The sequence below is a fragment of the Balaenoptera physalus genome (genome assembly GCF_965194825.1).
Source record: "Balaenoptera physalus genome assembly, chromosome: 10".
Lineage (NCBI taxonomy): Eukaryota > Metazoa > Chordata > Mammalia > Artiodactyla > Balaenopteridae > Balaenoptera > Balaenoptera physalus.
Window position 1 is genome coordinate 93,250,469 of NC_138889.1, and position 64,907 is coordinate 93,315,375.

General features: G+C 34.7%; 1 long non-coding RNA gene across 3 annotated transcripts; it reads right to left on the reverse strand.

Moving 5' to 3' along the window:
• Positions 1 to 1,976: 1,976 nt before the first annotated feature.
• LOC309636898 lies at positions 1,977 to 37,779 on the reverse strand. Of its 3 annotated transcripts, XR_014250293.1 has the most exons (6): positions 31,997 to 37,779; positions 29,961 to 30,283; positions 27,222 to 27,366; positions 25,852 to 26,043; positions 17,891 to 18,022; positions 1,977 to 10,270 (listed from the first exon to the last, which is right to left on the reverse strand). It is a non-coding gene; the product is annotated as an uncharacterized lncRNA (long non-coding RNA). The 3 variants fall into 3 exon arrangements; XR_014250294.1 differs by having other exon boundaries at positions 25,852 to 27,366; XR_014250292.1 differs by lacking the exon at positions 29,961 to 30,283 and having other exon boundaries at positions 25,852 to 27,366; positions 32,242 to 37,779.
• Between the last annotated feature and the right edge of the window lie 27,128 nt (positions 37,780 to 64,907).

The following is a 64,907-nucleotide window of genomic DNA, read 5'->3' on the forward strand; positions in this document are numbered from 1 at the left end:
ATATTGTATGTCAACAACAACAAAAAATACATTCTACATCTCTTTTCCTTTGAGGGTTGAAAAAACCCCAATATATTAAATATTAATTAGGGATGTAACAACGAATGTTTTACTTATCTTCCACTGCCTCTCCAAATCCATTCCCCATTATTAGATAAACTTCCATCTGCCCTGAAATAGAAGTGAAAGTGTCAAGACCAATTAGAAGGATATTATCATGATTTAGAAAACAGATAATGATAGTTTGAAATACAAATGGCTATGCTGAATTATGGTCAAATTCTAGATATTTAAACATTGAAATAAGAACCCATGCAATATTAGAGAGAGAAGAACAAAAACACTGCAAAGTTAGCAGAAGGAAAGAAATCATAAAGATCAGATCAGAAATAAATGGAATAGAAACAAAGAAAACAATAGCAAAGATCAATAAAACTAAAAGCTGGTTCTTTGAGAAGATAAACAAAATTGATAAACCATTAGCCAGACTCATCAAGAAAAAAGGGAGAAGACTCAACAGAATTAGAAATGAAAAAGAAGTAACAATTGACACTGCAGAAATACAAAGGATCATGAGAGATTATTACAAGTAACTATATGCCAATAAAATGGACAATCTGGAAGAAATGGACTAATTCTTAGAAAAGCACAACCTTCCGAGACTGAACCAGGAAGAAATAGAAAATATATACAGACCAATCACAGCACTCAAATTGAAACTGTGATTAGAAATCTTCCAACAAACAAAAGCCCAGGACCAGACGGATTCACAGGCGAATTCTCTCAAACATTTAGAGAAGAGCTAACACCTATCCTTCTCAAATTCTTCCAAAATATAGCAGAGGGAGGAACACTCCCAAACTCATTCTATGAGACCACCATCACCCTGATACCAAAACCAGACAAAGATGTCACAAAAAAAGAAAACTACAGGGCAATATCTCTGATGAACATAGATGCAAAAATCCTCAACAAAATACTAGCAAACAGAATCCATCAGCACATTACAGGATCATACACCATCATCAAGTGGGGTTTATCCCACTTGAATGCAAGGATTCTTCAATATATGCAAATCAATCAATGTGATAAGCCATATTAACAAATTGAAGGAGAAAAATCATATGATCATCTCAATAGATGCAGAAAAAGCTTTTGACAAAATTCAACACCCATTTAGAGGGAACTTACCTCAACATAATAAAGGCCATATTTGACAAATATACAGCCATCAACCTTCTCAATGTTGAAAACCTGAAACCATTTCCACTAAGATCAGGAACAAGACAAGGTTGCCCACTCTCACCAATATTGTTCAACATAGTTTTGGAAGTTTTAGCCACAGCAATCCGAGAAGAAAAAGAAATAAAAGGAATCTAAGTTGGAAAAGAATAGGTAAAACTGTGACTGTTTGAAGATGACATGATACTATATATAGAGAATCCTAAAGATGCTACCAGAAAACTACTAGAGCTAATCAATGCATTTGGTAATGTAGCAGGATACAAAATTAATGCACAGAAATCTCTTGCATTCCTATACACTAATGATGAAAAATCTGAAAGAGAAATTAAGGAAACACTCCCATTTACCATTGCAACAAAATGAATAAAATACCTAGGAATAAAACTGCCTAAAGAGACAAAAGACCTGTATGCAGAAAACTATAAGACACTGATGAAAGAAATTAAAGATGATACAGACAGATGGAGAGATATACCATGTTCTTGGATTGGAAGAATCAACATTGTGAAAGTGACTATACTACCCAAAGCAATCTACAGATTCAATGCAAGCCCTATCAAACTACCAATGACATTTTTCACAGAACTAGAACAAAAAATTTCACAATTTGTATGGAAACACAAAAGACCCCGAATAGCCAAAGCAATCTTGAGAATGAAAAATGGAACTGGAGGAATCAGGCTCCCTGACTGAGTACCATACTGTAATCAACACAGTATGGTACTGGCACAAAAACAGAAATATAGATCAGTAGAACAGGATAGAATGCCCAGAGATAAACCCACGCACCTATGGTCAACTAATGTATGACAATGGAGGCAAGGATATACAATGGAGAAAAGACAGCCTCTTCAATAAGTGGTGCTGGGAAAACTGGACAGCTACATGTAAAAGAATGAAATTAGAACACTCCCTAACACCCTACACAGAAATAAACTCCAAATGGATTACAGACCTAAATGTAAGGCCAGACACTATCAAATTCTTAAAGGAAAACATAGGCAGAACACTCTATGACATAAATCACAGCAAGATCCTTTTTGACCCACCTCCTAGAGAAATGGAAATAAAAACAAAAGTAAACAAATGGGACTTAATGAAACTTAAAAGCTTTTGCACAGCAAAGGAAACCATAAACAAGACAAAAATACAACCCTCAGAATGGGAGAAAATATTTGCAAACACAGCAAGTGACAAAGGATTAATCTCCAAAGTTTACAAGCAGCTCATGCAGCTCAATATCAAAAAAGCCAAACAACCCAATCCAAAAATGGGCAGAAGACCTAAATAGACATTTCTCCAAAGAAGATATACAGATGGCCAACAAACACATGAAAGGATGCTCAACATCACTAATCATTAGAGAAATGCATATCAAAACTACAGTGAGGTATCACCTCACACCAGTTAGAATGGGCATCATCAAAAAATCTACAAACAATAAATGTTGGAGAGGGTGTGGAGAAAAGGAAACCCTCTTGCACTGTTGGTGGGAATGTAAATTGATACAGCCACTATGAAGAACAGTATGGAGGTTCCTTAAAAAACTAAAAATAGAATTACCATATGACCCAGCAATCCCATTACTGGGCATATACCCTTAGAAAACCATAATTCAAAAAGAGTCATGTACCACAATGTTTATTGCAGCTCTATTTACAATAGCCAGGACATGGAAGCAACCTAAGTGTCCATTGACAGATGAATGGATAAAGAAGATGTGGCACATATATACAAGGGAATATTACTGAGCCATAAAAAGAAACAAAATTGAGTTATTTATAGTGAGGTGGATGGACATAGAGACTGTTGTACAGAGTGAAGTAAGTGTAAAAGAGAAAAACAAATACCATACGCTAACACATATACATGGAATTAAAAAAAAAAAATTGGTTCTGAAGAACCTAGGGACAGGAGAGGAATAAAGACACAGACGTAGGGAATGGACTTGAGGACATGGGAAGGGGGAAGGGTAAGCTGGAACAAAATGAGAGAGTGGCATGGACATTTATACACTACCAAATGTAAAATAGGTTGCTAGTGGGAAGCAGCCGCATAGCACAGGGAGATCAGCTTGGTGCTTTGTATCCATCTGGAGGGGTGGGATAGGGAGGGTGGGATGGAGATGCAAGAGGGAGGAGATATGGGGATATATGTATATGTGTAGCTGATTCACTTTGTTTTATAGCAGAAACTAACACACCATTGTAAAGCAATTACACTCCTATAAAGATGTTAAAAAAATTTTTTTTGTAATAAAATAAATAAATAAATGCATAAATTCATATTCAAAAAAAAAAAAAAGAGAGAGAACCCATGCAGTTTGAGAAGATATCCACTGCCTGGGAAGAAGAAGGTGAGGGAGGACCGGGAAGATTCAAAGATGATTCCTAGGATTCTTGTTTGAGGAACAGAATAAAAGGCCAAGTGCTTTAGGAGTTTGAGAAGCCTAGGGGAAGAACAAATTTCGGGGCAGATATTCCTAAAGCTGGAAGGAAATAGAAGAAACAATTAGTTTTTCATCCACAATGGCATTATTTTAAATAGATTTCATTCCGTTCTTCATATATCTGAACTTTCTGGATTTTAATTAGGAGGCATGTCTTTTATATTAATATTAACAACTCATCACTTTTTATGCTGTCCACATAAAACTGACTCAGCACAAAGATAAAACACATTAAATATAAATAATAAAAAATATGCAATAAAAACACTAATCAAAAGAAATCTTGAGGAACTATGCTAATAAGTTAGACTTTAGAATGATGAATGTTACTAGGGAAAAAGAGGATTCCTTCATGTTAATACACAGGCCAATTCATCAAGAGAATATAGCAATCCTAAATGTGTATAACCCTAGAAACAGTGCTTCAAAATATAAGAAAATATCAAAATATACACAAAAACTGATATCATTTGAAAGGACAAATAGAAAAATCCACAATTATAGTACAGAATCTCATCACTCCTCTCTCAGTAATTGAAAGAACAAGTAGATTAAAAATCAATAAGCACATAATACACTTGAACACACCAGCAAGCAACTTGACATAATTAATGTTTTTAGAACACTGTAGCTGCCCATCAGAGGATGTATACTTTCCTCTAATGCACATGGAATATTCACTAAAATAAATCATATCCTAGGCCATAAAAGTAAGTCTTAATACATTTAAAAGAATTTAAACCATTAAATTATATTCTCTGACCACAATAAATCAAAGTCTAAATCAATAGCAGAAAGATGACTGACAAAACTGAAATACATTTTAAAATTAAACACCATCTTTTAAAATAAGACATATTTTGGAGGAAAAATCACAAAGAAAATTAGAAAATATTTTGAACTACATGAAAATGAAAACACACCCTAGAAAATCTGTGGTATTCAGCTAAAGCATGCCTTACAGGGAAATTTGTAGTAGTGTTTATATTAAAAAAGAAAAAAAGAATTAAAATTAATTATATAAGCTTCTACCTTAGGAAACTAGAAAAGGTGAGTAAATTAAATTCAAAGTAAGCAGAGGAAGAAAATAATAAAGATAAGGGTAGATACTAATGAAAGATAAAACAGAAAAAAACAACAAAGAAAATTAATGGAATAATTGGGTTGGCAAATGGAATTGTTTACAAGGGACATGAGAGTGATTAAAATATTTCTGATCTTTTTTGTGGTATTTGTTAAATTATTACATACCTTGGTCAAAACTAATCAAACTGTATCCTAAAAATGTATCCTAAAATAAATCTAAACTTTATCTTAAACTTTATACATCAAAAAGCATACTTTAAAAAATTATTTACATTATCCAATATATTCTGAATACAAGGCCTTTATTGTTTATGTGTATTTTAAGATATCCTTATATTCAATGACTGGACTTTTTACTTTCTTGGAATATTTGTAATAAGCTTTTTATTTTAGAATAGTTTTAGAAATATAGAAAAGTTGGAAAGAGAATTTCTATACACCCCACACGTTGTTTTCCTTATTGCTAGTGTCTTACATTAGTATGGTGCATTTGTCACAACTAATGAACTGATGTTGATATAGTATCATTAATCAAACTTGATACTTTATTCATATTTCCTTAGTTTTTACCTAATGTCCTTTTCCTGTTCCAGGATCTCATCCAGGATACCATGGTGCATTTAGCTGTCATGTTTGCTTAGGCTTCTCTTGACCATGATGTTTCTTAGACCTTGCTTTTGATGACTTTGTCTGTTTTAAGGAGTACCGGTCAGTATTTTGTAGCATGTCCCTCAATTGAGATTTCTCTGATGTTTTGCTTGTGTCTGGGGTTATGTATTCTTTGGAGGAAGACTATAGATGTAAAGTCCCATTTTTATTGCATTATATCAAGAGTATATACTATCAACATGATTTATCCTGTTGATGTTGTCCCTTATCATCTGGCTGAGGGAGTGTTTCTCCATTGTAGAATCATTCTTTTTCCTGTCTTTCCATACTGTACTCTTTGGAATAAAGTCACTATGAGCAGCACACATTCAAAGAGCAGGGAATTGTGCTCAAAATCCTTGGGAGCAGATTTTCTATATAAATGTTTTGGAATTATTCTCGACAAATCTGTCTTGTCTGCCACCATGCTGTAATATGAATGTTTGTGTCTGCTCAAAATTCATGTTGAAATCTTAATGCTCAATGTGGTGGTAATAGAAGGCGGTACCTTTAGGAAGTTCTTAGGTCGAGTGGAGCTCTCATAAATGGGATTAGTGTCTTATGATAGAGGCCCCAGAGCTCCCTAGCCCTTTCTGCCATGTGAGGACACAGTGAAAAGATAGCTGTCTGTAAACCAGGAAGTCCTAACCAAACACTGAATCTGCTGGCCTCATCATCCTGGACTTCCCAGCCTCCAGAACTATAAGAATAAATGTTTGTTACTTACAAGGCACCCAGTTTATGGTATTTTTTTATAGCAGCCTGAATAAACTTAGATACCCCCATTTAGTTATTTATGTATTTTATCATTTATTTATGTAATATCCATGGACTCACGGATATTAATTTTAAACTTTGGGTGACCATCCAATGCATTAGTTATTTTGTTGCTTACATTGTTACAGCTTTGGTCACTAAGAAATCTTTCAATTTGCTCCTGTGCCCTTTTGACATAGTCCCTTGGTTGTGTGTCTTTGTCTGTTTGTCTGAGTGCCTTCTTATTTTCTGACACTAAAAGATGCCCCAGGCTTATCTTGTATGTTCCCTATCCCAGACCTAGAATTAGCTATTTCTCCAAAGAACTATGTTTCCTTTTATTGAAGAATGATATTAGAAACCAAGATCTGGGCATTGGTTATACTCATTTCTACCAGGATGTAGTTGTTTTTGTCAGAGCAAGAAAATATGAGTGTCTTTGTGAATTTTAATTAACAGAAATTTATACTTTTAATGTCCAAATTTTAAATTTGTTAATTCTCTGTTTAATACATCTTACACTTTTGCAAACCCAGGGTATTTATACTATGATTATTTTTAAAAAGCATGTTGTTTTATTTTCCACACTTATTTACATTTTGATTTTCAATATTTCTGACTTTGTTATTTGTGTATATCATGATTTATGAGTCAAATTTTATTTTTTCCATATGGATATCTAATTGACCTAGAATAATTTATTAAAAGACTAACCATTTTCCATAAATAACTGTGTAATGAGTTTGTATCCAGAATAAAAGAGAACTCTTGCAAAGCAGTAACATTAGGGACAATAACCTAAAAGAAGTCTTGTCATGAAACTTCAATTTTTTTTTTTTTAATTTATTTTATTTATTTATTTTTGGCTGCATCAGTCTTCGTTGCTGCGCACAGGCTTTCTCTAGTTGCGGCGAGCGGTGGCTACTCTTCGTTGTGGTGTGCGGGCTTCTCATTGCAGTGGCTTCTCTTGTTGCATGCAGAGCATGGGCTCTAGGCACGCGGCCTCAGTAGTTGTGGCTCATGAGCTCTAGAGCACAGGCTCAGTAGTTGTGGCACACGGGCTTAGTTGCTCCGCGGCATGTGGGATCTTCCTGGACCAGGGCTCAAACCCGTGTCCCCTGCAATGGAAGCAGGTTCTTAACCACTGCGCCACCAGGGAAGCCCTCAAATTTTTTAAAATATAAATTAAGGGTTTATTACAAAATACAAAATATTAGTTTCTCATTGTCAGTGATTCAAGAAAACAAGGCCATGAGCCATGGGGAGCTGGGGGTTAAAAGCCAGGCTCAGGAGAGGTCCTACAGGCCACAGTCCCCAGCTGGTGGGTTCTCCAGGGCAGCTGCTAGCTGCTCCTTATCCCCAAGGGGCTTGTTCGTTGCACGCTCTGGTGTACTGTGCCCGTCCATCCTGAAACGCTGAGGAATGGATGGCTGAAGCTTGACTTTGGTGGACTGGCCAATAAGGGTGTCTATGCTGCAGTGCAGAACAATGGGTGTGAAGGCCACAGCCACCGTGCCCTCAGGGTTACTCACCTGAACCTGGAGTTGCTGTACAAAGTTCTGTTCTTGTAGCATCAGTGGATGTTCTGGGTCATTGATGGAGCTAATCAGATTGAAGATCTACTGCATCAGTGCTACCTGGAATGGCTCATCTTCGTAGCCTGAGGTCACTGACCACTTTCCAGAGTGCTTGTAGATGAGGGGGTTACATTCAATTTTTAAAAAATCCTTGGAAATTATTCACTGATTAAAATATTTTATTTCCCTACTTCTATCTGTAGATATAGATATGTTTTCAAAATAGCTTTTTTTATCTGTATTCCATTCCATAAATAAAGTCTTCAATGGGAAATATTAAAGTGTCAACTTGGTTTGGTGTTTTTTTGTTGTTTTTGCTTTTTTCCTGATATACCTATATAGATATAGATGTTTATATATGTAATATTTTATGTATAAATAAGGATACTGCATATATATGAATGTGTAACAAGGATACCGAGTTATAAAATAAATGTGATGTGAAAACTTCCTCTATTTTATTAGTTGTCAAGTAAATGAAAATTAAAACCATAATGACATACCATTACATGATGATCAGAATCATTAAAGTTCAAAAGACTAAAAATATGTAGCAGTGAATATGTGGAGCAACAGGAATTCTTATTCACTACTGGGAAAAACTCTTAGCATTATCTACTAAATTTGACATACTTAGGTATATACTTTGTAGAAATGGTGCACCTGTGACCAACAGACATGTACGAGAATGGTCATAGCAAGTTTCATCATGTTATAGTCATACAATGTAATACTAAACTATGATGACAATAATGAGTAAGGTGTGTAGACTTTAAACAATATGTACATTATAATTTCACTTAATAAAGTTCAGTGATAAGTAAAACATATATTGTGTTAGGAATCAGGAGAGTGTTTTCTTTGGGGCGGAAAAGAGACATATGCTTAGGAGGAGGCTTGTCTATCTTCTTGAGTGTTTGTTTATTTCTCACCTTTGGTAGTATTTACATGAGTGTATTTCAGTCAGTGATAATTCATAAATCTATGGGCTTAAAATTGTGAACTTTGTGCAAGTGGTTCAATTAAAAAAACTAAAATGCATTGTGTAAAAATAGGAAAAACTGGAATTAGAAGATCTAGAAGCAAGGTGGTATGCCTTGCTGTCACTGAATATTATGGGATTTGCCTCATCTGCAAAACAAAAAATTGTCACTTGGAATAAAGATGAATTTTGGGCTTTGTGAGGCAAAGATGCCAAAGGCATACTCTTTTAGGGGTAAGTTGTGCCACAGAGAAAAGTGTCAGGAATTAAAATAAACAACAAGTATATTCTGATTTGAAGTGTGCTTGTTTTAAGGACCTGGCAAGTGTTACATTCCTCCCTTTAAAATGACTCCTAAATACAGAGAACAGCAATAAAGGCAATAATTACAAAGATTTTTTTCTTTGTAAATCCATATTTCATGTGCATTAATACAACTTAATTTATAAGGATTAAGGATATTTTGATGAACACCAAAGCTATTAATGATTAATCTAGTTGTTTTAGAGTGTGTCTGCTTGAGATAATGTTTTGCAATCCTGACATTAGCACAATCCATTTGGCTCTTACATTTATGCATACTTAGATGGAAGTGCCTAGAATGTTGTATACTGAACACTAATCATGTATTAACAAATGCATTATTGCCAAGTGACATATTTTTACTTGCTTGTTAAAAACATATCTCTTAGTAAATATCTTCATCTTTTTAGTCCTTAGGTGAGTTTGAGTTTATTTTGTATCATGAATTTAAGAAGTACAGCACTTTTATTTTTCTACTAATATAAGTTCATTTTTCCAATTTTTACCACCTATGGCCTAAGCATGAATAATTTCTGTTGGATATTATTCCATACTATAATAGTAATCCCTGACTTTATTTAACAATACAGTGAAAGACATTTCTTCTGATAATTGCTGAAGTATATATGATTACTTGTTCCACAATGCAGATAGTACTTTTGTCATTTTCTCCAATATCTCCATATTTTATCACTTTAACATGAATATCACCAATAAACATCCAAGTTCTTCCAATCTCTTATCAGCAGTACCATCTATAAAATGGAGTGGAACTATTTAATTAAGAATGATAAATAGTATGAAAGTTCCTCAAAAAATTAAAACTAGAACTACAATGTGTTGTAGTATTCCCACATTGGGGTACTTATCCAAAAGAACTTAAATGAAAATCTGGAAGAGATATTTGGACTCAGGTTCATTGCAGCATTATTCACAATAGCAAGATATGAAAACAACATAAATATCCACTGATAGGTGACTGGATAAAGAAAACGTAGCATGTACATACAATGGAATGTTATTTAACTAAAAAAAGGGGGAATTCTGCCGTATGCAACAGCATGGATGAACCTTGAGACACTATGCTAAGTGAAATAAGCCAGTCATAGAAGCGCAAATATTGCATGATTCCACTTACATGAGTTATCTAAAATAGTCAAACTCATAGAAGAATATAGTAGAGTGGTGCTTGCCAGAGGCTGGGGAGGGGGAGATGGGAAGTTGCTGTAAAACAGGTACAACGTTTCAGTTATGTAAGTTGACTCTGCTCTAGAGATCTGCTATTCAACACTGTGCTTATAGTTAACCATACTGTATTTTACACTTACACATTTGTTAAAAAGTTAGATCTCATCTTAAGTGTTCTCTGAACAATTTTAAAAAAGGATAAATTAAAAACTTAATGTACATAAAATTCTGACTCAGAAAGCAAAGGATCAATGACAACATTTGTTACGTGCAATGCTGATTACATGTATAGGAAATGCTTTTAACCCACTTCCAATCACTGTTTCTAGATACAGCCCTGTCATTGGAACAGAATATGCAGTCATTGTACCTGCCATATTATTATTATTTTTAAGAGTTACTTTTTTAAATTTTTATTTTATATTGGGGTATAGTTCATTTACAATGTTGTGTTAGTTTCAGGTGTACAGCAAAGTGATTTAGTTATACATATAAATATATCTACTCTTTTTCAGAATCTTTTCCTATATAGATTATTTTAAGAGTATTCAGTAGAGTTCCCTGTGCTATACAGTATGTCCTTGTTGATTATCTATTTTATATATAGTAGTGCGTATATGTTAATCCAAACCTCTTAATCTATCTCTCCCCTGCCACCTTTCCCCTATGGTAACCATAAATTTGTTCTCTAAGTAAGTCTGTGTGTCTGTTTTGTAAATAAGTTCATTTGTATCATCTTTTAGATTCCACATATAAGTGATATCATATGCTATTTGTCTGACTTACTTCACTTAGTATGATAATCTCTAGGTCCATCCATGTTGCTGCAAATGGCATTATTTCATTCTTTTTTTTATACCCACATTTGTGTCTGTGTTACAGTTGTTTGACGTTGCAGAAATCTACCTCTGGATAGATGGACACATACTTTCTAAAATGATGAATTCTTAGCAAATTCAAGACTAAATATTAATTAAATTTCTATAACTTTTCTGAATTTATCTAATTATTCTTTGGATCAAAATAATGTGTTATTTTTGTTATATCACTAAGTTGAGATTTCACAAAATAGATTGAATTTAAAATCTAGAACAGTCATTATGCTATATGACCTAACATAAATTATCAAATATATTCCGTATTTTATTTTTATTAAATAGGATTTATTATTTGTTTTTCAGATGATGAAAGACTGTCTCAAAGTTTTAGCAACTTGCCCAAAGTTTCTTAATTAATACACTGAGGAATTGGCAATGATTCAAAGATCGTCTTACCAAAGACAATGTCCTTTTCACTATTCCATTCTATTCAAAAGTATGTTTGTAGGTCATTGGTACTTCTGGATATCCCACCCCCTCAAAAAAGAGTTCTGTAATCAAATATATTTAAGAAATGTTGCATACAGCCTCGTCCTCTTGGAGACGTACACAACACATGAGTATTATTAAGTTTCAGAGAATTTCTGCAGTGAAAAACTTAACTTTGTTTAACCAAGGGATTTCCTAACATATTTTACTCCAATCCCTTTTCACCAATTAATATCCTAATAGAACAAGTTTTCTAAGGAAAATGCTAGAAAACTTAGTGTTACATCACAGTTGCCTGATTTTTTTTTAAAAATTGATTTATCATAATCATGATTGGAATACTGATGCTTGGTATAACATAGATGAACTTGAAATACTATGTTAAGTGAAAGAAGCCAGATGTAAAAGGCCATATATCTTATTATCACATTTGTATCAAATGTCCAGAATAGAGAAATAATACACAGAGATAGAAAGCAGATGAGAGGTTACCAGAGGCTGAGTGAAAGGGGGAATGGGGACTGACTGCTAGGGAGTATCATGTTTCTTCTTTTTGTGGCTATGAAAATTTTCTGGAATTATATAGTGGAAATTTATTATTTGAGGATTGTATTTCAATAATGCTGTTATTAAAAATTTAATAGAAGCAAGAGGAAATATACATGGTTATTAAGCATAGTAGTAACTAAATAAATTCAAATTCAGGTTGATTGGTAACATTTTTATTTAAAAAATTAGGGAGTTTGAAAAGTAACTACATTTTCCACCTATCATGGCCTTGGGAACCAGACTGATCAAGTTATGATATTAAGCCCAATCAGGCCTTAGCTCAAGAACCCAAAGCACTCCACCCATGAACCCTAATAAAGACATGTGCCCCAGGTCCTATCTGTCTCTCTGCCTATACCATGCCTTGACCCCCTGTGTTGCCCCTCAAAGCATGCCTAGTACTTCTTCCAGGACCAGTGAGTAATACATCTTTCTATTTCAGTTTCTCTCGTGGTCTTTGGTCTTTTGTTGAACCAGGGTTTAACAACCTGCACCCCAGGGCTCTACTTAACACATGTTAAATTTAACAAATTCATAACATACGTGACTTATAATGATAAAATTGGAAACAGACTAAATGACCAACAGTAGGAATCTGATTAATCAAGTTATGCTTTATTTACCAGATGGACTATTATACACTCATTAAACTGTTTTTTTTAATATGATGATACACCAAAATGCTTTTTTAAAAAATACTAAGTGGATAGTTATAATAGAAAAGTTTGTGTATATAATGACTTAAAATATGTAAAACATTCATGAAAGACATGACTGAAAAAAACCTCACAAAGTCACCAAATTCAAATAGTGATGGTTTTTGATTGATGAGACTGTGCTTTTCTCTTGCTTATTGATAAATTTATTTCCAAAATTTGCCCAATAAGTATGTATTTTATAAATACATAAAATATTGTAGATACTAAATAGAAGAGTTACAATCTAACATAAGAGAATCTAGTAGGGTCAAATCAGATATGTTTCAGCAAAGTTTGAGAAAATAATGCCAAATACCAATAAAAATAAAATAATGTCAATGATTTACATTTGCACATGTATTAAACTATAGATATATGTTCTAAGAGGTTTATATGCATTAATTATCTAAATTATGACAACCACCTAATGACATAGTATTGTTCTCGACTTCATTTAACATTTTGGGAAGATGAAGCAATTTATGAATACGAAAATTTCTCAGCTAGCAAGTGTTGGTGTCAACATTCAAACCCAGGCAGTCTGGCTCCAATACGCTAAATGCTGCTAGAATAAAATCAGCAGTGTTTGTGCTCTATGTATTCTAGTATTCCTAATAACTTTTCTTACAAATAAAAAAAAAAAAACACTGACAGTATTTTAACCTTCAGAGCTTTAGTCAGTTAAAGAAATGAAGATTTATACACACACAAACACAAATATAAACATAATATTAATTTTCATGACTTTCTAAATGCCCTTTGTGAATAATTTACAATGAATGACTTATTTGCTCTGCAGAAAAGATTTACATTTGTTAATTAAACCTGACTTTATTTATATGACTTCTATTTTAAGGGTAAAATTTTGCCATAGAGCTTGTGATAATCAAGGCATTCAGAACCTAAAGATGGTGCCTTGAAAAAGGTAAGGACAAAATAAAATAAAACAGAAAGGTTCGAATATATTCAAGCACCTATTCTAGACAATTTGAGTCTAGACACATAAGAATCATTATTTTAAGTCTACAGTTCCTTTGTTAATTTACCTAATGTGTTTTCCAAGGACCTTACATCACTAAATTCTCAGACAATCCTCCTCCTCCAATCTAGATTTGAATTCTTGCCAAAAAAAGTGATAAAACAATCTGAAATTTCCATTATTTTAAAGAAAGTTCCAGTTTTAAAGTTATTAATGTCACATGAAATAGCTTTTCTTAATAAGCAATTCTTTACCACTTAACCTTGACTCTTACTCAAAACACACACACACACCCACACACACACACACACACTTCTAGATACAATTGCCTTTAAAATGCTCTAGTAAATGAGGGGGGTTGTGTATAGAATTCTAGTAGTGGCTAATCTCAACTATTAAATATATTATCTTTTTTTGTGCCAAAAAGAAATATGATATTGACTTTGAAAGTTTGTGCATATATTTTATGTCTGTAAACACGTACAATGAGATACAGCAATGTGTGGGGTAGAGATTAAGAACAACTTAGCTCTTTTTTGAGTCTTTCTTTTGGATTGTTTTTCCAGATCTAGCAGTATTACTTCATTTACTGAACTAGTTATTGTCTAATAGGGCTGTAGTGGACTGAAAGAGTTAATAAAGCTTCCAAATGACACAGAATCAGAAACAATTTATTACCAGTTTAAAGATTCTTACAGACTACACATTCCTAAGACCTTTATGGAACAGCACTTGATAACTTATAAGCAACCAACTCTCTAAGCAAAGCAGGTCTATTCAAATAAAAATATGATTTGTTTAGACAAACCTTGCAGCAAATCTTCCAAACTTCTAATCCTAGGAAATGCAAACATTGCAGAAAAATTTCTGAGACATTTAATCCACCATATTTTTTTTCTGATATTAGTCAGTGTTAATTATGGGCTATATATGCTGCCAAATTTTTGCCCCACTTTTACTGACTGTATGAAATACTTAGGGATACAGAGCAACACAAGTAAAATGTCCCTTTGTAAAGAAGTGAAGAAACTCTAAAGCCAAATTCTCAGTTTTGTGATACTGAAAAATAATTTAATTATTCTGGGCTCTATTTTGTCATTTCTTTTATAACATGGTTATTTCTGTGTTCTTTGCTAGCATTAATGTTCAGTGATTGTAATTGGGTTTGTGTGTGTGTGTCTTTAAGTTCCTATTTTTAGAAGTTGAACATTACATTAGTCATTGTCAAAACTGTTCTAGATGATAAACTCACACAATTAAATATCACATCATGCCACATCAACAGCACTGGTCACCTTGCTTGCAGCAGTATGATAGGGTTTATTTTTCTTTGTCAAGCATTGTACACTCTATTTAAAACTCTTTCATTGTGTACCTCTTTTGAACACAGCACTCCCCAAAATGATGAAGAAGCCCAGTATATATATTTATGGTGTAGAGTCTTATTGTAATGTTGGATCAAAAAGTCAGGTAAACATTTACAGAATACCAAGAAGAGGGGGAGAAAGATATAATACACACAAAAATGGCATGGTAATGAAACAAGCATGAATTGAAATTCTCATTTGCTATCTTAATTGTGTAAACTTAGATCATTAACCTCACTTATTCTTGGTTTCCTCTGTTATAAAAGGTAGATGATAACTGAATTATAAATTTTTATATAAGGACTAAAGGGGGTAATGTATAAAAAGTGTTGGCATATAATAAGGATGTTGTTTACAATTTTCCTCATTAGAACTTCCTCTTTCTCATTCTAGTAAATGGCAACTGCATCCTTCCAGGTACTCAGTCCAAACCTGCATTTACTACTGACTCCTCTGTATCACACATATTGCATCCCATGCCCACAGGAAATTTGTTTCACTTTCTCTGTATTTCTCTCTATCCACTACAATTACCCTGGCCCAAGCAGCCCTCATCGCTTATTTAACTGTCTTCTTTTCTACACAGTTTATTCTCAATACAACCATCAGAATGATGTTTTTAAAAAGTAAGTCTGATCAAGTCACTCACTTTCTTAAATCATTCTACCATCTTCTCAACTCATTTAGATTGAAAATCAAAGTTCTTAAAATGGCTTATAATGCTCTAAAAGAATTAGATTTACACTCTCAGTATCCCCACCTTTTTTCTGGTCCCATTATCTACCATGTTATCTCCCTGCTCCTTGTTCCAGCCAACATGGTCATTTCCTGAATATGCCAAGCAAGCTCCTGCCTCAGGACCTTTGCACTTGCTCTTCATCTGCTTTAAAGACATTTGCCTGGTATTTGTATGGCTCACTTCTTTCTGGTACCATTTTAAATGCTACCCTTTAGAGAAATCTTTTCTGATCATGTAATTTACACTAGTCACATGTCCTGTAATCACATTTTCTTTAACTGGCCTTAATTGTCTCCATAGTCCCACCTGACACAGCAAACATGTCCTTACTGGTTTATTTTCTGTCTTTTCTACATTAAATATAAGTTTCATGAAGGTAAGGTCTTTTCTTTGTTTTGCTTTCTTCTGTAACCAGGCATCTGATGAACATCAATAGATGATAGGAGCATGATGAATAACTCTTTAAAGAATAAATGAGTGAATAGATCATACAGTAGAATGTACGTTTGTAATAATGTTCCAGGTGTAAAAGAACGAATCTGAAGCAAAAGAACTCAGAAGAGAAAGTAATTGTCCTTGGAAAACATATTCAAGGGAATTCAGATTTTAGAAGAACTGGTCCATCAGATAAACACACAGGCACACACACACACACACACACACACACACACGCACGCACACAACATTGAAATAGTATCTCCTTCCTAAACATTAAACAGAGTGCTACTAGCACAGAGAAGATGCTCAATAACAATTGGCTGAATGGATGGGTGAAGTAAAAGATGAATGGAGATGGATGGATGGATGGATGGGTGGACGGATGACAAACAGAAGAAAGACACTAAACTAAAATATTCTTGTGTTTAAAATAAGTGAAGAAGAATGTGGAGGCATGCTAGCTACATTATCTCACATGAATAAGAACATGACCTTGAGGTAGGCCTGGACATAGTAAATATACTATTTTTCTTACTGGAGGAAGTTTATAATAACAGGCACTTAGAGAGACCTTCAAGATGGCAGAGGAATAAGATGTGGAGATCACCTTCCTCCCCACAAATACATCAGAAATACATCTACATGTGGAACAACTCCTACAGAACAGCTACTGAACACGGGCAGAAGACCTCAGACTTCCCAAAAGGCAAGAAACACCCCACATACCTGAGTAGGGAAAAACAAAAAAGAAAAAACAGAGACAAAAGAATAGGGATGGGACCTGCACCTCTGGGAGGGAGCTGTGAAGGAGGAAAAGTTTCCACACACTAGGAAGGCCCTTCACTGGCGGAGACTGCGGGTGGCTGGGGCGAGGTTAGCTTCAGAGCCATGGAGGAGAGCGCAGCCACAGGAGTGCAGAGGGCAAAGCAGAGAGATACCCGCACAGAGGATCAGTGCCGACCAGCCCTCACCAGCCTGAGAGGCTTGTCTGCTCACCCACTGGGGTGGGTGGGGGCTGGAAGCTGAGGTTCCTGCTTCAGAGGTCGGATCCCAGGGAGAGGACTGGGGTTGGCTGCGTGAACACAGCCTGAAGGGGGCTTGTGCACCACAGCTAGCCAGGAGGGAGTCTGGGAAACAGGTTGGAACTGCCTAAGAGGCAAGAGACCATTGTTTCGGGGTGCACAAGGAGAGGGGTTTCAGAGAACCACCTAAACGAGTTCCAGAGACGGGTGTGAGCCATGGCTATCAGAACGGACACCAGAGATGGGCACGAAATGCTAAGGCTGCTACAGCCACCAAGAAGCCTGTGTGCAAGCACAGGTCACTATCCACACCTCCCCTCCCTAGAGCCTGTGCAGCCTGCCACTGCCAGGGTCCTGTGATCCAGGGACAACTTCCTGGGAGAACACACCGCACTCTTCAGGCTGTTGCAACGTCACACCGGTCTCTGCCTCTGCAGGCTCACCCCGCATTCCGTACCCTCCCTCCCCCTGGCCTGAGTGAGCCAGAGCCCCCTAATCAGCTGCTACTTTAACCCCGTCCTGTCTCAGCGAAGAACAGATGCCCTCAGGCGACCTACCTGCAGAGGCAGGGCCAAATCCAAACCTGAACCCCAGGAGCTGTGCGAACAAAGAAAAGAAAGAGAAATCTCTCCCAGCAGCATCAGGAGCAGTGGATTAAATCTCCACAATCAACTTGATGTACCCTGCATCTGTGGAAAAGAATTAAACAAGATGGACTTAATTGATATTTATAAGACATTCCATCCAAAAACAACAGAATACACTTTCTTCTTAAGTGCTCATGGAACATTCTCCAGGATAGATCATATCTTGGGTCACAAATCAAGCCTTGGAAAATTTAAGAAAATTGCAATCTTATCAAGTATCTTTTCCAACCACAACACTATGAGACTAGATATAAATTACAGGAAAAAAACTGTAAAAAATACAAACACATGGATGCGAAACAATACACTACTTAATAACCAAGAGATCACTGAAGCAATCAAAGAGGAAATCAAAAAATACATAGAAACAAATGACAATGAAAACATGATGACCCAAAACCTATGGGATGCAGCCAAAGCAGTTCTAAGAGGGAAGTTTATAGCAATACAATCCTACCTCAAGAAACAAGAAACATCTCAAATAAACAACCTAAACTTACCCCTAAAGCAATTAGAGAAAGAACAAAAATCCCCAAAGTTATCAGAAGGAAAGAAATCATAAAGATCAGAGCAGAAATAAATGAAAAAGAAATGAAGGAAACAATAGCAAAGATCAATAAAACTAAAAGCTGGTTCTTTGAGAAGATGAACAAAATTGATAAACCATTAGCCAGACTCATCAGGAAAAAAGGGAAAAGACTCAAATCAATAGAATTAGAAATGAAAAAGAAGAAGTAACAATTGACACTGCAGAAATACAAAGGATCATGAGAGATTACTACAAGCAGCTATACGCCAATAAAATGGACAACCTGGAAGAAATGGACAAATTCTTAGAAGAGCACAACCTTCCGAGACTGAACCAGGAAAAAATAGAAAATATAAAGAGACCAAAAACAATCACTGAAATTGAGACTATGATTAAAAATCTTCCAAGAAACAAAAGCCCAGGACCAGATGGCCTCATAGGTGAATTCTATCAAACATTTAGAGAAGAGCTAACATCTATCCTTCTCAAACTCTTCCAAAATATAGCAGAGGGAGGAACAGTCCCAAACTCATTCTATGAGGCCACCATCACCCTGATACCAAAACCAGACAAAGATGTCACAAAAAGAAAACTGCAGGCCATATCGCTGATGAACATAGATGCAAAAATCCTCAACCAAATACTAGAAAACAGAATACAACAGCACATTAAAAAGAACATACACCATGATAAAGTGGGGTTTACCCCAGGAATGCAAAGATTCTTCAATATACACAAATCAATCAATGTGATACACCATATTAACAAATTGAAGGGTAAAAACCATATGATCATCTCAATAGATGCAGAAAAAGCTTTTGACAAAATTCAACACCCATTTATGATAAAAACTCTCCAGAAAGTGGGCATAGGGGGAACCTACCTCAACATAATAAAGGCCATATATGACAAACCCACAGCCAACATTGTTCTCAGTGGTGAAAAACTGAAAGCATTTCCTCTAAGATCAGGAACGAGACAAGGATGTCCACTCTCACCACTATCATTCAACATAGTTTTGGAAGTTGCAGCCACAGCAATCAGAGATGAAAAAGAAATGAAAGGAATCCAAATCAGAAAAGAAGTAAAGCTGTCACTCTTTGCAGATGACATGATACTATACATAGAGAATCCTAAAGATGATACAAGAAAACTACTAGAGCTAATCAATGAATTTGGTAAAGTAGCAGGATACAAAATTAATGCACAGAAATATCTTGCATTCCTATGCACTAATGATGAAAATCTGAAAGAGAAATTAAGGAAACACTCTCATTTACCATTGCAACAAAAAGTATAAAATACCTAGGAATAAACCTACCTAAGGAGACAAAAGACCTGTATGCAGAAAACTATAAGATACTGATGAAAGAAATTAAAGATGATACAAACAGATGGAGAGATATACCATGTTCTTGGATTGGAAGAATCAACATTGTGAAAGTGACTATAATATCCAAAGCAATCTACAGATTCAATGCAATCCCTATCAAACTACCACTGGCATTTTTCACAGAACTAGAACAAAAAATTTCACAATTTGTATGGAAAGAAAAAAGACCCCAAATAGCCAAAGCAATCTTAAGAAAAATTGAATGGGAGGTATCAGGCTCCTGGACTTCAGACTATACTACAAAGCTACAGTAATCAAGACAGTATGGTGTTGGCACAAAAACAGACATATAGATCAATGGAAGAGGATAGAAAGCCCAGAGATAAACCCATGCACATAGGGTCACCTTATTTTTGATAAAGGAGGCAAGAATATACAATGGAGAAAAGACAGCCTCTTCAATAAGTGGTGCTGGGAAATCTGGACAACTACATGTAAAAGAATGAAATGAGAACACTCCCTAACACCATACACAAAAATAAACTCACACTGGATTAAAGACCTAAATGTAAGGCCAGACACTATCAAACTCATAAAGGAAAACATCGGCAGAACACTCTATGACATAAATCACAGCAAGATTCTTTTTGACCCACCTCCTAGAGAAATAGAAATAAAAACAAAAATAAACAAATGAGACCTAATGAAACTTAAAAGCTTTTGCACAACAAAGGAAACCATAAACAAGACGAAAATACAACCCTCAGAATGGTAGAAAATTTTTGCAAATGAAGCAACTGACAAAGGATTAATCTCTAAAATTTACAAGCAGCTCATGCAGCTCAATATCAAAAAAAACAAACAACCCAATCCAAAAATGAGCAGAAGGGCTTCCCTGGTGGCGCAGTGGTTGAGAATCTGCCTGCTAATGCAGGGGACACGGGTTCGAGCCCTGGTCTGGGAAGATCCCACATGCCGCGGAGCAACTAGGTCTGTGAGCCACAACTACTGAGCCTGCGCGTCTGGAGCCTGTGCTCCGCAACAAGAGAGGCCGCGACAGTGAGAGGCCCGCACACTGTGATGAAGAGTGGCCCCCGCTTGCCGCAATTAGAGAAAGCCCTCACACAGAAACGAAGACCCAACACAGCCAACTAAATAAATAAATAAATAAATAAACTTAAAAAAAAAAAAAATGAGCAGAAGACCTAAATAGATATTTCTCTAAAGAAGATACACAGATTGCCAACAAACACATGAAAGGATGCTCAACATCACTAATTATTAGAGAAATGCAAATCAAAACTATGACGTATCACCTCACACCAGTCAGAATGGCCATCATCAAAAAATCTACAAACAATAAATGCTGGAGAGGATGTGGAGAAAAGGGAACCCTCTTGCACTGTTGGTGGGAATGTAAATTGATACAACCATTATGGAGAACATTATGGAGGTTCCTTAAAAAACTAAGAATAGAACTATCATACAACCCAGCAATCCCACTACTGGGCATATACCCTGAGAAAACCATAATTCCAAAAGAGTCATGTACCACAATGTTCATTGCACCTCTATTTACAATAGCCAGGACATGGAAGCAACCTAAGTATCCATAGACAGATGAATGAATAAAGAAGATGTGGCACATATATACAATGGAATATTACTCAGCCATAAAAAGGAATGAAATTGAGTTATTTGTAGTGAGGTGGATGGACCTAGAGTCTATCATACAGAGTGAAATAAGTCAGAAAGATAAAAAGAAATACCATATGCTAACACATATATACGGAATCTAAAAAAATAAAGTGGTTCTGAAGGGGCAGGACAGGAATAAAGATGCAGGTGTAGAGAATGGACTTGAGGACACGGGGAGGGGGAACAGTAAGCTGGGACTAAGTGAGAGAGTGGCATGGACTTATATATACTACCAAATATAAAATAGATAGCTAGTGGGAAGCAGCCACATAGCACACGTAGATCAGCTCGGTGCTTTGTGACCACCTAGAGAGGTGGGATATGGAGGGTGGTAGGGAAACGCAAGAGAGAGGAGATATGGGGATATATGTATATGTATAACTGATTCATTTTGCTATAAAGGTGAAACTAACACACCATTGTGAAGCAATTACAGTCCAATAAAGATGTTTAAAAAAGAGAAAAGGCAAGAGATTAAAAAATACTGGCAAGGATGTGGAGAGAAGGGAACCCTTGTACAATGTTAGTGGGAATGTAAACTGGTACACCCACAGTGGAAAACAGTATGGAGTTTCATCAAGATATTAAAAATAGAACTACCGTATGATCCAGCAATGCCACTTCTGGGCTTCCAAAGGAAACAAAACCATGATCTCAAAGAGATATCTGTACTCCCATATTCATTACAGCATTGTTTACATTAGCCAAGGTAATGGAAACAGCTAAGTGTCCGTCAATAGCTGAACGGATAAAGAAGTTGTGGTATGTACATATACAAAGGAATATTATTCAGCCTTAAAAAAGAAAGAAATCCTGTCATTTGTGACAACATGGATGAAACCTGAGAGCATTATGCTAAGTGAAGTAAGCCAGACAAAGACAAATCGTGCATGGTATCACTTATACGTGGTATCTAAAAACAATATTAATAATTCAAACTCATAGAAATGAAGAGTAGAAAAGTGATTGTCAGGGGCTGAAGGTGGGGAAAATAGAGAGACTGATAAAAAGATACAAACTTTCAGTTATAAGATGAATAAGGTGTGAGGATCTAGTGTATAACATGTTGACTATAGTTGATAACACTGTACTGCATAATTGAAAGTTGTGAGGTGATGAACGTGTTAATTAACTCAATGGGGAGAATCTTTTCACACTGTACACATACGTCAACTCATCACATTGTATACTTTATCTTACAAATTTATTTGTCAATTATGTTTCAATAAAGCTGAAGAAAATCACAGGGTATGTGTAGTTTAATCAAGTTTTAAATTATTAAAGCATAATAAGACAAAGGGAATAACAATAGTTGGGGAGGACAAAGACCCTCAGGGGAACTCACTTTCCCAAAACCATGAATGCATTCTCAAATTTTAAAACTTATGGCAGTCTATTAGACATCATTACCATGCCAGAGACGTCTTTACTTATTATTTCCCAGGTCTTCTAACAAGAGACAGCACAAATCTTGATCTAAACACAGTAAACTCACTGAAATGAGAGGTTTGATCTCATTATTTGGAACCATGGAATCTCCCTGGTTGAGACATAAGCCCAGGGCTGCACTTATCCAAAACATTCATAGTAAACAGCGGAATCCAAAATCTAATATCCACGCTTATAGAAAAATAGCTTTCTTCCAAGACTTATAAATGAGTATTATTCCACAGAAGTGAGGGCAAATTAGCTAAAACACTCATCCACAATCATGTGACGACTATTGTTATTCCCTTTGTCATACACGGCTAAGAGTTTTCATGAAATGCCAACCAGTTGGTATTCACAGGACACCTTCTAACGCATTTAACCCTTTGACAGTGTGCTGGAAATTCCAGTGTGAAAATGCACATTTATAAATTCTTCCCGTTGTTAACTAAGTTAGCTGATTGAAGGTGTTACTTAATTGTTCTGTTTGATTTCGTCATTTTAAAAAGACTAAATACATATGTGCATCTGCATGTGTTAGGTATATATTAGAATTAGTCAAGTCAAATCCAACTGTATCTTTGTAAATATTTCAGTCACTGTTGCTGATATTTTAAATAATTTTTTTCTATCTTATAGTTTGTCTCCAGTTGGTTTTTTTTTTTAATTAGCTGTCTCAAATTACAGAAGAGTTTTTGTTTTCAAAAATGAAGAGATCGTTCATCTGGATATTATCGTAGCTTTCTGGCCTCTTAAAATTAAGAAACTGCAGAGCGTATATTTAAATAAAAAGAACTAAATATCAGAAAGAAAAAAAAAAAGCATAATAAGAAATTTAAATAAAATAAAATGCCCACAGGAAAAAAAACAAACAGGCACTTAGGCATAGAAGAAAAGGTATGGGCTTGGGAGCTAAGTCAATTGGTTTCATTTTACAGGTCTCCAACTTTATATCTGGATAACTGTAAGTTCATTTCTCAACCTATAAAAGCCTCAGTGTTCTCATCTGCAAACATAGGTATTTATGTTATATTGTTGTCATAAGGTCTTGATATAATGTATGAAAGGTGCTGAAATATAACAAGTATTTTTCTGTTGTAACTAATACTATTTGGTGAGGGCAACCATTGCCGATACTCTGTTGTCTTTGGTAAACTACCTAGCTTTAAACTCTATGGTGCCCTTGAAAACAAACTTTTTAAAAAAATTTAACATCAGTGGAACGTCTAGTTTTTAAAAAACAAAACTCATTTAATATAACCACATTTTTCTGAACTGTTTGAATATTGCACTACTTTAGGTAATACGATTTTTTTTTTTAATTTATTTATGGCTGTGTTGGGTCTTCGTTTCTGTGCGAGGGCTTTCTCTAGTTGTGGCAAGCGGGGGCCACTCTTCATCGCGGTGCGCGGGCCTTTCACTATCACGGCCTCTCTTGTGGCGGAGCACAGGCTCCAGACGCGCAGGCTCAGTAATTGCGGCTCACGGGCCCAGTTGCTCCGCGGCATGTGGGATCTTCCCAGACCAGGGCTCGAACCCGTGTTCCCTGCATTTGCAGTCAGATTCTCAACCACTGCGCCACCAGGGAAGCCCGGGAATATGATATTTTACACATCAGCTAGTTCCAGGTTAAAATGTAACATATTGGTTAAAACAGAGCCTTTATAAGCAGGCTTGCATTTCATTTCCTGCTCTGCCACACACACCTGTTTGACATTGGGCAAGTTAATTAACTTTCTAAGCCTCAATGATCTCATCTCTAAAATACGGATTAAAAACACCTATATCTTAGGGTTGTTGTGAAGCCCGAAATGTACATTTTATTCAAAGCTCTAACCTCATGTAAATGAGCTTACACTCAATTATTCTTCACAACAGACTCTGAGGTAAGTAATATTATTATCCCTATTTGCAGAGGAAAATAGGAGGCACTGAGTGAGGAAGTAATTTGCTCAAGGTCACAAACCTAAGGAAGTGAAAGGACTGGATTTGCGCTAGAGAATCTGGTTCTAGAATACTCTTAACCACTTCTCCATTCTCTTCTTGTAAGAATATGCAATGACATTGAAGCCTTTTGAAAAAGGCAGGAGGTGCGTCATTTTTTATATTCCTAGCAACTGGCAAAAGCCCCACATGTACTACATTAGCTAAAGGGCTATGACTTTTAAATTCAGGCTAAGCTTCTCTAACAGAAGATAGAAACTCAGAATAATGCAGATTGTTTTTCCCATGGGAAAGTATTTTCCATTTCATCTTAAAATTCAAAGGAATAATATGATTGTAGTAAGCTGTGACTTTCATTCAACTGCTGGATTTTATCTAGTCTGTAATGTGACAGATATTTATACTGATATGTATAGTATCTGGAAAAATGGGAAGTGGCAGGTTTTGAAGGAAACTATAACAAATTTCGTTTTACGACATTTGAATTTATGGTCATATTTTACAGTTTATCAGCTCCGTGACTTGGTGTGATTCCTTTCATATCTTTGATCTCCAGTTTCCCTGTGGGTAAAATCTGAACAAACAGTTGAGTCATCAAATGCTATCAACGTATTCTAACAGTTTTCAAAATGTAAACGCTGACTGATTGTTACCATGATTACTGATAAATCATTCCAATTTAAGTTTTGAATAACATATTCACCCCATAAATGAGACTTTACTCCTCCATCTTTGGGAGATGAATTTTTACCTGTGCAACATTCCCCTAAAGATTCATTTAAGCCATGAAACTTAAAAGAAAGGATAGGCTATTTTCCCCCTGGGAGATATTAATCTCTAATACTGGACACACTGTCATGCCTCTTTAAACATACTATATGGAACCTAACTTAGCTTTTTCTTAATGACTCATGGTTACGAGAAACAGGTGTGACTGACCTTAATACATGTAGTGATCCTGTCAGAGGTGATGAAAGTGAGGAAGCAGCTGCGTGATACTAAATACCCTCTTTGTGTAGTCTTCACTTTTTGTATCTTTGATCAAGATGTCACTAATTTCATCTCCTGGGCCTAGAATCTTTAGTACTCAATGTAGCTTTCTGTCAATTCTTCCGACTTATTTTTTATAATCTGCGATGGAAGAGAATATTTCAAAACAAGTGCATTAAGACGATTACAAGAGTCATTAAGTTTGGAGTGAGAGTCAAGAGTGTCTTCTAGAATAAGGCATGTGGGTTTTGGCAAAAAAGAAAAAAAAAATGATGGTTGACTGGTGAATCACCATGGAGATTGGGTCTTAGTTGGCTGGATGTTTTTGCAGGAAATCTTATCTTCAGATAACTGGGTGTGTAATGCACTCCCCAAATGTTGACATCATCAAATACATTGGTGCAGTGAAAAAAGTCTATGGATTACTCTTATGAAAGATTGTAAAATAGTTCAGAAAATAGACAAAAACCCTAGGCTTCATTATTAAAATGATTCAGTTACTTTAGGCCAAAAAGAGTCCTGACATTTAGGGTATTCATAGAATACCCTGCTCCAGCTGAAGGTTGTTGCTTAAAAAAGAGACTAATTTAGTCTTTGTATCTAGAAACAGACCTTAAAAAAAGAAAGAGTGAATAACTGATTTGTTTGAATATGTATGCTGCCTGCCTTAAAAACAAATATTTTTAGATACTGCAAACATCATTTTCAACACATTTAGATATTTGGACTTAATATATGCAAACAACTTTCTGAGTTCCAAAACAAGGAAAGCAGGGAAACATTTCATTTTAAAATATATTTGACAAGTTTACATTATTGGGAAGAAAACCCCTCTTCTGGGCTTTTGGAATTGTCTGCAGCATATGCCTAATTAACCCCTCTACATATAGAAGGAGGGTTTTGTTTAGCCATATTTACAACGTGTTCTTACTTCCAAATTACACGCTTAACCACAGAAATGATAAGGCACAGTGAAGGTTACGTTGCTTTCATCCCAAATAGAGAAGGGAATAAAAAAGTAGATGAGTGCATGTACAATAGTTCAGTTATCAGGCCAAGTTCTACTACTTTGTTTTTCTACAAATTCTGCAAGTTCTTCTGTTATGCTCCATGCTTACCTACTAATGGAATATTACAAAGCAAATTAATTTTTGTTTGTCAGGATTATTTTAAAGGCACAGTGAAGCTAATGTGACTAATTTTCATTACAAAAATAGCTTGAACTGCAGGAATGATCTGAAAAAGTTTTCAGATAATAAATGCACCACAGATAAAATCTTCCTCACTAATGAGAGAAAGAAATATTAAGTTCTGCTGACCTGCGGTGGGTTTTATCTTCCTTCAGGAAAAGTGACTTTACTTGCATTTACTTTTCAAGCTGTTATTCATTATTAACTTCGAAAGATTTTGGAAATGATTATATACGTTTTGAGGTCACTATATTCTTAGAAGATGTCGAGTTACCTAAAATATAATAGAACAAATTATGTAAAATTATTGATGTCACAAATCATTGCATCTCACAGGTATTAGTCTATTTGTGATTTGTCAATAATGTAGAAATACCTCATTTCTCGTAAATCATTCACTTGATAAAAATGGAAGTTTTAATAAAATTTTTGAAGATGATGGGTGGATAGGTGTGGCTACATCTGTCCTTGCATAACCAATTTTGATTGGAAATATCTTTAGCTGCCCTTGCAGGACATGTCTGTAGTCATATTACGTCTGCTTTGTTAAACAGTTATTTAAGCAAGTGTAAAGGTGAAGTGATGAAAGAAAAGAGGTATTATTGAGTTCCTCATTATTATTCTATCTGCTGCCTCTTTCCTTTCAGAATACAAGCAAAGTAATATTTATCACATGCTATAACCCTCCTGGAAGTATGGCAAACACTGACCTGAGGAGTACATTCTAAGAATATTTTATTTATTTAGTACATTAACATTTAATATTAGTGAAGGTTTAATTTTTGTCTTTAATTTCTGCCAGAAGTTTTAAGGATTTGAATTATTAGATAAGTAATTTCCAACTAAGATCATGTAATTGTAAAATTAAAGCTACAGAATTTACTGTTTAAGTCACAGCAAAGTATGAAACGATCCTCCTTACTTTTCCAATACTTATTATAGAAATGCCTTTTAGTGATTTTGCAACTTAGCAATTCTTCTGCTGATTCATATCATTAACCTCTTCCAGATTGATCTTCCCCAAATACAGCTATTCTCAAAACAGAATTTCTCTGATCAAATGTCTTAAGATTCCCACTATACATTAAATAGACTCTAAAAAATTAGCATACAATCCAAGTCTTCAATAATGTTGTCCCAATTTATTATTCTATCCATATTGACCATTACTCCTTTTCCTATGTACCGGCTCTCCAGCTAAGTCAAGATACATGCCCTCTGCAGATATACACTTTTTGTGTGTGTGCATTCTGGTACTTCTACCTGAAGTTTCCATACTCTATATTTCATAAATCATCTCAGCACATATATATGCAATATATGGATATATGAATATATGTGTGTATATATGTGTATGTTACACATATGTGTATATATATCTGTGTGTATATATATACACACACACACACACACACACACATATACACAGAGATTTGTCTTCATAACATACACAACCTATTAGTCATGTTCAAAGACATATTTTCTTTATGCTTGGCTCTCATAGAGCCTAACATTATCATGGATATAGGCATGCAATAATAGTGAGTGAAGTAATGAATGAATAGCACATAAATACATTTTAACAAAAAATATTTTGATACTCTTTTTCATATCTCAACATATGATCATATGTCAGAGTGAATGATCTGTTTCCCTTCACTGAATCATTGCTCCCTGATTTAGTGATTCGAGTATAAAATTTTATGTTGTATGTTGAATGAGAAACAGGATAGCATAATGGTTAAAGGTGCTGGGTCTGAACTCAAGGTTTAAATTCTGGCGGCTCTCCATAATGTGTGAGTGTTCTTGTGTCAGTTCTTTAACCTCCTTGTGCCTCAGTGTCCTCATGTAGAAAATATAATTAATAATAGTATTTACTTTATAGGGTCATTATGGATATTAGGGGAGATAATATATGTAAAAGTCTAAGGATTGTGTCTAGCATATACAATATGCTCAATAAATGTCAGCCATTATTATTGCATATCATAAATTAATATTATTTTATATATTGCATATATTTCACATGATTTTTATGAAATAAGTTTAGTACTTTTATTTGCATTGATGTACTTGTCATCAAATTGTTTTATACAAATGTCCTCATGAAGTATTTACACATAACCAAAAAATACATTCTTGTAAATTTGTAAGAAGTTTCAAACAGCTAACTGTGAGAAAAAATTATGTAAAATGTTATCAAAAGCAAATACCACTTTACTAATAGGCATGCTAGGAAAAAGAAACAAAACCCACACACAGATTGAAATAATCATTAGCTAAATGCAAAAAATGCTAGTTTGCAACAGAAACTATCAGCCCAAACATGTATTTAAAGGCAAACTACAAAGTTCCAGATGTTCTGAAGTTATGTGAAGCCACTGAGCTCCAGATGCTGTGGTGCAACCACCCATTTCCCAGCTGTGTCATCACACTTGTGGCATGTAAGAGGGGCCGACAGAGCTTCATGTTCTCCACGGTAGGACCAGCTCTTGAGCCACCTCCAACACCAGACCTCACCACTGTGACCTGTCTGCTATAATTAGAATAAAATATCCTTATTTAATTGCAAGACAATTAAGATATTCTTGTCTTACATACTTATTTACCCCAGTCCTGACCCAGTGCTCTAATTCCTCACCTGGATTTTTGTCCCCTGTCTACATCTCCTAATCTCAGACTTTTTCCCAACTCCTAGAACTGTTCCATGATGCCCTCTAATATATATGGTCTATCACCAGCCAGATCTTCTACCCCTTACACCTCCTCTCCAAATGTTCTTTCTCATAACACCTCTCAGTGAATCTGAGGGACGTTGCCCCTAGAGCTCCCTTCAGGGTGGCTTCTTATTTCTCTGACACCACATACCTTCCATGGGGCTGGGGCTGGAGGTGGAAGAGTGTTCAACGTGCTCTTCATTGCTGGTTCTACATGGTTTCTTCTCATTACTCCCTGCCTTAATTAGCTTGAGCTGCTATAACATAGCATCATAGACTAGGTGGCTTAAACAACAGACATTTATTTTTCACAGTTTTGGAGCCTGGGAAGCCCAAGATCAAGGTGCCAGCAGATTTCGTTCTTAGTGAGGACCCTCTGCTTTGCTTTCAGATGGCTGCCATCTCACTGTGTGCTCATATGGTCTCTTTTCCGTGCACTCAAGGAGAGAGAGGGCTCCAGTGTCTCTTCCTCTTCTTTATAAGGGGAGGGAGGGAGACGCAAGAGGGAAGAGATATGGGAACATATGTATATGTATAACTGATTCACTTTGTTATAAAGCAGAAACTAACACACCATTGTAAAGCAATTATACTCCAATAAAGATGTTTAAAAAAAAGGGGGGGGGCAGTATGCCCATCATGAAGGCACCACCCTCATGATCTCATCTAACCTTAATTAACTTCCAAAGGCCCCACCCCCAAATACCATTTCAATGGCAGTTAGGGGTTCAACAACTGCATTTTGGGGGAGACACAAACATTAAATCCTTAACACTCCCTTAAATCCCAATTCCTTTGAAACTCATGTTATCCGACTGCAGTATGTGCTATTTCTAAACTTAGTAGTCAATATAAAACCTACGTTTTAACACTTGCCATCCTTCTCTTTACTGCTTATAGTGTTGTTTATTATATGGTCTTCAACATCTGGGAAGTCAAAGGTGCATGCCATTGGGAACTTCAGATCCTTGGTATCCTCATTTGAAATAAGTGTTTCCTCCATTCCATGTATCCACCACATTTCATAGTCATTTCCTGGACTTTTGTTTTTACTACCAATAAATATATGGCATCTAGAATGTTGATTTAAAGGAGACTTTTACTACCACCTTCTAACATTTCAACTCACTTTGCACACATTTCAAAAATTATTTGATTTCCCTGAATCATAATCCATTGACTTTATCACTTTTTTTTTTTTAATGTCTACCACCATCCCCAGGTCTGCAGTTTATTCTTGCACACAGCTGATATTCTTTGGTTCTTATGCCTAAGAATTTCTTGCTTAATACACTCAAAACAAATAAGCCACTCTTCCTCTGTGTTTCTCAACTGGCAAAACCCCAACTATGATTACATCCAAAACTATACCTAATTTTCAGAAACAAGCAAAGATGCTGACTTGTCTCCCTTTAAATTTGTGACTACAAATTTGGCATGTATGATCATAGGAGTCTGTCAATAACACTTATTTTCATTGGCAATTCACTTTTCCTGTATAGAGACAATAATTCTACACTTTCTCCTCTCAAGGAGAAATTCTCAGATTGACTCTTAGAATTACTTATAAATGTGCAACAATATTTTCTCCATGGGTTTTGGCATTGTGATTTCTTCTCTGTGTTTCTGAAGATTACATTGTATATACTCTTTTTTTTGTATATACTCTTTATATTCTGATTCTAAACATTTGTAACTCATTACTAATATCTTTCTTCCACATTCTCTTCTCTTTCTTTCCCTCTTTCTCTCACTCATCCCATTGCATGTGGAGCAGGAGAGACAGTAAAATTATTTGTTTAGAACATATTGAACCAATTCTATTCTTTCTGGATTAAACATTTTATATACTTTGAGCATAATTATATATATGTAGATAACCCTAAAATCATATTTTGAGCTTTGATATTTTCCTATCCTTCAGGCCCTGCCTATTGCACATCATTACTTAAACTTTTCCAATCATGTCTTAAACTCAGCATATCCAGAGATAAATTCATTTCTTTCTTAAACTTGTTCCCTTTTTAAAAAAACTACAAATTTCAAATAATTGCAATATGTTCTACCCATGTGTCCATTCCAGAAATCTAGTCTGAGCAACACAATTGATGCATCCTCTCCATCACCCTCAATTCTCACAATCAATCAATCAATCCCAGGCCACTATCATATATTATCATGTCTTACCTGGATTATGGAAACAGCATCTAATTAGATTCCCTGCTTCTAGTCTTTCCCTAACCTGGTCCATTTTTTCTAGGCATTTAGAGCTACTATTCTAAAATAAAAGTTTATCAAGTTAATATTTTACTTAAAAGCTGCAAGCCATTTTAATGCTCTTAGTCCACCATGAAAAGCATTATTGAGTGTGTAAACAACAGCTATTTCTTTTATTTTTCTTACCAACAGAGCCTATCTTCCACTGTACTCACTGTGAATGCCAGAAAGTTCCTTTCCCAGACATGTTTGCAACTTGAGAGTAAGCAAATAACTCCATTTTGGCCAACTGAACCTGAGACAGAACCTGTTAGAGAGCTTCTCGCAAACATTTTCCTCCTTGACAGAATGAGAGATGAATAAAGATTATTGTATTAGCTCCTACTGCCTCTACTGGCTCTGTCCTTGCTTCTCTTCGTCTTTTCAGAATATGGCAGCCATTTAAAAAAGAAGTCCTTGAAAAAGAAGTCAATCACCCCTCTACTCACAGCCCTCACCTGGCTTCCTATCTCCTGAATAGCAGTAAACATTCTCATAGTAGCCTATAAATCTCTACATGGCCCACACTCCCTTGTCCTTGCCCTGTTTTAACTCTGTGACCTCACCCCCTACTTCCCTCCTCCTTTCTAACACTGCTTCCATTAACAGCATTCTCTTTACTTTTCCTCCAACTTGGCAGGAATGCTGTTCTACCTGTTGGACACCTCTGCCCCTTGGTGACTGCATGGTAACTTCTCTAATCTCCTTTAAATCTTAACTGCCATGTCACTAATCATTAAAACCTACCTCAGTTATACTATCAACAATTGCAACTCACCCCCTCTACAAAATTGAGATATGACACGTGCACACACTTCCAGTTCTCCTTTATTTTTTTTTTCTTGTTGACATTTTCACTAACTAGCAGACTCTATATTTCACTTAGTTTTCTTTTTCTTTTTTTCTCTTTCTTCCTGCCTCAAATATATATGCCTTGAGCATGGGATTTTGGTCTATTTTGTTGACTGAGGTACCCTTAGTATCTACAACAGTGCCTGACCACTGATTTTGAGGAATGAAAGAAAAGCTCATCTTGTTCTGATTTTGGATGAAGCTGTGTAAGGATGAGACACTTGGAGCTGTCTCAGGCATCTCTACCATGTGGAGAGATATAGCTGATACTTTAAGAATGGCAAACAGAGTGAAACGTTAGAAAAAGCCTGTGTCCTTGATATTGCTGAGTGATTTAACAAATCCTTACATCATCTACCTTCAGCCATCTTCTTGTTATATGGGATTTACTAGTAAGTCCTATTTTTTTATACCACCTTTACTTGTGGTTTTTGTTTTTGAAAACGAATCATGACATAACTCACAAGACTACAGTTGGCACAGCTGAAGAGAGAATTGATGACATGGAAAATAGTTTACAAGATAATATCCAGACTGAAACAAGGATTGTCTTGCTTGACTCACCACTATAAATATAGCAACTAGTATAATTTTTTAACACAGTAGGTGTACTACTGCTTCTACTACTAGTACATATTACTAGTACTTACTGTTAATACTAGTACTACTACTGCTGTTATTTCTACCATCAAAATTATCAGTTAATAATTATTGAATGCTCACTATGAGTTAAGCATGATTATAAAACCTTGAATATTTTAATATATTTGATTTATACTACAATCTTATTGAGTGAAAACTAATATTGTCTCCACTTTATAGATGAGAAACTGGAGCACAAAGGATTAATTAAGTTGTTTCAGGTCCTAAATTTAGTGAATAGTCAATATCAACCCAATCTCTTTACTATACTGATTCTCAGAAAGATACATTTTGATAAGGTGATGAAAGAAAGCAAAAAGATTTGGCAGCGGAGAAAGTAGGAAAGTGTGGGGAAAGGATGCAGACCATTTCTTGCAGCCTTATGACTTTCTGACTTATCGTTTCAAAGTTTTCATTTATTTTTCTCTGTCTAGAAAGAAGTGTTCGTATGAAAGTAAAATCTTGATCACATTGACTGCGTATTGGTTTAAGATGGGGAAAGGGAAAATGGAATTGATCTATATTCCTGACTTCGCCACCTATAATATTATTTAACACATCCTAATTTCTACAACTTTCAAAAATAAACAACTTAATACTAATTGTTCTATAGATTTTTGTACTAGGAATAGACTCACTTTTCTATGACTTGTTAGAAAAGCTAGAATATTAATGAGCTAATATTGATACAGCATGTAAAATGCAAAGCAGACATTTGAGAGACGCTAGATTTCTTTAAAAACAAGCAGAGTTCTATTGAAAACACATGGAATATATGCTGAGATTAAGTAGTGACAGTATCTCCTAGGTTCTTAGCATCTCCAACTTTGAATTTACAGTTCTGAAAATTAAAAAGTCATGGCAAAACAAATAATTTGCATTTCTACATTTTATGCCCTGAAAATGTTAGTTTTTGGAATATTTCATCACAGTGTTTAAAATTGTGGACTAATTGAAGAATGCAGAGAGCTGCAAATATCACTTAAATAACCTATGTGACTAATGTTTGGGTTGGGGGGAATACAGAGGCTTAAAATTTCCAGGTCTCATTCAAAGAATCATATTTTATATTCCTTGAAGCCTAAATACATGCCTTCTATTTTTGTTGACTTTCTTAAAAGTATCTACTCACTTCCAATTTTTTAACAAATCATTATTAATAAAAGAAAGAGCAGTGATGCTCTCAGAAAAGTTCTTGTAAAAGATTTTCTTGACTTAAATTATATCAGTTATATTCATTGTATTAGATATTCATAAGTCATTTAAAATAAATTTTCTAAAACAGCTAAATTGGAAATATATAATTAAATGAATAAGGGTCACTATATTATACACCTAAATAAAACTAAACATATAAATAGACAAAGTACAATTTAATTATACAAGCAGAAATTTAAGAAAAAAATGAAAGCGTGAGATCATTTTACTCTTTTTATAGTTATCAGGATTTCAAATATACACAGATATTTAAAACATGAAAAATGATTAAATTCTTATTGAAAACTATTCATAACACTCCAATTATGTTTTTAAGTCATTTCTTGTGTTAGTTAATCATAAACAACATTATTAATATTTTCTATGCTTCTGCATGTCCTAAGGTCAAAAGAGGTGATAAAAGTTCCTGTTGTGTTTTGTTTCTTCTAAATTCAAAAAATGTAAAAAATTTTTGTTGGAGTATAGTTGATTTACAGTGTTAGTTTCTGCTGTATAGCAAAGTGAATCAGTTATACATGTACCTATCTCTACTCTTTTTTAGATTCTTTTCCCATATAGGTCGTTACAGAGTACTGAGAAGAGTTCCCTATGCTATACAGTAGGTCCTTATTAGTTATCTATTTTATATATAGTAGTGTGCATATGTCAATCCCAATCTCGCAATTTTGATTAATACTCAGAAGCAGTATCTCACAAAAATATCCAGTTTCCTAAGAATTTCCTCAAAAAGCTTGCTCTTTATTTTAGAAAATATTTTTGAGAGTCTATTATTATGTCAGTAACTTTTTAGATCCTGGAACTCTAACAGTAAATAATACAGGGAAAGCCCTGCTCTCATAGAGCTTATATTCACTCAAGGAAAAATAGACATAAAGAATTAAGTGTTATGAAGACTGTAACCAGGATAATGTGAGAGTGTGAGTTGGGTCAGGGTCTAATTTAAATGAAATGGTCAGGGAAACCTTTCAGAAATGGCGACCTGTGAGCAGAGACTAGACTGGCAAGAAGAAGCCAAGCATGTGAGTGTGTGGTGGCAGGGCACCTCAACTAAGGAGCACCCAAAGGAGGTTTGCATGTTTAAGTAATGGAAAGAAAGACCCTATGGCTAGAGCACAGAGAGACAGCTGTATGGAAAATGGATTACAGAAGAACAAGAAAGGCAGCAGTCAATTTTTTCTTTTGCCCTACCCAGGTACGTGGGCTAACACACCATTGTAAAGCAATTATACTCCAATAAAGATGTTTAAAAAAGAAAAAAAAAGAATAGAGTGAAAAAAAATAGTACATATGACCTGGAGAAGGTAAATAAAAGTTTTTAAAAATTCACAACTCAAAAAAAAAAAAAAAGAAAGGCAGCAGTCAGAAGATGTAGGGAGCTCTTGGCATAGTCCAGGTGAGAAAAGATGACACATGGACCAGGTGGTAATAGTAGAGATGGAGCAGGTTAGTTGATATGCAGAGCAGATTCATTTGTTGACTTTTAAGTCTTTAATTAAATTGAACCTCTGCAAGTATTTGCTGTTGATATTACATTTTTAGATTCTAGTGTATCCCTTCAATTAGTTTTGATTTCTAATTAATATAATTTATTTGTTTTTCATTTAATCACTGACAGTATTTACATGTTGGGAAAAATACATCTGGATCTTAATAAAACAGTAAATCTGAGACTATTGATACTTTAACTTCTAAGCATGGCAATAGAAGAGGAGGAATGCAATTTTTAAAAAAATACAATTTTCTTTCATATAAATTAACTATGGTGAGTTTGGCAGCTCTTCAAATGTTGGAGGCCAATATGCTGAATAATTCTTCTGACAAACTGGCTGAAATTTGAAATATAACCAAGAAAGTTATTTGTGAATTTTTGGTTTTTTCCTTGAACAAAGATCTCCAAATGCTTCTTTAAAAACTCTATCCAATAAGAGACAGTTTTAGTGAACACATTTTATATGTCAGTATTTTACTGTACATAATTCTACTTTCCTATAATGCATGTCAATGGTCCATTCTTAACTGTTAATATTAAAAGATAGAAATTCATATTATATATGAAGAAAAATGGTCTATGCAGATACAATATATATTTTCATGCAAAAGACTAAAAATCTTGTATTTGGAGATCTAAAATCAACTTTAAGTCTTTCTCTACTCTAGTCCCCTTCTTTAAGGCAGAACTTTCTTCAAGCCATTCTAAATAGTTTTCTACTTTTTCTCAAGTTCTGTAATGCTTATAATAATAGCCATGTACAGAATAATACAATACTAAGTCTCCTTAACTGGCTTTGATTTTTAAAAAATATTTAATGAAATAGTAAATTTAGGATAAGGAGAATGTCTGGACAAAAAATACATTTTTAATCCAAGCCGTCACTTTTATAAAGCTACGTTACCTGCATCTCCCACATCCTCAATATTTCCTAATAATTTAAAGTTTCCATAAAATTTCAACCTGATCTATATTTTTAACTCGTTTCAAGCTAACTTTATCTAGACTTTTTGTCCAATCTACTCAAACTTTTCCAGAAAAAAACAAATAGTTCAATCTCTGACTTAGTGCACTTAGGCAAGGCTTTCACCTCAGAATATCCCCTGTTCCTCTATAACCTTCTAAACACTAATCTGTCAAAGTTGAACTATGTTGTTCCTCCCATATGACACCTTTCTTAACTATTCAGTCAGTTGTATCTCTTCCTCTTCTTTACATTATTTATTTTATAAAATTCATGTGAGGCTTTACTGTAATTGTCATTTTTTCTTATTTGTTTTGGTACATGTTTATCTCCCACTTCTGTACTAGGAGAGTGCATTTATTTTAATTTAAATGAATTTAGAAGGGACATACACTCTCCATTGGCGCAGAATCCCTAATGCATCGCATTGGCTTATACTCATTTCATTTATTTTCTTTCTGACCACTGTGGGTACTTGATTTGAAGACTCTATTCTGTACCCATTCCTTAGAGTACTGAATGGAGATATTTCTCACGCAACTAAACTTGGAGATGGAGAGGGTTTTACACTTCTTGTCATTATTCAGTATGACAGAAAAATGAGTGCCAGAGAGATGAAATGTTTTGCCCAAAGATACACAGCAAAGTAGGGTAAGAGTGGAGACTCACCTGGTCCTATCTGCTCCTTGCTTTTTGCTCATACTCTTAATGTACCATTTGTCACACTATAAGTACTTGTTAATGTGCCCTGTCTCTCCATTAGAACAAAAGCTATGTAATCAACTTTTTATCAGCCCAATGCCCAGCATATAGTAAGCATTTTGTAAACAAGTGTTGAATTATTTTTCCACTCTATCAGGTGGAAATTAATTTGCTTCAATGTTCCACTCATTCAGTTTTCCCTTTTAGTTATTGTTTGCTTCCATTTAAAAATCTTTCTTTTTCAATTTGTACTATATTTCCATTGATTTTAACGTGGCAAGGAAACAAAAAGAAGATTGTTAATTTATTTGGGGCCTTTCATCATCTTGGTGCATCAACTGGAAAAGGCCAAATGCAGAAGTGCTTGCCAAAACAGCTTATGTATTCCTGTCAATTTCTCCCTGCTGAAAACATACTTCTTCCACAGCAGCCAGCAATGAAGAGGTTTGGAGCCAAAAAGCAATGAGTCTGCCTTCCTTTCCAATTGTATCATGTTGTGCATTTGGAACCAAAAGCTAAGATAGTTTATTCATCTTTTGTCACCAAAAGAAGCTTAACTGTTTTACGATGCCTTTCAATGCAGGCGATTGGTGAAGTTCAAAGAACTGTTAAACATGAATTAACCATGAAGTTTTGAAACATTTCATCAAGTTTTCTGAAGATGCACTGTTTCTGAAAAGAATGATCCACTTAGCAACACTTAAAAGACAGATTCTGTAAAACCTTCTAATCAAGAAGAAAACAAGTAGGCATTATGGGCATGCAAATCCCAAACTAGACCATAGTTCCAATATCCCAGTGATCAAATCCATGTGATGATATCTATTATGTAACAATAAGCACGAATCTGACAAGTGAACACCATATTGTGACTCTGAAAATAAGCGAGCTAAGTTTAACATTAAAAATGTTTTGATGCATATATACTTTTAACAATTACAAACCATCTTCTAGGACCAGTTCCAATAATTCTATCTAACTCAAAAATATACAGCAGAGCCACCATGTTTGCCAGGACAGTGTGTATTGCTTGTGTGTACATCACCCCCTGAAGTATGGTGATATGGTAGACTTAATGGACAGAAGACAGGATCCAAAAAGCTTATCCTAAAATATTTTGGCTTTTAAATATACAATCTCTCTTCTCTCTCCATAGATATAGATATATACATATACATATACAGATAGACATAGATATCTCTGTATCTATACCTGTATCTTACCTATATCTATACCTATATTTATATCTTTATTTATACCTATACCTGTATATCCCTATCTATCTATATCTATCTATTTATCTATCTATCTATCTATCTCTCTATCTATCTTGAGAACCAAGCATCCTGTTTACATTTCAACCTAGGAGACAGGACCTACTATAGTTTCCATTTATTACTATTTAAATGATTTTATAAAAAGTTGCTCATTTAAATTAAGTGATGAATTTTATTCAACACATTGTTATTTTCATCAAGAATTTAGCAATAGTAAATGTAAAATAATTGAACCAGAATTTTAATGGCAGTTATAATTACATTTCTCTAAGTATTTATATTAATACATTCACCCAAATATTTTATATGTAATTTTATTATGTTTTATTGTCCTCTACACCAGTAAATTTCCCCTCTTTTTGCCTTTAGACTTAGCATTTTGAGATAAATCATTTAAAGGATAGACTTAAGAATACTGTATGGGAATGAATCACTGAAACTTGGGAGAATTAAAACAGCAACAAATAAGGTCAGTAAGCTTACAGATGAAGTCAAGAATTAATTCTTATGAATGTTAAAACTGCTGAGACTAAATATTAACTTTATTTCTCTTAGATCACTTAAGAACTAGAGTGTACGTTCATGTGTTAACTTGCTTTGTTTTGTTTGTTGAGTCTACAGAAAGGTATAGGTTAATTTTTTGCAGTATTAAGTAAATTTTTAGTCCAATTTAAATATATATAAATTGCCACATTAAGAAAAAGAGGACTGTATATTTCACCGAACACATACTTGATTTTCCCCAAACCATTAATGAAGTTGTATATTTTTCCCCTTTACTAGTTTTTTGTTGCCTGTAGCCTCCTAAAATTTGATGAAAGATTAATTTAATATCATTTACTATCCAATTAAATTTCAAGATAAATAGGATTTTATGAATACATAGCACCTTAGTGTATTATTCAATGTTTGTAATAAACCTACGTGTCTGTGTAGAAAAAATGAGTTGGATTAGTGATTCTATAATTCGTCTCACACCACCAGCAATGGTATCACCTGGGAAAGTGTGAGAAACACAAATTATTTGGACTTATTCAAGATCTGTGGATTCCAGAAATCTGTCTTTATAAAAAGAAGACCCTGATGTGTGGTATTTACCTATTTCTGTGGTATAAATACCCCCACCATGGTCAGCTGGAAGATGCAAATGTAACATTCCTGAGTGCAGAGTTGGGAAGTTATTTACAACACTGCATGTAGATGATTCTGATGCACACAACAGTTTGAAAATCACTAAGTTGAACTATGGGGAAGTGGCTAAGTTGAATTATGGGGAAGTGGATAAGAGCACAGGCTTGGATGTCAAACAGATTTGGGTTTGGAGAGGTCTCTGCTACTTACTGGATTACTAATTTAGTCTTGGTCAGGTTACATTACTTCTGTAAAACATTAATTTCCTTATCATAAACAAGGTCAATGAATGTGTCTACCTAAAGATTGACAATCAAAGGACTTAGTTGGATTAGATTGGAGTTATGTTTAGAACTTAAGTTCTAAAGTCAGTGTTTAGGGCATAATTGTCTAAAGACCAAAATCTCCTTAACAAATTACTTAGCCATGTCTGTACAACAAAGACAGCCCCTTTTCCTCCACTGCAAGAAGAAATCTCTGTTTCCTCAATCAAGCACCAGATACAACACTTAGCTTGTATTTAAAGACTGTATGATATAAAAGTTACTTATTTTTAACACTAGAATAACATAGAGTACGGCATAATTCTCATTCTGTGGGAGGCCCATGAACTGAATCCAGTGAGGGTGCAATCAATTCACAGCTTACACTCTTGGTTCACTCCTGGACATACTGGAATTGAAATTATTTTTAACTATTGTTATAATTATTGCTGTTGTAAGTATTGTGTTGTTATTATTTTTTTTCTTTGATTCTTCTCCTTTTTAGAGAGTGCAGAGTACAAATTTTTAAATTCACTTAATTTAAATCCAGATATTGGGATTCTTTACACTGAAGTATTTAATACAATTTTATTAATGTAATTTCATTGCAGTTTGAATAACACATAGTAAGCCTCCCATATCTTACTTAATATTATTATGGTTTTTGTTGGCAGATGCATCTTACATGGAATCTAGAATGAACATATTCTCAGCCATTTCTCAAAGAACTTCACCTCTCCCCGCAAAAAAAAACTGTTGTAAAAACAGTAACAATGAAAGCATAAAACATCCAGGTTTTGCCACTCCTTGACTAAAGTTTAACACATTTCTTAGAACTATGTCAGTTCATTTTAGTTTTACTACATTCCTACAAAGGTTACGTCTATCTTACATTTCAGATTTCACCAAAAATATGCTTTTTACTATATTTCACCCCAATATTCACAGCTGTACAATACCTTGTGCCAAAATAAGTGGTTCGTTTACTCTGACATTTGCTCTATTCAAATATGTGTACAAATATGTGTACCTCTTCCCCCTTCGGCTTAGCTGTAAAGACATTTTCCCTTTCATCTTTCCTGATTACACAGCCCTCTAATCAATTTTGTTGCTCTCATTTCAGAGCTAAATTCAATACATTCTATAATTCAACTCTTGTGAGAGAGGTGACTGGACTGAATGTGATGCTTTTTAGTCTGAATTGGAAGGTTTGGGGGCACACTTAAAAAACCACTCAGTACTGTAAATGTATAATGGATATTAACCTGAAAAACATTGATTTTAATCTTGATATACATTCTGAAGCTCACTAGTGTTTGAACACTTTCAGCTCCTGTGTACCTAAAAATAATAATATATTTTTCCTTGCCTCTCAAGAATCAATGAAGCATCCAATATCCATCATATTTAAGCAAAGTCAATAAACCTCAGGTTTTTAAGGTTGCTGTAATACCTGTCAGAGATAATGGCTATTTCGATGTTTCTTGCTTGATCACTGGATTTGACAGCTAATGATTTTCAAGAAACTGAGAGGCAAATACAACAAGGAAGCTTATGTAGTAATTAGTAGAGCTTTATAATGAGATTTGTATGCATTTTATTTTATATGGAAAGATATTTAGAAATATTTGTTGATACCTAATTTTTAGATCACCAAAAAGAAAAAAAGATCGTAATGATGTCTTGTAACAAAGGTGTCCTGAGGCGTATATCTTTTCAACAAGAGTGTGAAATTTTTTATTTTTGTATATTTTGTTATGATAACAGACAGCTTCCCTCTTTTAAAAAATATCTTTCACTAGCAATCAGGAGACTTGTATTTCTAACTCCTTCACTAATTGTTTATATGTTAGTGGGTAAGTCACCACCTAACTAAAAACCATGACCTGATTCAAGACATCTGTTAAGAAAAATTTCAGATTGGTTCAAGGTGGCAGAGTAGAAGGACATGCTCTCATTCCCTCTTTAGAGAACACCAGAATCACAACTAACTGCTGAACAATCATTGACATGAAGACACTGGAACTCACCAAAAAAAGATACCCCACATGCAAAGACAAAGGAGAAGCCACAAGGAGACGGTAGGAGGGGCGCAATCACAATAAAATCAAATCCCATTAGCTGCTGCGTGGGTGACTCACAAATTGGAGAACACTTATACCACAGAAGTCCACCCACTGGAGTGAAGGTTCTAAGCCCCACATCTGGCTTCCAAACCTGGGGATCCAGCAACAGGAGGAGGAATTCCTAGAGAATCAGACTTTGAAGCCTAGCGGGATTTGACTTCAGGACTTCGACAGGACTGGGGGAAACAAAGACTGCACTCTTGGAGGGCACACACAGTGTGTGCGCATTGGGACCCAGGGGAAGGAGCAGTGACCCCACAGGAGACTGAACCAGACCTACCTGCTAGTGTTGGAGGGTCTCCTTCAGAGGTAGGGGTGGCTGTGCCTCACTGTGAGGACAAGGACACTGGCAGCAGAAGTTCTGGGAAGTACTCCTTGGCATGAGCCCTCCCAGAGTCCGCCATAAACCCCACCAAAGAGCCTGGGTAGCCTCCAATGTTGGGTCGCTTGAGTCCAAACAACCAACAGGGAGGGAACGCAGCCCCACCCATCAGCAGACAAGCGGATTAAAGTTTTACTGAGCTCTGCCCACCAGAGCAACTGTCAGCTCTACCCACCACCCATCGCTCCCATCAGGAAACTTCCACAAGCCTCATAGACAACCTCATCCACCACAGCACAGACAGCAGAAGCAAGAAGAACTACAATCCTGCAGCCTGTGGGACAAAAACCACATTCACAGAAGAGAGACAAGATGAAAAGGCAGAGGGCTATGGACCAGATGAAGGAACAAGATAAAACCCCAGAGAAAAAACTAAATAAAATGGAAATAGGCAGTCATCCAGAAAAAGAATTCAGAATAATGACAGTGAAGATGATACAGGACCTTGGAAAAAGAATGGAGGCAAAGATCGAGAAGATGCAAGAAATGTTTAACAAAGACCTAGAAGAATTAAAGAACAAACAGAGATGAACAATACAATAACTGAAATGAAAACTACACTAGAAGGAATCAATAGCAGAATAACTGATGCAGAAGAATGGATAAGTGGCCTGGAAGACAGAATAGTGGAATTCACTGCCATGGAACAGAATAGAGAAAAAAGAATGAAAAGAAATGAAGACAGTCTAAGAGACCTCTGGGACAAACATTAAATGCAACAACATTCGCATTATAGGGGTCCCAGAAGGAGATGAGAGAGAGAAAGGACCCGAGAAAATATTTGAAGAGATTATAGTTGAAAACTTCCCTAACATGGGAAAGGAAATAGCCACCCAAGTCCAGGAGGTGCAGAGAGTCCCATACAGGATAAACCCAAGGAGAAACACACCAAGGCACATAGTAATCAAACTGGAAAAATTAAAGACAAAGAAAAATTATAGAAAGCAGCAAAGGAAAAATGACAAATAACATACAAGGGAACTCCCATAAGGGTAACAGCTGATTTCTCAGCAGAAACTCTACAAGCCAGAAGGGACTGGCATGATATACTTAAAGTGATGAAAGAGAAGAACCTACAACCAAGATTATTCTACCCGGCAAGGATCTCATTCAGATTTGATGGAGAAATCAAAAGCTTTACAGACAAGCAAAAGCTAAGAGAATTCAGCACCACCAAACCAGCTCTACAACAAATGCTACAGGAAGTTCTCTAAGTGGGAAACACAAGAGAAGAAAAGGACGTCCAAAAAAAAAACCCCAAAACAATTAAGAAAATAGTCATAGGAACATACATATAGATAATTACCTTAAATGTGAATGGATTTAATGCTCCAACCAAAAGACACAGGCTTGCTGAATGGATAAAAAAACAAGACCCAAATATATTCTGTGTACAAGAGACCCACTTCAGACCTAGGGACACATACAGACTGAAAGTGAGGGGATGGAAAAAGATCTTCCATGCAAATGGAAGTCAAAAGAAAGCTGGAGTAGCAATACTCATATCAGATAAAATAGACTTTAAAATAAAGAATGTTACAAGAGACAAGGAAGGACACTACATAATGATCAAGGGATCAATCCAAGAAGAAGATACAACAATTATAAATATATATGCACCCAACATAGGAGCACCTCAATACATAAGGCAACTGCTAACAGCTCTAAAAGAGGAAATCGACAGTAACACAATAATAGTGGGGGACTTAAACACCTCACTTACACCAAAGACAGATCATCCAAACAAAAAATTAATAAGGAACAGAAGCTTTAAATGACACAATAGACCATATAGATTTAATTGATATTTATAGGACATTCCATCCAAAAACAGCAGATTACACTTTCTTCTCTAGTGTGCACGGAACATTCTCCAGGATAGATCACATCTTGGGTCACAAATCAAGCCTCAGTAAATTTAAGAAAATTGAAATCATATCAAGCATCTTTTCTGACCACAACACTATGAGATTAGACATCAATTACAGGGAAAAAATGTAAAAAGCACAAAAACATGGAGGCTAAACAATACGTTACTAAATAACCAAGAGATCACTGAAGAAATCAAAGAGGAAATCAAAACATTCATAGAGACAAATGACAATGAAAACACGATGATCCAAAACCTATGGGATGCAGCAAAAGCAGTTCTAAGGAGGAAGTTTATAGCTATAAAAGCCTACCTCAAGAAACAAGAAAACTCTCAAATAAACAATCTAAACTTACACCTAAAGGAACTAGAGAAAGAAGAACAAACAAAACCCAAAGCTAGCAGAAGGAAAGAAATCATAAAGATCAGTGCAGAAATAAATGAAATAGAAACAAAGAAAACAATAGCAAAGATCAATAAAACTAAAAGCTGGTTCTTTGAGAAGATAAACAAAATTGATAAACCTTTAGCCAGACTCATCAAGAAAAAGAGGGAGAGGACTGAAATCAATAAAATTTGAAATGAAAATGGAGAAGTTACAACAGACACCGCAGAAATACAAAGCAACCTAAGAGACTACTACAAGCAACTCTATGCCAATAAAATGGACAACCTGGAAAAAATGGACAAATTCTTAGAAAGGTATAACCTTCCAAGACTGAACCAGGAAGAAATAGAAAATATGAACAGACCAATCACAAGTAATGAAATTGAAACTGTGATTAAAAATCTTCCAACAAGCAAAAGTCCAGGACCAGATGGCTTCACAGGTGAATTCTATCAAACATTTAGAGAAGAGCTAACACCCATCCTTCTCAAACTCTTCCAAAAAATTGCAGAGGAAGGACAATTCCCTAACTCATTCTATGAGGCCACCATCACCCTGATACCAAAACCAGACAAAGATGCCACAAAAAAAGAAAACTACAGGGCAATATCTCTGATGAACATGGATGCAAAAATCGCCAACAAAATACTAGCAAACAGAATCCAATGACACATTAAAAGTGTCATACACCATGATCAAGTGGGATTTATCCCAGGGAGGCAGTACTCTTCAATATATGCAAATCAATCAACATGATACAGCATATGAACAAATTGAAGGAGAAAAACCATATGATCATCTCAATAGATGCAGAAATAGCTTTTGACAAAATTCAACACTCATTTATGATAAAAACTCTCCAGAAAGTGGGCAAAGAGGGAACCTACTTCAACATAATAAAGGCCATATATGACAAACCCACAGCAAACATCATTCTCACTGGTGAAAAACTGAAAGCATTTCCTCTAAGATCAGGAACAAGACAAGGATGTCCACTCTCACCACTATTATTCAACATAGTTTTGGAAATCCTAGCCATGGCATTCAGAGAAGAAAAAGAAATAAAAGGAATACAAATTGGAAAAGAAGAATTAAAGCTGTCACTGTTTGCAGATGACATGATACTTTACATAGAGAATCCTAAAGATGCCACCAGAAAACTACTAGAGCTAATCAATGAATTTGGTAAAGTAGCAGGATACAAAATTAATGCACAGAAATCTCTTGCATTCCTATACACTAATGATGAAAAATCTGAAAGAGAAATTAAGGAAACACTCCCATTACCATTGCAACAAAAAGAATAAAATACCTAGGAATAAACCTACCTAAGGAGACAGATGACCTGTATGCAGAAAACTGTAGGACACTGATGAAAGAAATTAAAGATGATACCAACAGATGGAGAGATATACCATGTTCTTGGATTGGAAGAATCAATATTGTGAAAATGACTATACTACCCAAAGCAATCTACAGATTCAATTCAATCCCTATCAAATTACCAATGGCATTTTTTACAGAACTAGAACAAAAAATCTTAAAATTTGTATGGAGACACAAAAGACCCCGAAGAGCCAAAGCAGTGTTGAGGGAAAAAAACGGAGCTGGAGGAATCAGACTCCCTGACTTCAGACGCTACTACAAAGCTACAGTAATCAAGACAATATGGTACTGGCACAAAAACAGAAATATAGATCAATGGAACCGGATAGAACGCCCAGAGATAAACCCATGCACCTATGGTCAACTAATCTATAACAAAGTAGGCAAGGGTATACAATGGAGAAAAGACAGTCTCTTCAATAAGTGATGCTGGGAAAACTGGACAGCTACATGTAAAAGAATGAAGTTAGAACACTCCCTAACACCATACACAAAAATAAACTCAAAATGGATTAGAGACCTAAATTAAGACCGGGCACTATAAAACTCTTAGAGGAAAACATAGGAAGAACACTCTTTGACATAAATCACAGCAAGCTCTTTTTTGATCCACCTCCTAGAGTAATGGAAATAAAAGCAAAAATAAACCAATGGGACCTATTGAAACTTAAAAGCCTTTGCACAGCAAAGGAAACCATAAACAAGACAAAAAGACAACCCTCAGAATGGGAGAAAAATTTTGCCAAGGAATCATCAGACAAAGGATTAATATCCAAAATATATAAACGGCTCATGCAGCTCAATATTAAAAAAACAAACAACCCAATCCCCAAATGGGCATAAGACCTAGATAGACATTTCTCCAAAGAAGACATACAGATGACCAAGAAGCACATGGAAAGCTGCTCGACATCACTAATATTAGAGAAATGCAAATCAAAACTTCAATGAGGCATCACCTCACACCAGTTAGAATGGGCATCATCAGAAAATCTACAAACAACAAATGCTGGAGAAGGTGTGGAAAAAACGGAACCCTCTTGCATTGTTGGTGGGAATGTAAATTGATACAGCCACTGTGGAGAACAGTATGGAAGTTCCTTAAAAAACTAAAACTAGAATTACCATATGACCCAGCAATCCCACTACTGGGCATATACCCAGAGAAAACCATAATTCAAAAAGACACATGCACCCCAATATTCATTGCATAACTATTTACAATAGCCAGGTCGTGGAAGCAACCTAAATGCCCATCGACAGACGAATGGTAAGGAAGATGTGGTGCATATATACAATGGAATATTACTCAACCATAAAAAGGAAAGAAATTGGGTCATTTGTAGATATGTGAATGGATCTAGAGACTGTCATACAGAGTGAAGTAAGTCAGAAAGAGAAAAACAAATATCATATATTAACGCATGTATGTGGAACCCAGAAAATGGTACAGATGAACCGGTTTGCAGAGCAGAAATTGATACACAGATGTAGAGAACAAACGTATAGACACCCAGAGAGGAAAGTGGCGGCGGTTGGGGGTGGTGGTGTGCTGAATTGGGCGATTGGGATTGACAGGTATACACTGATGTGTATAAAATGGATGACTAATAAGAACCTGCTGTATAAAAAAAAATTAAATTAAAAAATAATAAATAAAAAAGAAAGAATACTCAGATGAGAAGGATGATTAAAATTTAAAAAAAGGAAAGAAAAATTTCAAAGAATTTTAGTAGTTGTCACTGGGTAGAACATTTTCACTTTTGCGACCAGCTTTGAGAATGTCTAATTCATAACTGGAGAGTGACAGAATTAGTGTGGTTATAATGGAGTGAATATAGTCTTAAAATCAGGCTGACCTGGATTTGAACCCTTCCTTGGTTCTTGCTAGTTATGTGATCTTGGATATATAACTTAGATTATCTGAGTTTAAGCTTCTTCTTTTAAAAAATATGGATAATATCGTTTATCCCATATACTTGTTAAAGTGATAAACAAGCAAGGTTCTGGGATACTGATTTGCCCCTGATATTTATTTAACAGACATGAACTGTTAATTTACCTCTTTCATGTTTTGTTTGTAATTTTTTAATTTGATGAAATGCTGGATCAAATCTCTGAATGAAAAGTAGAAGCAGAGATCTTCTGGGCAGTCAGTTAAGGAAGACAGGAGAAGGTAAATTATAAAGATTCCCAATTGTCGACTTTACTTTTGTTCTTAAGATGGTTCCTGAAGAAGGTCAGTGGAAATCTTGGGCTCAAGGAAATACAGTTAATACATGCATGATCTCAAGTACCTTCTGCAGCCTTCCGTGGCTGATATAATCTCCTCCTTGACTGAAACTTTTACCACTTTCCTTCTTGCTCCTCTGCTTCTTTGCTCTTCCTGAAACATTCCAATGCATTATAATCTCACAGCTGTTGTACTTGTCTCCCTGCCTCCCACACTTTTCAAGGTATTTTCATGGCTAATTTCTTGACTTAATTCATGTTTTTTCTCCAATATTTTCTTTTCTTAATGGTCTTCTATAAATAGCCCATTTTAAATGACACTCCACTCTTCTATCCCAATACTAAACTCTAGTTATCATTAAAGTGCAGGTTTTGAGGACAAAGGCGATCTCAACTTTATATATATCAATATATTCCCTGTGCCTAGGCAATTGCCTGGAACAAAATAGGTGTTCAAAAATCTATATCACATAATCATGTTTTCATAAATAATTGTATAACAGTGGAGGCATTGGGGGCAGACACATCATTTATTTATGTGTTTGTGTATGTATATATGCAACCTGCATGTATTTATTTGCCACTGTGGACTAAATACAATCTGGCTTGATATACACTCTTTATCAAAAAAAAAAAAAAAAAAAGGAAAACATTTATTTAGGTGTAATCTACATATCATAAAACTCTCCCTTTCTAAGTGAAATTTTTAATTAGTTTTAAAAATACATATACTCATATATCCATCACCATAATTAATAAATAGACAATTTCCATTACCTCATAAAGGTCCCTTGTGGCTCTTCCCAGTTAATCCCTACTCTGTGCCTGGTTTCATGCAACCACTGATCTCTTGACCCTATGGATGGTATTTTTCTTTTAAAGGAAGCCATATAATGGAATCATACAGTATGCATTCTTCTAGGTCCAGTTTCTTTCAATCAAGCCTACCATTCTTGAAATGTATCCACATTTTTGTGTATATGTAATTCATTACTTTGTATTGCTTAGTAGTGTTCCAAGGCACCAATATTCTACCTTTGTTTATCCTTTCAACAATAAAGGAGATGTAGGTTGTTTCCAGTTTTAGGATATTATGAAGAAAACTGCCATGGACAATCATGTATAAATCTTGTACAGACATGTTTTTGCAGTTAGGATATTTCCAGTAAGTGGACGCTGAGACAGAGTTAGAGGTGCAAAACCTTTATTGGGAGGTAGTACCTGTGAAAATATAAAGGGTTATGTGGGTGGGGGGATTGTGGAGGGGAAACATTCAGACTGCAGTGCAGAGCTCAAACTTTTAAAGAGGAAATAAAATAAAACTTGGCAGGGAGAGCCTCAGACTAAAATATAGATCTGACAATTTTTCAGCCCACCCAATGGGAAGTACTGGCCCAATGATTTCCTGTTAGTGAAGCCATGCTGTATTAGGTTAGGTATTCTGAGAAGCAGGTGCCAAGACAGAATTAGACACACAAAGATGTATTGGATCGCCTAGATCAGGTGGCAAAACTCTTTTCACTTCTGCCTGGATCTGATGCAAAATTCTTTCCATGTTAATTAATATATCAGCTGGAACATAATTCCCAGATGTGGTATGTGTATGTGTGTGTGTGTATATATATATATATATATATATATATATATATATATATATATATATATATATATATATATATATATATATGCCTCTGGAATTTATGCATACATACCAGGGATTTTGCTTCCTTTATTGTGGCAAAGGATGTACAAGTCAGGATTTTTTCTCAAGTTAGAGTGGATACTCTACAATTGGACTCCTAAAAACGTTATTTATGTTGCAGGCTCCTAAATAATCAAAGGGTTTACATTCCACCCTCTGGGGTCCATTTGTCTCACCAAGGCTGCTCATCCTGTCCAGTCATCATATGTCATGGATTTAATGATTCAATGTGATTTCCAAATCTCTGCATTATGACAGAGCAGGAGATGTATATAGACCTGGAGCAAAACTCTAAATGTGTTCTGATGTCCCTGCTGTGCCAACACCAATTAATTATTTTTATCATTTTCTTTTCATTTTGATCAATTATATTGTTATACTCTAGATAATAAAATTGTCCCATTTAAAGTGTACAGTTAAAATAGATTTTACAAATACATATGGTCAGTTAACCATCACCACAAAAGATTTATAACATTTCTGTAACCACAAAACATTTCGTCATTCCCCGTTAAACTCAGTCTCATTCCCCCATCCTAGCCCCAGGCAACGACTAATCTGGTTCTGTCACTGTAGACTTTTTCCAAATTTTATATCAATTAGATAATATAATATATAACCTATTCTGTCTGGCTTTTTTCACTTAATGTAAAGTTTTTGTGATTCGTTCATGTTGTTGCATTCTTTTTTACTGTTAAATAGTAGACCGTTGTCTGAATACAACACAATTTCTTTAGTGATTTACAAATTGATGCCACATTATGTTTATCACTTTTCCAGAAGATTAATGTTTTTCCATTAATGGCTATTAAGAATAAAGCTGCTATGAAAATTTACATAAAATTCTTTGCGTAGACATATGTTATCTTGGGAAAAGACAAAGGAGTGAAATTGATAAGTCAAATGATAAGGATATGTTTAACTTTATAATAAAATGCCAAATTGTTTTCCTATAAGTTATATATGTGTGTTTTACTTGCTTCACATCCACGCTAATACTTGGCATTGTCAGTTCTTTTAACTTTTCTAATATGCGTGGGCATATCTCATTGTAGAATACATTTGCACTTCCTTAGTGACTAATGAGGGTGTGCTTCTTTTTGTGTACTAGTTTGTCAGCTATGCATCTGTTTTGAAGAAGCATCTGTTTAAATCATTGCCCATTTTTTATTAAGTGGTTTGTCTTCTTTTGTTGTTATTGAATTGTAAGAGTTCTTTATATATTCCAGAAATATGTTGCATATGAGATACGTGTTTTACAAATACTTTTATCCAGTGTCTGAATTGCCTTTTCAATGTCTTAAGTGTCCTTTAAAATATCTTCATTGATGCATAATTATAGTACAGTAAGCTACACATTTTTAAAGTGTGCTATTGTATCAGTTTAACAGATATGTGTCTACACACACGCAACTATGAAACCATGAAAATCATCAAATAATAAATGTTCCTATCGCCCTCAAATTTTTCTTTTGTTCCTTTGTAACCCATCTCTACACCTACCCTTGTCAGCAGGCAAACAATTAAATTAGCTTGCATTTTCTGGAATTTGATATAAATGAAATCACAATATATGTATGCATTTGTACCTGGCTCCATTCACTGTGCATAACGTTTCTGAGATTCATCAGTGTAGTTTTGTGAATCAGTAGTTCATTTTTAGATCAGGGCACTATTCCATTTTATGTACGTATAAAAAGTTGTATATTCATTCACATCTTTTTTTTTTTTTAGTTTATTTATTTATTTATTTATGGCTGTGTTGGGTCTTTGTTTCTGTGCGAGGGCTTTCTCTAGTTGCGGCAAGCTGGGGCCACTCTTCATCGCGGTGCGCAGGCCTCTCAGTGTCGCGGCCTCTCTTGTTGCGGAGCACAGGCTCCAGACGCGCAGGCTCAGCAATTGTGGCTCACGGGCCTTGTTGCTCCGCGGCATGTGAGATCTTCCCAGACCAGGGCTCGAACCCGTGTCCCCTGCATTGGCAGGCAGATTCTCAACCACTGCGCCACCAGGGAAGCCCCTCATTCACATCTTGATGGACATTGGGTTGTTTCAAATTTTTTCCTATTACAAATGACGCTGCATGAATGTTTGCACGCAAGTTGTTGTGCATATATAAGTTTTTATTTGTGGGCATATACCTAGTAATGAAATAGCTGGATAATATAATAAATAAATGTTTAATTTTTGAAAAACTCCTAAACAGTTTTTTTTTTTTAAGCATTAAGACCATTTTACACCAAAGATGAATGGGATTTCCTTATACACACTTGGTATGGTCTTGTCAAATATTTTAATTATTATAAGGGATGTGTACCCATATCTCCTTGTATTCTTCATATGTATGTGTGTTTTCTTTTAGGTTTTGTTAATTTGTTTAACATTGATTTTTCTTATTTTTTTAAAATCATCATTGTTATTTTAACTGCATTTATCTTATAATGTTGAGTGTCTTTTCATGTGCATATTGGTCATTTATATATCTCCTTTTGTGAAGTATCTGAGCAAATCTTCAGCCCATTATTTTCTTATTATTGAGTTGTAAGTGGTTTTCATATATTCTAAATTCAAGTCCTTGTATGATTCATGTGTTTTGAACATTTTCTTCCAGCCCATAGATTGCCTTATTGTATTAGTGATGGCATTTAATCTTGATGAAGTCCAATTTTAAAATTATTATTTTATTATTTGTTAGTTCTGCTCTATCTAAGAAATCTTTATCTAAATCAGGGTTAGGAAGATTTTCTCCTGTGTTTAATTCTAGAAATTTTAGCTACAGGTTTTGTTGTTTGGTTTGTAATCCATTTTGAGATAGTTTTTTACTGTGGTAAAATATATATAACATCAAATTTACCTTTTTAACCATTTTTAAGTGTACAATTTTGTGATATTAAGTACATTCACAGTATTGTGTGGCCATCATTACTATCCATTTCCAGAACATTTTCATTATCCTACACAAAGATTCTCTACTCTTTAGATACTAACTTCCCATTCCCCCTCTCATCAACCCCTAGTAACTTCTACTTTCTCTATCTATGAATTTGCCTCATCTAGGAAACTCAGGTAAGTGGAATTATTCAATACTAACTTTTGTGTCTGGCTTATTTCACTTCATACAATGTTTTCAAAGTTCATTCGTACTATATCATGTATTAAGATGTCATTCTTTTTTAAGGTTGAATGATATTTGATGTTTGTATATAACACATTTTGTTTATTCATTCATTCATTGATGAAAATTTGGATTGCTTGCACTTTTGGGGTTTTGTAATAATGTTGCTATGAAGAGTAGTGTACAAACATATGTTTAAGTCTCTGCTTTTAATTATTACTGAAGCATATAGTAATTCTTTGTTCAATTTTTTGATGAATTGCCATACTGTTCTCCATAGTAGCTGTACCATTTCACATTCCCACCAGCAATGCACAGGCATTTCAGTTTCTCCATGTCCTTGCCAACACCTGTGACTTTCAAAAATCAACAAACAAACAATAGCCATCCTAATGGGTGTGAAGTGGTATGTCATTGTGGTTTTAATTTGCTTTTCCTTAATGATTAGTGGTCTTGAGCATCTTTTCTTGGGCTTATTTGCCATTTGTATATCTTCTTTGAAGAAATGCTTCCTCAAGTCCTTGGCCCATTTTTAAAATGGGTTGCTTTGTTGTCGTTGTTCTTGACTTGTAGGAGTTCTTCATATATTCTAGATATTAATCCCTTATCAGTTATGTGATTTGCAATTTTTTTTCCATCCTGTGGGTTCTCTATTTTTGTGTGTATGGTATGAGGTCAGAGTCAATGCTTGTTTGTTTTTTTCCCAGCTAAATTGCAGATTTCTTTTTACTTTCCATAAACACTTCAGCACGTATATTATTACCTAGTGATCAATATAGATTTACTAATTCTATGTAAAATTTACACACACACTGAAATGCACACATTTATGTTTGCTTAGTTTTGGCAGAGGCATGCACCTGTGTAAACGCAACCTATCATGATATAGAACGTTACCGTGATCCAGCAAGATTCCCTGATGTCCTTTCCCAGTCAGTTCCCACAATCTTGCCCCCAGATGTAACTATAATCACACTTTTTTTAAACCATAAGTTTGATTTGACTGTTCTAGAGCTTTAAAAATTTTGAGGAAAAAAGAGAGTATGCACTCTTTTGTGTAAGGTTTTTCTACCACTTAGATTGATACATGACTTTCAGATTCACCCATGTTGTTACATATAATAGTCTGTGCCTTCATAACAATGAGTAATATTTCGTTCTGTGAATATCTCTCTATCTAAATGGAAACTTGGGACAGTTCAATTTTGGGGCTCCTATAATCACTTTGTGCAATTCTTCTTTTGTTAACACGTATCTATTTCTTTTGGATAAAAAACTAAATTTTGCATTTCTGGTCATAGGCTAGGTATATTTTTAATTCTATAAGAAACTGACAGAACTTTTTTCAAAGCAATTGTCCTTTTCAATATTTGCACAAACAATGTATAAGAGTTTCAGTTTCTCCACGTTTGGTGTTATTATTACATTGTTAAACTTCGTCCATCTGACATCCTAGGAGGTGTGTAGTAGTATCTCATTGTGGTTTTATTTACATTTCTATCATGAATAATAATATTTAACACTTTTTCTGGCGCTTATGGTCCATGCTTACATCCTCTTTACTGGATTGACTATTCAAATCATTTGCTTATGTTTTTACTAGATTTTTTCCACCATTTTATTATTGAATTGTAAGAGTTTTTCATATACCCCAAATAAATTCACTTCACCAACCCTCCCAGGAAACACTTTATAGATGAGCAAGGAGATTTTTAGTGCAAAAAGAAAAATAAAAGTGTACTACTCTAGAATTAATAATTAATCTGGAGGATCTATAATATTTTGAGTAGATGGATATAAAAATTTATTTACTTTAGAATTTTAATATTAACAACAGCAGGATGAAGCACAAGCAAAATAACAACAAAAGCAATGAAACCCAAATTATTTCATTTTAAGTAAAGTAACTTTAGTTTTTATTCAAATTGTCACCTTATTTAATGCTTGTAAATAATATTTTTGTATAATGACATATGGAGGAATCCTCTTCAGCTGTGTTTTATTTATTGCTTTCCCTCTAATAAAAACTATCATTTATTCATTTCTAATGCCAACTATTGTTTTAAGCATGCACATTATTACATATTACAAATAACAATGTTTTACCAATAGGTTTTTAATAAGTAAAAAATTGCCCCATTAATATAAGCACACTATTATTTATTTCTCATGAACTTAATCCTCAACTTGCCTTGCAATCTAGTTATTGGATTCTAAATTATGTTTATTGGTTTTATTTTATATGCGAGCAATAATCTTATAAATACATTAAAGTTTACAATCACTGTTCACATGGCCTAAATTGCTGTATTTTTTTCAGTCTTTGGAAATTGATCCTCTAATTATTGGATAATTACTATTCAGTGATAGGGTAATTATAGAGTAATTGCTAAGTTATTATTGAGTAATAACATTGTAACACCATGAAATTACAGGGTAGATAAATGCATGCCAATTTTTACATACTAAAGCACAGTACAGAAAATCCAATAATTATATTTCATTGCATTTAAGGAAAGCGTACACTAAATCACACTAATCAGTTTTCAGTATTCATATATATTAGCAAAATTGTTTCAAAGCAAAGCCTTTATTTTCTGGTGAAAGCAAGTAGCTTAATTTTTGTGGAAAAGTTAGTGGTGGAGACAGAGTGTATGATAGTTTATGTTTTCTCTTTCAGTATCACTGTGCATACTACCTTTCACATTTAAGTAATCACAAATGAGATTTCTTGGGGAAAAAAAGTGCTATTATTTTAAATGTAATTAGAATTCTATCATTCTAATTTATATACTAAATTTACATGCACATTCCCTCTTATATGAAACTAACAAACATGCTTCTGTGGGAGGAATAGATTTTGAAACTTCAATTAAATACTTTTGTATGGCTTCAGTGTCAGTGTCATAAAAGACAAAAAATTCTTGGGGAAATTATTCTAGATTAAAGAAGAATTAAACCCATGACAAGTAAAAGTAATAAAAGATTCTAGCTTAGGTCCTAGTCATAAAAAATAACAGGTATATGAAATTATTGAGAGAATTCGGGTTATATATTAAGCAAAAGTATTTCATCCATGTTAAGCTTGCTGATTGTGTTCATTATATTGTTTTATGTTGGAGGATATACTTGTTTGTTAATAATATGTGCTTTACTATTAACCACGATGCTCTACCACTCCAGGAAAAATATGTGTCTATACACACATACACACACTTAAGCTCACACACACTTATGGAGACACAGAAGGAGAGGCAGGGAAAGAAGGAGAAAAAAAGAGAGCAAAAATAACAAAACCTTGACAAGAAAGAGAAAAATATATGAATGATAAATACATAAATGCTCACTGTAGTATTCTTGCAACATTTTTATTGAAATATAGTTGATTTACAATGCTGTGCCAATCTCTGCTGTACAGCAAAGTGACTCAGTTATACACATAGAGACATTCTTTTTTATATTCTTTTCCATTATGGTTTATCACAGGATATTGAATGTAGTTCCCTGTGCTATACATTAGGACTTTGCTGTTCATCCATTCTAAATGTAATAATTTGCATCTACCAACCCCAAACTCCCAGTCCATCCCTCTCCCTGCCCCCCTTCCCCTTGGCAACCACAAGTCTGTTCTCTATGTCTGTGAGTCTTTTTCTGTTTTGTAGATAAGTTCATTTGTGCCATATTTTAGATTCCACATATAAGTGATCTCATATGGTATTTGTTTTCTCTTTCTGAATTACTTCACTTAGTATGATAATCTCTAGTTGCATCTATGTTGTTACAAATGGCATTATTTTGTTCTTTTTTATGGCTGAGTAGTATTCCATTGTATCTATGTACCGTGTCTTCTTTATCCATTCATCTGTCAATGGACATTTAGGTTGTTTCCATGTTTTGGCTATTGTGAACAGTGCTGCTATGAACATAGTGGTGCATGTATCTTTTTGAATTATAGTTTTCTCCAGGTATATTCCCAGGAGTAGGATTGCTAGATCACATGGTAATTCTATTTTTAGTTTTCTGAGGAACCTCCATACTGTTTTCCATAGTGACTCCACCAGCTTACATTCCCATCAACAGTGTAAGAGGGTTCCCTTTTCTCCACACCCTCTCCAGCATTTGTTATTTGTAGACTTTTTAATGATGACCATTCTGACCGGTGTGAGGTGGTACCTCATAGTAGTTTTGATTTGCATGTCTCTGATAATTAGTGATGTTGACCATATTTTCATGTGCCTACTGGCCATCTGTATGTCTCCTTTGGAGAAATGTCTGCTAAGGTCTTCTGTCCATTTTTCGATTGGGTTTGTTTTTTTGTTGTTGAGTTGTATGAGCTGTTTGTATATTTTGGAGATTAAGCCCTTGTCTGTTGCATCGTTTGCAAATATCTCCTCCCATTCCATAGCATGCCTTTCTGGTTTTTTTATGGTTTCCTTTGCTGTGCAAAAGCTTGTAAGTTTGATTAGGTACCATTTGTTTATTCTTTCAACTTTTTAAGTTTAATTTTTTAATACAAAGTTATTGATATAGTCTGGACCATGACTTGATAAATCTTAGAACTGCAAAAGAAGACAATAAATGAGGAAACCCAGATGTTTCATATATAACTACCATATCAGAGATGAATCAGAGAGTGCCTAAATATGCAGCATTCTTTACTTAGACTTGTTTTGTCATATGTTGTAGTACATCCCTTAATTTGACTCAAGTTCCTTCTCATAGTCCACATACATGCACAAACTACATACCTACACAGTAATGTATGCAATAGATGTGGATATACACATATAATGTCAACTTTTCTTTGAAAAAATAGTTGGTGAGTTTGGTAGAAGAAAATTCATATGCATGTTTAAGGTATTTCTCTTCCCCTCTGTCTTTTTCTAATTTTCGTATTTCTTTTGAGACTAAATTAACCCCCTACTGAAATACACAGACACCACACACACACACACACACACACACACACACACACGAGAGAGAGAGAGAGAGATTAAGAGAGAGAGAGATCTAGAAAGAACACTCAACAAACCACCTGTGTCTTGAAAGAAGTAACATGTCAGCTTTATAATATCTCTAAAAATATGAGTCCCAAATTATAAAGAAATGTAATACTTTTCAGTTGAATTAGCTCTAGCAAAATCAAATTTTGGAGATTCAACCAGTTTTTTTTCTTTTAATTCTCATGGTATCATTCAAATCAAAGAGAAAGTCTGGTTTCTGAATAATTCTGTATTCATTACTTGATATAGATGTTCATATATTGTGGGGGAAATATATCATAAAGTTGACTTTCTATTGAAATATATTTTCAGAAGAAAATAAAAACTTGAGAAGAGTTTTGAAAAAACAGCATATGAAATGAAACTCATTTATTGAAAAAATAACACTCAGTCTGATAGTACAATCATAAGCATTATAGAGAGTATTATCCATCCAACCTCACATCAAATTTCTTACATTGGAAGATGAGAGACACACTTGGTTATTATGTAAAAACTTCAATAGTGAACTTAATTATAAAATATTACTGATGCTAATTTTACTGCTCCATCACTTAGCGATTATCTTGCTACCAAATACATACTCAGTTTCTATCACTTTTTCCAATTCATAGTAACAATGTTTTTAAAGAAAATAGGACAGTTTTTCAAACTAAAAGTTCCCCATGTAAGATAGAAATAATAAGATCCACTTTTTATTCTTTGAAGGCAAGTTCTTCACAGTAAATGTGATGTCCTGAATAATTAGTAATTACTATTAAATATCATTGTTAATATTCTTATTTAAATGATTATAAAATATGCATTCAATGTTATGTGGCCTTATGAGATTAATTTGATTCTCTTTTGAAAATAAAATTACTTATTAGTAATATTAACTATCCAAGTTCTATTTCTTCTTTAAAATCTCTGTCATTTTTTTTCTACACAGACACAAAAAACTTCTTATTTTACCCCCCCTGCTATATATCTTATGCATACTTAGCCTCTTTTCTTCATCAACTCAGCAATAATAAACTGATATTTTAATTTATTATTTTAAAATAATTTAATTAAAATCATCTTTTTAGTATTGCAAAAACTTTTAGGAATGTATTCTATCTAACAAACTGCATTATTTTCCATTCAAACTTATATTAATCTTGCACATACCACAGAGGATGCTAGAAGGAACTTAATGTGTGTGAATTCTATGAATTTGTCAGCTCTGTGCTGCCATAGAGCTTTTAAAGTTCTTCCAAATACTATATTTTCTTTTTATTTGTGAGAGATATATGTATAGAGTTGTTCAATTTTGGATTTATTCATTAACCAAAAATAGACACCCACTCTGTGTGTGTATGTATATACATACATTCCCACATTCCCACGTACATACATACATGTTCATATATAAAACACATTTTCTCTGTATTAATAAATACTAGATACTGGAGATCTTTTAGGTAAGATATTAAGTTTATGAAATTTTCAACCAGGGCAAAGTATCTTTCAAGAATGATTAAGAGAAAACTAACAACATCATTATTAGTAACGCTTGCAACCAATCATAATTTTTTGCAAATTTCCAATCAAAATTTGATTAAGTTGTTTCTGTTAAGTCAGAAAAAGAGCCCAAATACACTGAAAATGCTTATTTGGATGTCAACTTTTTTCAAATTTTAAAAATAAAGTCATTCAATTCAGAGAAAATTATGTCAAACATCTTTTGCTCTTTCTTTGAGGATATCAAAGTTTTTCCCATCATACAGAAAGAAGATGTAGATCTGTCCTATTCATATCTCTGCAATCAACAGTGTGCTAGGTGCTACAGCAATGAACAACCAAAAAATATATAAGACATAACAACACCCTCTAAGAAATATAATTCATTTGGGGAAATACCATAGAGAATGCATTATAATTAGATAGTCTTTAGATGTTCATAAATGTTTAACTGGTGGTTTATAAAATTTTTATCATTTTTGAATATTTTTGAATTCCTAATAAATATTTAGGTAGTATCTATTTTATATTCCTCAGTTTATGAATGTGGAAAGAGACCCAATAACTCTCTACAATCACACAGCCAGGTATCTACTGGCTAAGCTAAGGCAAAAACTTAGGACTCTTGAATCCTAGGCAGAATGCTTCTGGTTATATTGCTCTGAGATATGATATAGCATCAAAAATTAATTCTACTGTGTATATGCTTTTGTTAATGCTATTGTTAATATTCATAACAGGAAATAAAAACTGACAAATGAATGAAATTCTTTTCTGTAGTATAGTTACATATTTGCTTAATAAAGCAAAGCCTCATTCAAGATAAAAATTATTACCGTCCTTATTAGAATTTTTAAATAATGAAAGTCTCTCTAACAGAGTAAGACATCCTAAAGGATGAGGACTACATCCACTTCTGCATTTTATCCTCAACACATGGCACAAAGTAAAAGGTAGATATTTGTTAGGCAGCACTGCACTCTTGTCTAAGACTGACTGACTCCTTATAATATTCAAACACACAAAGTATTCATATGCTTTCACCAATAAGTATAATTAGTTTGACATGCTAAAGGAAGGTGTGTTTGCTTAGTTATTTAGGTAAAATATTTCTTCCGTGAATTACCAGAATAAATGCTAACTATGCTTTGCTATATGTAACCCAGAAAGGAAAATTTATCAGTAGGTGAAAGAGGTATCGCTTGAATTGTGTGATTTCATCTGCTTCATAATGAAGTATGTTTGGGATTTTAGTAATAAAGAATTATTCTTTTAATAAAAGATATCTACTTCTGCCCAAGAGCAAGCAGCATAATAATCCATGTCCATCATGCTTGTCTCTGTGTCAGATCAAGAATCAACCTGATCTTAATAATCACCCTAATCTATATAAGGTAGGAAAATAACAGGTTTTGGACATCTCGACTCTAATTGTTTCCCTTCTTTTAGTAGCTACTAAATAACTTCATCTCTTTGAGAAACAGTTTCCATATAAAATGGAGAAAATAAACCTACCTTTTTTATAATTTATATAAATCTTATATAATAATTTTGATCAGGAGATAAGAAAAAAAATCATGGCCTATGTGGTGTAAATAGCTGAACAATGATGATAAAGGGAGTGCAAAAAGCAAAAATTGTTGCTACATTAAACAAGATTTTTTTTTTTTTTTTTGCTTTTTGTACAAGTTTTGTGGTCTATATTTGAAAGACACAATGGTAGAGTTGGGGAACGGGAAAACTGGTCCATGTAGTCACCTTGTGACACTAGGCAATTTTTAAAACATCTCTAAGCAGCATTGAGAAAAAAATGGCTATAAAATAAATGAAAAATCCACTGTGGGATTTAATTAGATAATAATGCATGTAAGCAATTTAGAAATTGATACAGAGCTGGCAAATGAAGGATTGGCCTTTTCTTGTTTTTTTCTATGTTTTAGTTTATTTTTGATCTACAAAGTGATAATATTTTATAATTCAAATAAAATTAGTACTCAAATTCTGACCTTGAAGAAGAAAAGAAATCCATCTTACTTTTTTGTCTCTCTAGTGAACATGATATGTCCTATCACTTGATGTGTCCGTGCAGTACTGATTCAGTGAATGTTCATGCTGACAAATAATTATAAAGCAAAATTTTTAAATAGCTTAGTTTCCAGAAAATGCACCCTATTTGAGAAGAACATTTTGGATGAAAAAGTATCTTAAATATATTCATGATATTATTAAAGAAAAATGATGCTGCCAATTCATAAGAGGTGGTTGAAAGATTAAACCGTATTGTTGACAGTGTCCTAGTCCATTTGGCCTGCCATACGAATTACCATAGATTGGGTGGCTTAAACAGTAAACATTTATTTCTCAGAGTTCTGAAGGCTGAGAAATTGAAGATTAAGGCGCTGGCAGGTCTAGTGTCTGGTGTGGGCCTGCTTCCTTCATAGATGGCTGTCCTCTTGTTGTGCCCTCACCTGGCAGAGAGCAGAGGTAGAGAAAGCAAGTTCTCATGACTTTTTATAAGGGCACTAATCCCATTCATGGAGGCTCTACCCTCATGACCTAGTTATCTCTCACTTCTGAATACCATTACATTGGGGTTAGGATTTCATCATATAAATTTGAGGGGAGACACAAACATTAATTCTATAACATATAGCATCAAACATCTAAAGCAAAACAAATAGAAGCAAAGGCTAATAAAGGGAATAGATTTTGGTGAACCATTTTCCTCCTGGACTCCAAACGCTCAACTGTGAAGTTGAATGGAATAAAATCAGCCTTCATACATAGTAAAATCTATTTTGAAATAATATGAATAGCCCAGAAAAATCTCAAACCGTATGATTGCATTAAGTTATATAAAGTTTCTAAAACCTACAGATAACAGACAGAAGTTAAACAAGTATCCTTTCCTACAGTAAAATAATATCACAGGTGACATCATCCTAAACCTCAAATTACTTCTACAAATATTTTCTCAATGACAGTATGTTGCACACACGATCAAATGTAACCACACAAAGAGGTGGCAACTGAACATGAGCAAGAACTTTAGAAATGAGAACAAAGAGATGTATAGAAATTATAAATATTGGAATTATCAGACTCAGACTGAAGATAAAAACATGTATTTATACATTAAAAGAGATAAAACCTTCAACAACTGGGCAGAGTACAAGAAACAATAAAAAGGGACTTAAGCATATTGAAGAAAAAAATCTTTATAGAATTTATTGCAGTGAATAATATAATAATCTAAAACAAGGGCTCAATGAACATACTTAACAGCAGATTATACAAGATGAAAAAGAAATAATGAAATGGAAATTTGGCCAGAATAAACAAGAGCTGAATGCAGCATTTGGAGACAGAAATTTGAAAAATTTTATATCGGAGAAAAGAAACAAAGAGGATATAGAAGAAGCAGTAGCATATGTTTCAGAAGAAAATTAGAGTTTCAGAAGTAGAGAAGCATGTTAATGAGACAGAAGTAAAACAGGAGGTAGCATTAGAGAATTTTCCAAAATGCATGAATAGTATTAGCCCATTGTTTCAAGAAATTTTATGATGTTAAGCAGGGTGAATGCAAAGAAATCTATACATAAACTATCAAAATAAAGCTAGAGAAAACCAAAATCAGGCCACCCATCCATACTGGGCAAGAGTCCTACAGGAGTGTGTCACTGAGAATGGGTGTTGGTCGGATACAGAGGCAGCGCCCAGAGACCAGTCCAGCTGGAAAGAAGTTTTGTACTGCAGCCAGAGCCTGTGAGTGGTCAAGAGGAGGCCGCTGGTGTGGAAGGGCACCTCGTGTTCCCTGAAAGTTCAGACAAGGAAAAGACAGTGCCCTCGGACGTGGCCAGCTAGGGTCTGTGCAGCCTGGACCAGTCTTACCTCCTGCCTTGCAGGACACTGGGGGCTGTTTGGAGGGGAACCTTGGTAGCACGTCTGACCCGTCTGCACCAGATTCCCAGGTTCTGCCTGTCCTGCTCCTGCTGTTGGCTAAGGGCCAAGGGCAAGTGCTGCCGGGGCTCTGTGCAGGGATGAATCCCCAGTGTACCAAAGCAGGCTGGGCCCAGGGTGCTGTTTATTGCCTTTCAAACCCCTCTGCCTTCCCAGGTGTGGGACCAGAGCCTTCCCCAGACCCCTGCAAATGAAAGCAAAAGCCCACCTGCTGTGTTCATTCCTTCCTGTCCTTCAAAGTACTTAGGCTTCTCTAAGGCCTTGTGTGTGTCCTGTTTGTATGTTTTGTGTTGGTGAATGAGGTCAGGTTTGTGCAACTTTTGATAAATAAATACATAAAAGTGGACAAAATATCATTGGTAGTGGCAAAAAAAAAAGAAGGGGAAGAAACTAAGCCAGATACAAAATGAAAACTATTACGTGATTTCAATTATATGAAATATCTAGAATAGGCAAATTTATAGGACAGAAGTTACTAGGGACGAGGGGAGAGGGGGGAATGAGGAATTGTTGCTTAATGGTTACAGAGTTCCTGTTTAGATTGATGAAAAAGTTTTGGAAATAGTGTTGATGGTTGCATGCCATTGTGAATGTAATTAATGCCACTGAATTGTACACTTAAAATGTCTAATATAGCAATTTTTATGTTATGACATTT